Source organism: Zeus faber (assembly GCF_960531495.2).
Source record: "Zeus faber genome assembly, chromosome: 10".
Taxonomy (NCBI): domain Eukaryota; kingdom Metazoa; phylum Chordata; class Actinopteri; order Zeiformes; family Zeidae; genus Zeus; species Zeus faber.
The window spans coordinates 14,216,862-14,274,813 of NC_137199.1; the positions used below are offsets into that span (position 1 = coordinate 14,216,862).

The 57,952-nt window shown below is 43.2% G+C and overlaps 1 protein-coding gene across 2 annotated transcripts; it reads right to left on the minus strand.

Moving 5' to 3' along the window:
- Positions 1-12,767: 12,767 nt before the first annotated feature.
- On the minus strand, positions 12,768-53,191 carry klhl4 (kelch-like family member 4). Of its 2 annotated transcripts, XM_080008672.1 has the most exons (12): positions 53,055-53,174; positions 45,110-45,624; positions 32,540-32,707; positions 30,961-31,097; positions 30,135-30,331; positions 26,559-26,771; positions 24,002-24,188; positions 23,142-23,366; positions 18,382-18,544; positions 15,407-15,619; positions 14,189-14,360; positions 12,768-12,871 (listed from the first exon to the last, which is right to left on the minus strand). In XM_080008672.1, exons 2-12 carry the CDS (start codon positions 45,595-45,597, stop codon positions 12,812-12,814), a joined length of 2,223 nt encoding a protein of 740 aa, XP_079864798.1. In that variant the 5' UTR covers positions 45,598-45,624; positions 53,055-53,174; the 3' UTR covers positions 12,768-12,811. The 2 variants fall into 2 exon arrangements, with proteins under 2 accessions (XP_079864798.1, XP_079864799.1); XM_080008673.1 differs by lacking the exon at positions 45,110-45,624 and having other exon boundaries at positions 53,055-53,191.
- Between the last annotated feature and the right edge of the window lie 4,761 nt (positions 53,192-57,952).

Consider the following 57,952-nt stretch of genomic DNA (forward strand, 5'->3'; position numbering starts at 1 on the left):
TCACGATCAAGAAGTTCTGAATACATTATAGTGGGATGCTTACATAATTGGTCAGGATATACTGTGCATATAAACAGATATCCATCTAGAGGTGATCTACTAAATTGTTTTTATTTATATATAAATAAACCAACCAGTTAATTTCTCAGTGAAAGAAATTATCAAGTCAAACCAGGTACTTACAGGACATACAGATCTTGATTACTAAACTTTTACCAAACATATATATAGCATACATCCAATGTATTTGTGTTTAATTCTGTATATCATTTACTGTCACCTGGGTTAGACTTGTTGATATATTTGCGTTCAATCACATGTACGTATATACACCAATCAGCCACAACATTAAAACCACTGTCAGGTAAAGTGAATAACATTGCTCATCTCGTTCCAATGGCACCCGTCAAGGGGTGGGATATGTTAGGCAGCAAGTGAACAGTCAGTTCTTGAAGTTGATGTTTTGGAAGCAGGACAAATGTGTAAGCGTAAGGTTCTGAGCTACTTGGACTAGGGCCAAATTGTGATGGCTAGACGACTGGATCAGAGCATCTCCAAAACGGCAGGTCTTGTGGGGTGTTCCTGGTATGCAGTGGTTAGTACCTGCCAAAAGTGCTCCAAGGAAGGACAACCGGTGAACCAGCGAGAGGCTATCCATAAGCCTTGGGTGTCCATGACCATGCCAGTTCACCAGTGGGGAGTGGGGAGCCCATGGACGTCATGGACGCCCATGACTCATTGATGTGCGATGGGAGTGAAGTCTAACCCGTCTGGTCCGATCCCACAGAAGAGCTACTGTAACACAAATTGGTGAAAAAGTTAATGCTGCTTTGATAGAAAGGTGTCATAACACACAGTGCATCACAGCTTGATGTGTATGGGGCTGTGTAGCTGCAGACCGGTCAGGGTGCCCATGTTGACCCCTGTCCACCACCGAAAGCGCCTATGGGCAAGTGAGCATTAGAACAGGACCATTGAGCAATGGACGAAGGTGTCCAGGTCTGATCAATGATGTTTTTTTCTACATCATGTGGATGGCTGGGTGCATGTCCATCATTATCCTGGGGAAGAGCTGGAACCAGGATGCACAATGGGAAAAAGGCAAGCCGGCAGAGGCAATGTAATGCACTGCGCAATGTTCTGCTGGGAAACCTTGGACCTGGCATTCATGTGGATGTTACTTTGACATGTACCACCTACCAAAACATTATTTAGGTGGGTCAGAGCTGTTTTGGCGGCACAAGTGGGGCCTACAAAATATTAGGCAGCTGGTCTTACTGTTGTGGCTGATTGGTGTATAATCAAATAATTTTCTAGGCTACCTTCAGATGACCTTATCTTTAATATGACTATCCTAATCAGTGATGTAAGCATACCACTATTGTTTGGTACCCAAGAGTATTTGTGCTATGCAATAATAACTTTGTACCTTATTTTTAAGGACATGTCAGCATAAACCACTTGATGCTGTCTGAGGAACAGCGGCATGGTCATGGTCATCACAACCCACAATACCTGCCAGACCCAAGCCTTTCTCATGTTCTTTGTACCTTTTAATGCCCGTATTTGTGCATACACTCATCAAACAGCTCCATTGATTTTTTTTCTTTGTGTCATTGTTTCATGCAGGCTTTTGTCCAGAGTTGTTTCAATTTGCGTATATGCATGAATTAGAAAGATGAAGGCATAATTACAGTACTCTGCCCTGACCAGTGCAACAAAATTAACAGGAGAGTCGGGGAGATGTCTCAACACAACCTCACCGTCCTGTGAAGAGGTCTAATCAGCCTAAGTAATTACAATCACCTTTGCGGGCTCACCCATGGTGTGCAGAGCCTTTCACAATTCAAAAGATTAGGGAAAGGTTACTCACCCGACTAAGCGCTGGACCAGTTGATATCAACAATAAGCACACCCCTCAGCACATGAGGGAGCACACAATCGGCCAACTCTGCAAGGGCATTTCACACAATTTCTACTTGTTGGCATTTTTTTTTTTAATCAGTAGTTTTACAATATATGTCAAAATTGGCATGACTGACAGTAGTAAGTGTACATCACTCATTAACACGGTACCACGTCATGCACAAAAAAGACATTTAAACTCAAGTACTAGTGAAGTACTTGACTTATAGGGAAGAGCTTCTGGAAAAGCTGACAAAAATGTAGTGTTGCTGCCACAGGAGCCACAAAAACATCCAATACTTCCAGCCAACTCCATTCCACAATATGGACGATACCCGTGGAAAAGGAACAATGTGGATGATAAGTGTGGCTCAAAACATATCAAGGTGTGGCCTCAGCATACAGATGCCTGTGATGTAGACCTTGTTGGCAGCAGGCATTTTGACTTGTCGTGGGGAAAACAAACAGGTGTAAGGAAAGCCCTCATGATGAGCCTAAGATAACAGCTTGTACCACACAGAAGTTTAAACCTGCACTTTTATTCTCACTGCAATGGAAATCTAGTCCAGCAATCGTAAGAAAAAGTCATTGGGACAGAGATATATTTTCTCTAAACTGTATGCCGAGATGAAACCCAAAATTCCTCCTCTACCACTCCATAGGCAAAGTTACAGTAACTAACCAGTGTTAGTATCCTCCAGTTTGAGATTAGTACTTTAAGAATCTCCAGCAATGTTTACGTATACTAACTGATTTGAAAAATGAATAAAAGTGATTAAAATAGTTACGGTTTTTTTTTAGTCATGTCAGCAAATCCTACCGGTAGTTTAACTTGCTTGTGCCCTATTACGCGTTCTGAAAGTAACTATTAACCTTATAGCCAGCTTACATACAATGTGTGTATTTCATCAGGTTACTTGAATTGACAGGACGGTACGATAACAGCTGATATCTGCAATAATTTGTGAGTCATGCCATCACAATGTTAAAATAAACCAAAAACACTTTGGAGCTCATTTTCCTCTGACCTTCTAGAACAAGCGTGTCCAGACGTGTGCATCACTTTTAAGTGTTGCGCTATCAGGGCCACAGTATGATTGCCATGCACCAAGCAATAGTACAACTACACTACATATTACTGTATGTAGTTCAATGGGGCAATGATAACCATTGGCGGAAGTGATTGGCCCTCTGCGAGGCTGAATCTATTCTCTCAATACTGGATCAATTTAAGATATTGTGATACTCATCAGTGGGTTTGAATCTTGATTGATAGCAAATATGTATATACAGTCAAGAAATAAGTTGATAAGTCCCTTTTTCCTTCAGCGACTTCTTGTTCCACACGTATTTGATGCTTTTAATAGAGGTATAAACATTTCTCAGGCACATTATTACTTGAAATGGTTACTGGGAGGTGTGACATCAATTTTGGTTTTCTATCATTTCAATACATCACTCCAGAACAAGTAAAATCAGTAGTGTGATAATTACACCAGCTTACGTTGGTTAGGTTTTGCAAACTACGGCTCACTTAAATTTGGCCGCTGTGACGATCGGGAACTTCGTGGGGGTCCTCAAAGTTCTCAGTGGGCTCAATCCCCTCCGAAAGACCCGCGTGGAAGAACGCGGCAACGACCGCCAGGAAAACCCGTTCGTTATCTTTGCGAGGGGTGGGTCTTTCAAGGCGGGCTGATGGCGTCCACCGCCTCAATTCAAGCCTTGATTACTCAAACACCAAAGAGCAGGCGGCTTCATTACCCCGTGCTTGCCTTGCCCCAGATCCCTGACCCCACCCTGACCAAGTGTGAGACATTTGTATGCTGCTCTCCATCCACCTCCAGCCTCTCTCTATTATGCCACTGGATGACAGATCTAGACACCGGCGCGTAAAGTACGGGGGCCGACCGCCCATTCAGCACGAGTAGCGGTCCGCGGCTTTAATTGTCGCGGGCTGTTCATCTTCGCTAACAATGGCGGTAAGCAAAGGGATCCGGCGAAGAAAGGCGCGACGAGTCCCACAAAGGAAGTGATTTAGTTCACCGGGCGATTCATAAGGGGATGTTTCCAGGGGGGCGGCGATAATGTGCCGCGAGAATGATTGCGGTGAGGTAACTGTCGTTGTGTCGGGCACAATGGTGGTACACAGGCAACAATGGGGGCCTTTTCTCCCTCCGCCGTGAAGATTGACTGCGAAGTTTGGAATGTGCGTCCTTCAAGGAGGGAGAGTATGTTATTGAGCTCGACAAGACGTTCCATGAATTATAGATCTGAAGGCCTGCGGAGCTCGTCGGACAACACCAGCGCCGGACCTGAAGTGGGATCAGTCAGATACTTATTTTGTTTAAAGGATGGTTTTCGAGGATTTAGTAGTTGTTATGCGGGGGTTTTAATGTTGTGACGGGGCTATTTCTACCTTATTAGCGTATTTGATTTTCAAATGTCCTCTCGATGCTGAGCTTTTGGGAAAACCTATTTTCCAGCTCCTCAGTTCATTTTATTTTTTTATTACAAATTCATTTTGAAGGCAGCCTTACAAAAAGGCCAGCGGCTGCAAAAAACAATAATAAAAATGCTATTTGATGGGTCGCGTTTACTGTTTGAATGCGAGATAGAAAAAATAAAAGAAATTTAAAAACGAGACAGCGCGAGTGTAGTTACAGTTTGTTCTCCGGGAAAGTTTGAGAGAGAGAGCCCCATTAAAATGATAGATTGCAACGTGTGATGGTTTATGCAAAGGGGCGCTTTACACCCACAAAGCCGTCTAATTGCATTCGCTTCCTGGGAGAAGTGGGCAAATGTTGAATCTAGATTCTCAGGCGTATTGGCAGCGAGACCGAGCACAGAGGACGAGGAGAAGGGGACGGAGGAGGATGGAGGAGGGTGGAGCAGGGTGGAGCAGGACGGGTGGGGTGGTGGGACATAAATCTTGACAAACAGTAAAAGCCAGTGTCCACATCATCTCTCGGCCCTGACAGGCTCTCCCATGCATGAATTCAAAGGCGCTGGAACGCTGAACGGATTCATTTTGATCTGACATTCATCATGCAGATCAATGCCGCAGCCCGTCGTGTCAAACAGAAACACAACACGGGCCAGGAATGGAAATGGGGGGAAAAAGGAAAAGAAAAGGAAAGAATGCGCAAGGAAAGACAGCATATCTACAGACTGGTTTCCAATGGAGACCCAAACCCCAAAACCCCCAAACCCCAAAACCCCAAAACCCCAAAACCCCTACTCTACTCCAACGTTTGTTCTGGGAACTTTGGTCCATGTGACGAGCACTGTGTGGAGTGTTATCCTAACTGCTGTTTCTATCTATCTATCTATCTATCTATCTATCTATCTATCTATCTATCTATCTATCTATCTATCTATCTCTCTATCATCTATCCATCTATCTCTTCCTCCTCTTCATCCTCTTCCTCCTCCTCCTCCTCTTCCTCCTCTTCCTCCTCTTACTCCTCCTCCACAAACCCCATAATAACATTTACTACAGCTGGAAGATTAGATGCTCGGATGATTTCACAAAGTTGATCTGAAGGGCGATCTTGACTTCATTTCTGAGATGAAGATGGCTCGCAGTCATCCATATTCATATTTTGACAGGTCCACGTTGTTTTTGGGAAGGAAGCGGGACTGGGTCAGCGCTCAAAAACAGATTTGTTTCTTTGAAATCTGTATTTTTACCATTTTGGTTCTCGCGTTCCATAATACAGTAGAAAGTAAAGAGGGAGAGCATTTTTTTTTAATATATTGATTCTAATTCTGAAAAATAAATGTATATACTGCCTTTCACTTTCTTCATATGTAAGAGCGGTGCTTGTGATCGATCATATCCAACATTTGGAATGTGAAGGTAAATCAAAAATGGTCGACACATATTATTCATTAATATCAGTTGGGAGCCCTGTTGTTTGAAGAATCCTGGTTATTTTCGCCCAGTTGCCAGCTTTTCTTTTTCGTTTTCTACCGGCACAGTCAATCAAAGCGTAGATTGCATCTCCATTTCGTTCCCGGACGGAGGTTCTGAACAGAGGAGACATTCATTCCGTCCTTCTGAACGAGCCGCCTGCGCCGATGCTCCACGCCGGAGCAACACCCCGATAACTCAGAAGAAACCGTTTCACTGCGACAAATGTAATCGATTGGGAATTAGCTCTTCCCTGCTCAGGGTGAACGGGTTTGGTGTTCTCCTCTTAAAAAAAAATAAAAATAAAAAATAAAATGGAAGAGAATCAGCTGCCGTGGAGCTCGGATCAAGGTCTTGGCTTGTGGAATGGACAACGGAGATCTCCTCCGTCTTCACCCTTTACATGTCATGGTTCTCCCATGAGATATCATCATGGATAGTTGAAATATCATCCAATCCCCTTTTCCTTTCAGCTTTAATTCAAAATTTGGTGGTATCACGGTTTCTTTCACTTTCTTGAAAACAGATTGGGGTTATGTGGAGAAGCGTCGCGGTGCTGCAACAGCAGAAACGAACATGTGTCCACAAAGTATGTAGGTTTGTCCCGACTTCACCCCTCAGTCAATCTCTTCCCGAAACGCCAGATTGAATTCCTAATTAAAAATACACCTGATGTAAACTCCTGGAAAGTTGCTGATCAAATATTTTGAAAAACTCAGAAACCAAGCTGCTTTGTCTCTTTTCTTTGGTAGTTTGTCCTGGTGCTAATCCACAAAAGGAAGGAAGGAAGGAAGGAAGGAAGGAAGGAAGGAAGGAAGGAAGGAAGGAAAAAAGGATCCGATGGGTAGTGTGCTAATCCTCCAGCTCTATCTTCTCATCACTGAGGAGGTTGGAGGAGGCAGCCTTTACACGTCAAGGAAGGAAGGAAGGAAGGAAGGAAGGAAGGAAGGAAGGAATTAAGGAGGGAGGAAAGAAAGAAAGAAAGAAAGAAAGAAAGAAAGAAAGAAGGGAGCTGGAAGATGAAGATGCACAGGGAGATGACTTCCCAGCTGACCAACTTTCAGAAGGAAGGAAGGAAGGAAGCGACGGGCAGATGGGAAGTCTGCTTCATATTGTCCTTGTCAAGGATGCTGGGAGAGGCTATCTGTGCACATGAAGGGTTCGGGTTACGGTTAGGAAGGACGGAAGGAAGGAAGGAAAGACGGAAGGAAGGAAGGACGGAAGGAAGGAAGGAAAGACGGAAGGAAGGAAGGAAGGAGGAAGAAACGGGCAGATGGGAAGTGTGCTTCATGTTCTCATCAAGGAGGCTGGAGGAGGCTGCCTGTGCACAGGAAGGAAGGAAGGAAGGTAGGAAGGAAGGAAAGAAAGAAAGAATGAAAGAAAGAAAGAAAGAAAGAAAGAATGAAAGAAAGAAAGAAAGAAAGGAGGGAAGGAAGGCAGGAGGGAAGGAAGGCAGGAGGGAAGCCACGGGCAGGTGGGAAGGAGGGTTCATCTTCCCGTGAAGGATGCTGCAGGAGACTACCTGTGCGCAAGAAGGAAGGAAGGAAGGAGGGAAGGAAGGAAGGACGGAGGTTAGGGGGTAAGGAGGGAAGGCGCAAGGCCACGGGCAGATGGGACGCGTCTGATATCCCTCACTCAGCATAATGAGACGGGAACGTGCTTGCACCCGTCTCGCGGCCCCGTCTGATGGCGGCAGACAGCGCCCACTCGCCGCGGAGGGATCTTTCGCCTCTTCAAAGATAATGAGATGACAATGCATTCAAGCAGCATTAGAGCGGGAGAGCGAGACGGGGGAGACGGGGGGGGTGGGGGGGGGGGGGGGGTGCGGGCGGGGCGGGCGGTGCGGTGGGGGTGTAGCGTTCTACACCACTTGTCTGCTGCCTTTGATCAAGGCAGAGAAGCAACTGTCTCTTCTTTGGATCGGTGTTGGACTCCCGAAAGCTTAGATAACTATTGTATCAGCGTCAGTCTCACTTACAGACCCGCAGCTTTACCTCCTCAGCTTTTCGGCTGTTTCCACACACTCGGAGTTGATGTTTGTCACGCCGCCGCCACTCGCGCGTGTTCAAATGTGGCGACGGCCGTACCGCGCTGCTGAAATGCAAATTCAGAATCAGATTTGGGGGTGTTTTTTTGTTTGTTGTTTTTTTTTCCCGCCGGAATTTGGGCGTTTCTCTACGGACAACTGGCGCTAAGGCAAAGAAGAGAAAGTACATTTACAAGAAAAATAGTAAATGAATGGAATAAAATGAAAATAAAATACGTGACATTTTTGATTTAATTGAATTCAAGTAAACTCAATCCAATTCAATGAAAATAAATATTCATATAAGAAGTTACAAAAAATACAGAGGATTAATAGCCAAATATCCAGAATATCCAAAAGGTATTCGCAGGATGCATTATTGGCATAGATATCACAGTAAGAAATTATACATGAAATGTTAGGGTGGTTAAGGTTAGAGGTGGAGTGGTTACAGTTAGGATGGTTAGGGTAAGGGGTAAGGGTGGTTAGGGTTAGGGTGTATAGGCTTGGGATTGTTGGTGTTTGGGGTAAGGGTGGTTAGGGTTAGGATGGTTAAGGTAAGGGGTAAGGGTGGTTAGGGTGTTTAGGGTTAGGGTGGTTTGGGTTAGGGGTAAGGGTGGTTAGGGTTAGGATGGTAAAGGTAAGGGGTAAGGGTGGTTAGGGTGTTTAGGGTTAGGGTGGTTGGGGTTAGGGGTAAGGGTGGTTAGGGTTAGGGTGTTTAGGGTTAGGCTGGCTGGGGTTAGGGGCAAGGGTTGCTAGGGTTAGGGTGTATAGGATTGGGGTTAGGGTGGTTAGGGTTAGGGTTAGGGTGTATAAGGATTGGGGTTAGGGTGGTTAGGGTTAGAGGTAAGGGTGGTTAGGGTTAGGGTGTTTAGGGTGCTTTGGGTTGCTAGGGTTAGGATATATGGTATTAGGGTTAGGGTTAGAGGGTTAGGGGTTAGAGTGGTTAGGGTTAGGATGGTAAGACTTAGGGTTAGGTTGGCTAAGGTAAGGGAGGTTAGGCTTACTTGTTAGGGTTAGAATGGTTATGGTTAGGGGTTACGCTCGCTAGGGTAAGGGTGGTTAGGGTTCGGGGTTAGGGTGGTTAGGGTAAGGGTGGTTAGGGTTAGTTGTGGGGATGGTTCAGGATTTTAGGCTTGGAATTAGAGTGATTTGGGTTAGGGTCGTCACCAGGGGCGAAGAAACATTGTTTTCCCTGAGGGTGAGGAAACTCACGCAACACGCCAAAACGCAGCGGCGGCTTGAACCCTGACAGGGAAGTCACTGCAGCTTGACACTTCCTCAGTGCGTCCTCAAACAATAGCCTCCGTCACATGCCCGACAACATTTCCAAAGACAGAAATATGGAGGTATTACCCTTTCTTTTGTTTGTGCTTATTTGTGTTTATGGTCTTTTTTTGTATGTGTTTGTTTTGGGGTTTTTTTTGCTTTTAATTCTGCTCTGGTTATGGCCATCCTCAAACGCTTTCTGAAGTTATCTTTTCTTTCTTTTGGCTTATTTTTTTTATTGGTGTCTTTTTGTCTGTTTTGTGGGTTTTTTTTCACTCTGGTTATGGCAATTCTCAAATGTTCCATTTTTCCCACAGTTTCCCTTTTTCCTCTTCCTTTTTTTTTTGTTGTTTCATTTCTTCTCTGCATAATCCTCAAAGACCAATTCTGTCAGTTCAGCTGTGTAAAATAAAACGTTGGCAGAACTTTGATAACAACGTCTATTCATTATTATTATTATTATTGTTGTTTTATGTGAAATGCACTCACATGGTATAATTGTGTTGTTTCTATGAATTTATGTGCGTGGGGAAAAGAATGTTGCCGCAGTGATTTTCAAGGAAGCCCTCCTTCGCACACACAACCTTCTCTGCTATGCTGTTTGTAAGGCGGCCTCTCATCACTCCTCTCTCTCTTTTCAGCCCTAACAAGGATGGATAAAACACATGATGGGGAGCAGCTGCTCCTCGTCGGCTCACAAAGGGAAAGACCAAAATGCGCGACCCGAAATAGACAAAATGTGCAGCCAGAATTCAGCAAAAACTGAACTTTTGTCATGGAAAAAAAATAAAAAATATATAATAAAAAAAAAAGAAGAAGAAAAGGAAAATAAATCCTCAATGCATGATAAAACCTCCCTCCCACATCAGACACCATCTTGCTTTGTGCAGCATTCCTTAAAACTCAGCAAGAAGCTATACTTTGCAACAAAAAAAAAAAAATAATTACCATCCAATTTCTCGACATTTCATCATCGTCTTTTAATAATTATGCAGGGTTATTAGCTCAAGTATTTGTCCTTGGCATTTTTAATGCCGGTTGACATTTATAATGAAAAGTATTTGGTTCGTGCAGATCTTGGATTCTGCCGCTAGCGCGTCGGCTGCGGTGCAACAGCGCCCTCCACCGGCGGCGGCCGACATTACACCCGTCAACACACGCCTTGCCCGTGGGTTTTGGTTTGGGGAGGGAGTGCGCGGAAAGTCATTATAATTCCTTCGTACTTTTGTTCCCAAAATGACCCTTTATTCCAGCCGGTTGACATAACAATGGCCTTTGTTGTTTTCCACGGTTCAATAGAACTTTTTGCAGTTTCAACAAAGGATAGTTATTTGGTGAGATTTGGGTATTGATGGATCACTTTTAGCTGCGGCTTGGAAAACATCAACTATATCTGCTAAATGAAGGCATTTATCTTGAATTGCACCGGGTTGCCGGTGGAATGAATCGACAATTTGGGTCCAGACTTTGTTTTTCAAAGTATCTTATGTCATGTTTATGTTCATAATGTAAAATTAAGTTAAATGTTCCGATCCTGCATTCAGTATCAGTGGAAACTAGTCAATAATGTATGGGGTTGAAAAAGAAAAGAAAATGCATTGGGCTCAGGAAAATGTACTTTTTTTAAGCCCTTTCTATACCCTTTCGGTTGATAATGGTCTGATATGTTCAAAGGAAAACTCTGAACCTCATTTTGTGGATCATTTGAGAGTCAACCCGCGTTGGCGTCAGAACCTTGTAAACTGTTCCAGTATCGAGGGGGCAGAGCTGAGAACACGCGGAACAGATCGGGTCGTCGCGGTCGTCCTCACAACCATCCAAACATTTGATTTTCGTCCATAACAAACACCGGGGCCCGTGTGGATATCATTCTGTTCAGATCGTGTTTCTGCCTTAATCGCCACCGAATCAGACACGTGTGCGCGGCGGCGGCGGCGGCGGCGGCGGCGTTCCGGCCCCACGCAGCGTCCAGTGGGGATGAACTGGCATCATCCGTCGCTCTCGACTCGCTCGACGTCTGCCTCAGCCTCATGACTCATTATTTGGTAAACAACGGAAAGCCACGGAGGCAAACAGCGGTGGAATCTGGTCATTTTGTCAGAAAGAGATGAAGCGCCGCGTCTGCTAAGATCTGAGCGTCTTTTACATAAAAGCCTCTTGCGGGGGCATCGGATTCAGAGTTTGGGTTAAAAAAAAACCAACAACAACAACTGAAAACATGGAACTCGACGCTCGGAGCTGAGTAGAATGAACTCGTTTTTATTAGAGTAGCATGCTGTACAAAATGATGATAGAAACATTAAAAGCAATATTTGGCCTCAAAGTTGCAATGTTATAATTCCAGTTTACAAAGTTTCCGTTCCAGAACGAGTCGGTATAAACAATCGACAAATGAAAAAGAACAACAAAAGAAGGAAAAACCAAAAAGAGGCCGCCCGGTCGGACCCCGGGGGGCCGCATGCTGGCGATCAGAGGGGCGGCGGCGTCGGCCCTCGAAGTTCCGAAAGTAAAAGCGTTTGCACAAAAGTCCTTCCGCCAGGGACGACGGAGGGCCTCGTCTCCACCCAAAAGCCGAAATGAACCACGCGGTCGCGTGATTTGGCGCAGAAGGCGCGGCCCCGTGAGGTCGGGTGAGCGGCCGGGCGGGTTCACGGACGCCCCCCCGCGCAGTCCGTGTGAAATATCAATATGATATAGTTCGCATCATTCACAAGTTTATTTTATTTTTTTGTAAACCTTTTTTCATTCTGTAACACGACGGCTATGACAAGCAACATGACTTTGGTGTTCTTTAGCTACAGGATCAATAAAAACAAGGCGGGGGTCACTTCTGAAGCCGGCTTTACACCGAATCCGACAAACGACAACAACAAACAGGAAGTCCATTAATTCCCATGGAATGGCGTCGGACTCCGCACGCGGAGAAGCTGTGAGGGCGCTATGATAAGCCCCACCCCCTCTGAGATAAACGCCGCCCCCTCCACGATATGCACCGCCTCGCCTGTCGTCATTTCCCAAATTAACGCAGACGCAATAACTAGAAGTGATGCCAAAAATAGGTAAATAAGAACCGAGCTTAAAACTAAGTAAATAAGTTACGTGTATAAAATAACGAGGTTATTAACGTAAACGCTGGATGTCGCCATATTCACTATCGATAAATCTTTTCTATATAAGTGAATATTTGTATATTGCGTTTTCGGTCGTTCGGTGTGAAGCCAGCTCAAACCATGAAAGATGCCATTTGCCGCGGTGCTAGCCATCCCTCAAAATGTCATACGACTTTTGTGTTGTTTTGGACGCTGCCGCACACTCCGGACAGCCTGATAAATTGGGGAGAGCAAATTGGTTCCGACATCTGGATTCCAACCGCGCAGCGCAAATCCATGGAAATTCTCGAACGGTTGAAGATGTCCGGAATGTCTCGTTTTATTTTCCCCCTTCTTTTCCATTCCGCCGGTGGGCGGGCGAGTGCAGCAACGGTAATGACAGCAAACAATGGTTTGTGGACATTCTCTGTGGGGGTTTTGTTTCCACTCTGAACGTCTGGGGTTACAAAAAAAGAAAAAGAGAAAAAAAAACAACAAACAAACAAAACAGCCAGTTATTCTCCAAGGACCCTCTCCCTCCCTCCCTCCCTCCCTCCCTCCCTCGCTCGGTTGCTCCGCTCGTCCGCTCGTCTCCTCCGGTTCGGCCGCTCACGGCAGTTTGACCACCACCACGCAGGCTCCGGCCCGGCCGATGTTCAGCGGAACCTCCTGCGAAGGACAGAGAGGTTAAGCAGCAGCTTCGGAGCTCGCTGTGTGGGCCAAAGAGAAAAAGAACACAAACAAAAAGAAGGGAAAAAAAACTTCACACACACACACACACACACACACACACACACAAATAACACACACACAGGAACAACAAAAAATACAAATAAAACTGGACACAGAAACAACTAAAAACTGGGGGTTTTTTAAATTAAAAATGGAATGGAAAAAGTCTAAATTCGGAAGCTTTGCGGTCTCAAATGTGTTCGTTAAAAAACGTTAAACAAAAAAAAAAAAGGTCCTAAACCACCTTCGATCCTCTGGCCAGACAGAGCAACTCGGTGCAGGAAATGGAAACGATGCGGATGTAAAAAAAAAAAAAAGTGTTGTCTGTGAAAAATGTTCTTCTTGCAGCCCACTAAAAGTTATTGACGTAAACATGAACAAAAACCTATTTTAAATGTATCAAAAATAATTAAGAAAATAACTGATTTATATGCCCTCTGCAATCAATACCATGATTGATTGTGTACAATTCAGTTATTATTATATTTTTTTTAATGCAAGCTAATTCTCAAAAGTTTACCATCGATCATATAGATCATCATCGAATAACAGGTGAAAGGGTTCTGGCTGCTGAACCGGATTAGCTCAATCCCTGGCTGCAGATGGGATCAGCTAGACGAGCCTGTGAGAAATAATAAAAAAAAACACACCTTCCACCACCCAAAAAGCTTGAATGATTCAACCGACGCCTTCTTGCGTCTTTAAATTTTAGAGTTCGAATAAAAAAATAAAAATAAAAAAAAAAACATAACAACTAGATCTTGAGATTTCAATGCAGCTGCATTCAGAGCTGCTGTCAACTATAACCACATGAAAATGCAAGTTTACCCCCAGAGAACTAGATTATCCCTAAGAACAATGGGATTGAATGTGTTATTATTATTATTATTATTATTATTATTATTATTATTATTATTATTATTATTATTATTATTATTATTATTATTATTATTATATGCAGTAAAATAACAGGAAGCAGAAAAAGTTGACAGAGTGGTACAAGTATCTTTCTTTTAATGAATTCAAATTAAATACAGTGTATGTTGGCATATAAGACGAAGTTACCATGGAAGGGAACTGTTAACTTGTATAGTTCATCATTATTATTATTATTATTATTATTATTCTGAGATGTAGCAGATATCCCGCTGCATTGTGATGCTTTGGTGTGGCGTCACCTCCGCCACTGCCGTTATTATTTTTGCCATTATTGCTGTTGCTCTTCTTGTCACGTCACCGAGAGCGGGCGCTCACCTCGCTCCACTCGTTGTTCTGGGCGTCGTAGGACTCCACGGTGCTCAGGTAGGACTGTCCGTCGTAGCCCCCCACGGCGTACAGCCTGTCCCCCAGCAGGCCGACGCCCACCGCGTCCCGGGGCACGCTCAGTGACGACACCGTGGTCCACGTGTCCGTCTTGGGGTCGTACCTGCATGGGGGTTTTCCGAGGGGTTTCAAGGGGTTTCAAGGGGTTTCAAGGGGCGTCAACACCCCGTCATCTCAGATCACTTTTGCCACCCAATGTGTAAAGGGCGGCATTTGAAGACGGGCCCATTACTCCGAAACCCCAATAGGTCGAAAAATGTCACATTGGACACGGACCACACCCTAACCCTGATCAACTCTAACCTTATACCGAAACGTAACCATCTCCAACCTGACATTTTTCGGACTATTGGGGTTTGGGAATAATGGGCCGTCGGAGCTGGGTCTCCTTCAAAGTGTGCATGAGTGACCAGGTTTAATTTAGTAACCAGTGTTTTTTTTTTTATTTTTTTGTATTGCAGACAGTATAAATTCACCGGATTTCACGAGAAACAAACAAACTTACTGACTGTTTTTATTTTTTTTTATTATGAATAATTTAGAGACACTTTGACTTTCCTTTCCATACAAATCGAATAGAGTGTGGTACTGCAGCCACTAGATGGCGCCAGACACTACAACATGAATAACCGTCCGTGGATCAAGTCATCAGATCACTTTAGGCACCAAATACTGCTTTAGTACACTGATGAAAAAGCAGGGTTTGGGACAGCACGTTCCATCTTTTTGTTGATTGTATTCATAATTATTATTTATTAATGTTTATTTATTTATAATGTCACCTCCAAATCGACTGTGTCCTTAATTCACCAAACCCAAAATTAGCCTAAGGCCAGAAATCTGACCTTGGCAGTTGATGAGTTGAACCTCGTCCAAATACAGCGTGCAACGTAAAGTGGTTCTCAACATGGGGTCCCGGGGACCCCCGTTGGGTCCTTCGAGAACTTGCAGGCGGTGGGCGGAGTTTCCCCGTCTGGAGGTTTGTACTAAATCATATATAACGATAAAAATCTTCTTCGATAAGACAGAATCTTATCGAACGGGGTCCGCGGAGTAACCGATGGTCCGTCCCTGGCATGAAATGAATCACTGATGCGCAGCCTGCTTTGGTTTTTACTTTCAATAAATGAACGTATTGGACCGACTGACCTCTCCACGCAGTCGGACAGCCGGGAGCAGTGGTTGGAGGCCGGGGCGTCGTGGCCGCCCACGGCGTACAGGAAGCTGTTGTAGGTGGCCACGCCCACGCCGCCGCGCCGCTTGGCCATGGGCGCGCACATGCTCCACTTGTTGGTGTGCGGGTCGAAGCACTCCATGGACCTGAGGCACGAGCTGCCGTCCCGGCCGCCCACCGCGAACAGCCTGGAAGACGAGGGCGGTGAAAGTCACTCGGTATCAGGGCTTTGAGATTATTGGACTGTCATTGGATCATTAAGCTTTTTGATTTGACTTTTTACCAGCTTGCATAGCGCTACTTCATCCTAACTTGTGCAGAGAGATGTGTCTCATTTTTAATTTTCGTCTCTTTCTCGACTTCACTTTTCGACTTCTTCTTTTTTTTTTTTGCTGCTGCTGCTGCTGCAACGCCTCAATTTCCCTTCGGGGATTGATAAAGTGTTCCCTGAACTTATCTCTTATAAATCTCTGGCTCCAACCTTGAGGCGCGCAACATATTATGGACGCCCAACCGAGCCCCGGTCGAGGTGAAAAGTGAGGTTCCAATCGAAACAAAACGCACGAGAAGAGTCGGAAGGATCCGGCCAAACGGAGCGAAAGGACGGCGAGGCACCCGGGCCGCCGTCCGCTGCTTCCCCCTCAACCACCCAAAACGGGGATGATATCCAGACTCACAAACGCAGCCACGGAAAAAAATGGACTGGACCAGATGTCCATCCGCAAAAAGAAACAGACTAAGCAAAGAGCGGTGCTGCATCAGAGAGAGAGCTTGATCTCCTCCCATGACGCTCCTTTTAAAGGAGCGGGGCGATCAACATGTGATTCTGGACCTGGGAGAGAGAGAGAGAGAGAGAGAGAGAGAGCGCTTATCTTATTTTATCTTGTGTTTCACTTTTACTACATTTCAAAGCAAATAGGCCGCTGCTATACTGTGTTCCACTTCTCACACTGCTCACGATCTCTCACTGGCATTTCTTAAAAATATAAATGCATCCATATTTTTATACATCAAATTCCATATCCTTGTACATTATTATGGGAACACTTGCGTTAGTGTTACTATAAGTTGTACAATGTTGACGACATCTTTCTTCTCTAAGCAGAGTTTGTAAGTAATGTATATATGGTATATATATATATTTTTCATCTTTGCAAAGTAGTCAGTTAGAGAAAGGTATTTAGTTCTAGTAGGCAGTTCAAGGCAGTGAAAACTCCGAAAAGCCCTGGAACACGTTGTATTTTGGTGTAGGAGTGAGTTTCAAATACTCTCTTGATTCTTGACCTCACACTGCCCCGCGGTGGTGAAACCCAGTGAAAGGCACAACACGCAGCCAGCAGCCATTGTTCTGAGCAGAAGTTTGAAAACTAGGCATACTAGTCATAAAATTATGAGTAGCCGTGTAATAAACGTGGTAATATGCAGCCAACCGGTCATTTTCGCAAAATTACCCATAAGTGTCAACGGCCATTATTAACAGATCAGCAGTCATTATTGACATAACTGACCACTGACAGCCGATATCAACCAATCAGAATTGAGTATTCCACAGCGCCTTGTAAAAATGATGCTGAGCTGGAGGAGCCAGTTCTGTCAGACAACTTGACACCGCCACGCGCTTCCACGCCCATGTTTGGCTTCGGCCTATTTAGGCAGCCAATTCCCCCTGCCCTACCTGCTTTGCTGCCGGCTTTGCTGCTTTCCCTCCCTCCTGGTACTTGAGTACGCGTTTGGCTCAGTACTTCCCGGCTCTCGCTTGTCCTTTTAATACTTTTTTTGTGTGTTATTTCCTTTCACGTGACGGGTCCACGCGAGGCGCCAATGATAATGAACGTATTCCAAACGCGACCGTCTGCCTTCGGTATCGAATAACATTTGATCTTTTGATTTCCCATTTTCCTTGAGAGCGATCCTCTCCCGGCTCGTACATCTGTTCAGTGTCTCCTCCTTCGCAGGCTCCACAGCAGGAATGTGGAGGCTGAGAACCCGTCCTCCTTGTTGTCTATTTCTGACCCAGTTTCAGAAATAACTCCAGAGCCTTGCACAGTTTTAACAATGAATTCACTTGTGGCCGAGGCCGCCAGCCACTCCTCGTTTCGCGAAGTGCGGCGACTTAGAGCTCGTCCAGCTGCATCGCTTGGAAATGGGGCCGCGATCAGTTCTCATTACTTCTCTTCAGTTGAAACGTTTTGTTCTGTTTGTATTGCGCCACTTGGCACCAGGGGCGCTAAATGTCAACCTACTGTTGATGCAGAGTATTATGGTTACTTTTTAGGTTTATTGCATATTGTCAAATGTGTCTATGTTATATTTTTGACTTTACTACTGCTTGTCTATCTATCTATCTGTCTGTCTGTCTGTCTGTCTGTCTATCTATCTGTCTGTCTGTCTATGTATCTGTCTATGTATCTGTCTGTCTGTCTGTCTGTCTGTCTGTCTGTCTGTCTGTCTATCTATCTATCTTTTGCATGGCCTACAAACAGTTTTAAAAATTAAAGACATTTCATAGTTGCTAAAATAATGACTTGGACACTATTATGACAGACTTACACAAAACATTACCATCAACAATATTTTTTACAAATACACTAAATGTAGTATTTAACATCTTTCATTTCATGTTATGTAATCAAACCATTTGCTCTTCGGGTCCGGCTAAAATATTCCTTACTCCTTCATCAATGACATCAATCATCGGTCGGGGATGGATCAAACAATCAATTGGGGATGGATCAATCATCGATCGGGGATGGATCAATCATTGGCCGGGGGTGGATAAATCAATCAATCATCGATGGGTGATGGATCAATCATTGATCGGGGGTGGATCAATCATCCTTCAGGGATGGATCCATCATCGATCGGGGATGGATCCATCACCGATCAGGGATGGGTCAATCATTGATTGGGGATGGAGTTGGAGACTTTTCCCACAAACTGATCAACGTACTTTCCGTTGAGCGCGGTGACGCCCACGGTGCTGCGCGGCGTGGACATGCTGGCCACGTAGTTCCACTGCCGGGCCTGCGGGTCCCAGCGCTCCACCGTGTTCAAGTAGCTCCACCCGTCATGGCCGCCCACGGCGTACATCGGGCCCTCCAGCACCGCGATTCCTGGGTAGGCAGGGACGGGCAATAAAAATGTGATCCAAATTCTGATGCAATATACCCCAGAAAGGTAGAAAATGTACGGTGCATGGTTGCCATTGCTCTGAAATGTATTAAGAATAAGCCAATTCTCCAAAGTCAGAGTGAGAACGCAAGCATTGTTTGTGCTTCATGAAAGTTGAAAACATCTCTGGTATATTTGAATATGAAATGTAATGAAAATATGATTTCTGAATTTCCAGCCTGGGGATTAATAAGGTATTATCTTGATATATACATACACAAAATATACTGTTACATAGATAGATAAATAGACAGACAGACAGACAAACAGATAGATAGATAGATAGATAGATAGATAGATAGATAGATAGATAGATAGATAGATAGATAGATAGATAGATAGATAGATAGACAGATAGACAGATAGATAGATAGATAGATAGATAGATAGATAGATAGATAGATAGATAGATAGATAGATAGATAGATAGATAGATAGATAATAATAGATAATAGATAATATATTATTAGTAGTAGTAGCAGAAGTTGTAGTAGTAGTGTTTCTTGACACTATGTATCCTCCCAAAAAATAAGATATAAACCCCTAAAATCAGTAATCTAGAGTAGTCAGTGGTAACAGATAGAGCCGTAAGTAGTGTTTTGTTGTCTAGTTGTCGTACAACTACACTTCATGGTGATACAAACACGGCGAGGCCGAGCCAAAACACTGTCAAAACACACGTTTTGTTTTTTTTATTTCTCCAAATTTCTACAGGATACGATCGATGGGAAAGAGACGAGGCGACATGTGGAGTTCGAGGTCTTCCATCTGCTGCCGACGGTTCCTGGAGAGCGCCGAGCCAGAGGCTACTCGCTCCACAGCGGAGCGTGAGTCATCCCTGCACAACACTCCACTTCCACTTGGCAAACAGGAAGAATATAAAAATGTGCTGTTACTCCTCCTCGCACCAGAGCCACAGAGGAAACTGGAGAGTGGGTTCAAAAAACAATGGCTTTATGTGCTATCGCTGCTATTCTCCTCCTATGAAAGCGGGTATTATCTTAAGGAAACAGGGCAAACAAACCTAAAACGTCAGAAACCCTGAACAGGAAGAATTAGCGAGAGTCCACCTCTTACTGGGGGACGCTTTTCAAACCGGGCCCTGTCAGAAATGTTGCTTCCGATCATTTCTAACTGTTGCCGTTCAATGCATTACTATTGAGACGCTTACCACTCTGCTGCAAGTTCTCACCGTGTGTAGATGCAGTCCAATGGGGAAAACATGTTAAATATCTTTTTTGAAAACTCACAATATAGTCAGACTGCTTTTATGTGTTATTCCGGGGAAAAAATGATGCAAACTGTGCATTTGATCGGGTTTTTCAGGGTTTTATTGACTATGAAGCACTTTGGCAATTATGGCTACATCTGTGTAAGAGACTAGAAACCGGAAGTTGTGTTGCTTCCTACCGGCGACCTGCAGTGTCCAACGTTAGGCTCTGGATGTACTTGCTAAAAGTGGTTTTAAATAAAAATGTGATATTATTGTGATTCATAATATACATTTAAACTTGCAGCAGAGTGGTAAGTTTCCCAATAGTGAAGTGTTCTGGTTGAGCTTTGAACAGTTATAAATGAAGCGATAAATAGAAACCAACATTTTAATCATTGCAAAACAGCCAACCTACCCTTTAAGGCAGTGTTTCCCAAAGAGTGGGTCGCGGGCCACGGGTGGGCAGTGAAGATACTGCAGGTGGGCCGCGAGAGGTCATTTACAATAAATTAACAGTTTTAAATTTTTAATTTTGTAATTACGTTTGAAATAACGATAAAATATCTACGATTAAATATTTACATTTAAAAAAGACATAAACAGCAATGTTTTTTATTTGTTAACCCTATTTCTACATAAAATGTGGATGGATTATTAATTCGCACTGCATTGCCGTAGGCCCACGTTCAAAGAGAATTGTTCTGTTTATGAAATAAAAATACATATACAGGGAAATACTTTTTCCAGTCTCGCCTGCAGATCAGAGTTGTGATTAAAGGTCCAGGTGAGACCGATTTCAAATTGGGCCAGCGGCATTCTTGCGTTTGGGACGAGCCGCCTTCAGGAATAGGTTAATGAGAACATGATCTTCCTCCCCACGACAGCCGGGTCAAAGCCACAGCGGACAATGAGCCCCAATATATTCGGGCTCCGATTGTGAGCGCGGCGAGAGAAGGACGGACAGAAAACCCACGGCGGCGGAGATCAGGGACGACACAGGTCTATCTATAGAAGCTCATCTTGTGCTCACCCATCACACAGGGCGAGAGGGAGGGAAGGCGGGAGCCGAAGGACTCGACAAGATCTCGGCGCTCCGTGAGCCAGGCGCGTTTCGGCCATAAATCGAAACACTCCTGAGCGCAGATTGATCAGCCGCCAACCGGGGGAGGAAGGGGAGCCACGAGGCTTTGATACGGGAAAGGCGAGAGTTATCAAAGGTCCGTTCGGAGATTTCCCAGCGTGCCGGCGGTGACCCGCCTGCAATTTACAGCGTTTCGGGCGACGCAGGCAGTGGACGCGTGTAATAAAAAAAAAATCATCATAATAATAATAAAAAACGAGCAGGAGAGAGAGGAACTGTTACTGCAAGGGTCGTTTTTTTAAGGAATAGGAATATATATATATATATATATATATATATACATACAGTATGGCTGTTGTGTGGATGTGAGCTGCTGGGATACTGCAATTTCCCTTTGGTGATAAATAAAGTATCTATCTATCTATCTATCTATCTATCTATCTATCTATCTATCTATCTATCTATCTATCTCTCTTTCTATCTAACTATCTTTCTATCTATCTATCCATCTATCCACTTGTCTATCTGTCTATCTGTCTGTCTGTCTGTCTGTCTGCCTATCTATAATATCATCTTCTCATTGCAATTCTCAGAGTGTGATTGTGTGTATCATGTAGCAGACTGCGGTTGGACATTTTCTTTGTTTTTATATTGATATCATCAATTATACAAACTCTTAACTGTTAGGCCCTACTCAGCGCAATCAAAATTAACAATGCCATATTTTGCAATGATAAGGTCCATAATTGTTTGTGAGGACATTTTAAAAAAGATTGATTTTCACATTAACCGTTGTGAATAACAATGATAATAATTATTATGATGATGCTGATGATGATGATGATTATTATTATTATTATTATTAATATTATCATTACCATTATGCAGCCTTGATGTTTTATACACCGGGTGATAAAAATACTTATATTTCATGATGCATTATGTTGTAACAATATTTCCATAACATTATATGGATATCGTACCCCATATGTTGGGATTATAACACAGGGCGTGATATTGATGTACTTCTTTACTTTCAAATAATTATGCAAAATTTATTTGAAGCCAATAAATGTCACGGCTGAGGATGATGAGTAATTACATCGTAGTGTAACGCGTTAATTTTACCTCCGTGGGGTTTGGATCCTAACTGGACAGATTGGAAATGGACATTAAAACAGACATTTCAGTGTGATTGAATGTCATATTACGGCTGAATATCATCACCCAAATATAATTCACTGGACAAAATAAAAGACAATTAACATTCAACTCAACATAAAACACTGTGGTGACCTGCGGGAGCTAAAAATAATGATCTGCCATATTTTATTCATGTTAATTTGCTATAGTTCTTTAATTTGCTATAGTTCCTGTGCATAGAATATCATATTGTGTTTTCTGAATATTGTTGTATATTTGTCTATTTTCATTTTTTTAATTTGGCTTTTTTTGTATATTTGTATATTTCTTTTTCAGAATGTTAAGCTTTTGTTATGGTAATTATCATATACAGCAATGCACCATTCTTTACCACAAAAAAGATTCTGATTATACAGGTATGATTGTTGTTCATGTTGTTTGTTTTTGCTCATTTTGATTTCACGCCAATTTTATAACACTCTTAAAATCACTTGGAAGAAACAAATTGCATTTGACATTTTTGAAGAATCTGGACAGTATCAGTATCCTCTACGGCTAAAATCTAAACTTTTTTTTGGAGTTTTTAAACTTTATTTGATTGTTATATGTGTTTGTGGGAGCTGATGCGGGACTGGTGGGAGGAAGTGGAAAGTGGCAGTAAAATATGCAAAAATGTATTTGAAGCAAATGTCATTTATTGCATTTGATTATTTCCTGTTCACAGAAGAAATACGTCTATAAGAAATATTTTCAATAAGAGTAAGGAAATAGAAAACTTTTGAGTTTGGTAGTTGAGTTTCCATCGCTCTACTCTCTGTTGTTTACATTTTACTCTGCTCACCATTCATACACACTGAACCTTACACACCCCCAATAAAACAACAAATGGCATTTAACTGACCCCAGTCAATGCAATGGATAAAATATGACAAGATAAGAAAAGATAAGATAAGACAAGACAAGATAAGATAAGATAAGATCAGACAAGACAAGATAAGATAAGATAAGACAAGATAAGACGAGATAAGATAAGATAAGATAAGATAAGATAAGATAAGATAAGATAAGACAAGATAAGATAAAGAGAGTTCTGCATGCTCACCCAGGCCGTGTCGGTGTGTGGACATGGGCGGCATGGTGGACCACACTTTGCTGATGGGGTTGTAGCACTCCACCATGTTGGAGGTCTTCAGCCCGTCGCGTCCTCCCACCACGTACAGCTTGTTGTCGATCACCGCCACGCCGAACTGCAGCCGCCGGCCGTTCATCACCCCGACCTGGAGCCACGTGTTGGTCCGCAGGTCGTACTTCTCTATGGTGGTGGATCCTGGGGGAATTTATACGATGACAAATCAGAATCGGAAGCAGAATCTAAATCCGAATCTCTTAATTGGACCGAGTACATTTTCGTACATAAGGAATTTATCGTGGTGAGGATTGGTGCGTTGCTGTACAAAGAATAAGCAAAAGAAAAAGCTTAACTGTCGGGGGGGGGGGGGGGGGGGACAAACATATAAGTAAAAGCCAAGTAAAATATATTTAAAATAGCCAAATATACAAAAATAGCCACATTCTAAAAACAAAATATACATTTAATAATAGCTAAACAGGAGTGAAATGTAAAAAAGCAGAATACACAAAGATTTGTTAAATGAAAACAAACGAAAACTTGCTAAATATATACAGAATATACAAAATGTGATTCTATGGGCAGGAAAAAGGAAGTAAAAAGCTAAAAGCTGGGGCCGAGTGACAGTGTGGGTGTAAAATATGAATATTAATATAGATGGTTATACTATACAGGACGAATAAATATAAATACAATAATACAATAACAGTGAATGACTACATATACATAAACGATTACTGTTATTACTAAATGATTAGTGTCATTCCAGTAAAATGTCAGACGCTGGATGAAATTGATTGAAGTGGATTCATGCCATGGAGACAGCATGGTACCCTTTGTGGCGTCCATCCCTCCCACAGCATAGAGGGCGCCCACGGTGGACTTCCTGGGCTTGGTTCTGGGGCTCTGGAACATGGGCCTGCGCTCGGGCAGGAGGTGGTACTTCATGGCCTCCATGAGGAGCTTCTGGCATTCCAGGTCATCCGAGAACATCTTGTTGTTCTCCAGATCTGCAAGGAGCTGTGTGGGGAGATATAACAGATGGATTTACTCACTTCAGCGTTACGGCCGTCGTTCCCAGGCTGAGTTTTTAGGGGGTTTTTTTATCTCCATCTTACATCTTATCCCTTTATTGACTTGTACTTGTACTTGTGCTTTGTTTGACTGCAGTGACACCTTAATTCACCATATAGTTGGTTTGGGTGCAGAGAAAATTGGTTCAAGCTGAAATAAACTATATTGCATTGATTAGGGTCTGTAAAATGACATTAGTCTCTTCATTAGAAAAATCTAAGATCGGATGTGTATGAATGGTGAGTAGAGTGAAATGTAAACAACGACTAGACTAGAGCAATAGACAGTTAAACAACCACTCATATTCTGTCCATACTAGCTCTCAATTTAAAAAATACCTCTTTCTTATGTTTTGTTTTTCTCGGGGGCCTTTTAGGTTGCCGGACAGTTTTTAGAAAGGATATTGCATGAAAATGAATTTTGAATGTCATATATTTTTATCTAATTTAAAATGCAATATCTGCATTTCCTTTATGGACTTGAACTTCCAACACAGCATCTTGTCCTGAAAGGCTGTTTGTATAGTAGGAAACTGGCGACCTTAATCAATATTTGAATTGAATTTGACATATAATATATATTGCATGGTAAAAAAAAAGTCTCTATGTGTGCATGTTACAATCCATTTTGATAAGATAAGTAATGAGCAGGGAATATGAGCTTTCACACTGCATTACTGTACGTGGCGGGATGCACTCTGCTGCGTGCGCTGGGATCTCCACATTAAAACCATGCCAATGCCGAGCTTCCAGATTCAGCGACACCCAGCGTTTGCAGCATTTCAGAACGACTCCCCAAGCCACCGACCTCTAGCAGGAAACTCATCACAGGGGCTGGAGAACCGTTTGGGTTGGGAAAAAGGTTTTACTGCCACATAATTGCATTCTGGGATACATCCACCGCCATTAAGTTGCACGGCCAGGTGCAGCTTTGAGAAAATCCGATTTTGGTATGTCTTAAGCAAATCACACTCCATTTAGTCTCAATGGACAGCTTCTGGGAAAGAGCAATAAAGTTCCACTATGGACGTCACATGCTTCACTTCACTGTCCCAACATGTATAAATTCAAAGCTTTTCTATATTCGTTCCATGATGTTCGTTTTTTTTCCGTCATTGTTTTACTTTGTGTCTCCTTTCCGTTTTACAGTGTTTGTTCACAATGTGATATAAACAGACATCATGTTGTGTAAACCTATAAGCAGGTCTTTATTTCGATTTTTTTTTTCTTGTAAATGAGCACAAAAGCTCATATCAAAATAACAATCAGTAATAGAAAGAAAACAGGAAAAATACGAACCAATACTTTGTAAAAGGCTAAAACAAAATAGTAATAAAAAATGAAAACACATTTCTAGATCATTAATAGACCACCTAAAAAGCAAACAGCTTATGTGCACATGCACAGCCCCCTGCATGAAGCTGCTACCAGCTATATACACATGTGTATTATACATGAAGCCACGAAGGATATACACCAATAATTAATTCATGTTTGAATATGCACTAAGCTGTAATAACATCGACCATAATCGAGGACAAATATTAGTCTATGTATTGGCCATGGGGGTAAATGGCACAGGACAGCACAGGTACAGCCACCAGGCACAAAGCAAACCATGTGGGCTTCTTTATGCCACGCTGCTCCAACACATTCATTTTATTTCGACAATCGTACCGACGGTAGAAAATAAGTGAACAGGCTGGCTCCGCAATGCTACTGTCGAATGGACTCAGCGGCAAGGCAGCCACTAAAGCAAGTAAACGCCTTTAGATAAGCTTGGCTGGAAGCCCACGTTAAATATGGCTGGAGCTTCTCATGCAGCTGTCATCGGCAGCACGATGAGCTTTGTGTGCAGCCATCCTGTTTTAAAGGGTTTTATAACTCAAAATGTTTGTCCTACTAAGGTTCTAATTGGGGCTAGAGTCTCAAAGACCAAGGCGGGTGTGGGTTTGAGTCCCACGTTGTATAGGCTGGGTTAGAGTCCTAAACACCAAAGTGTGTTGGCCTGTTTTAATTTGCACTTTCACCTGTTGTCTCTGCCTATCTATGTCTTTACCGGCGTTTAGCCTTTTATTCATACGCTTTTATCCTCTTTTGCATTTATAATATGTCTTTTATACATTATGTGAAGCACTTTGAATTGCTCGTGCGCGTGAAGCGTGCTGTACAACTCTCCATGCATTGCCTAGAATCTGTGACGTCAAACCCACCCTGATTTTACTAGTAATTTGTAGCAGAGCGTAAACTAGGTTTTGACGAAAATACACCGTCCGTCTTGGCTCCGCACGCTGTACCACCTGAGTATGTCTCTCACCTGCGGGGGCAGCAGCGGCAGGCGGATGAAGGCCAGCAGCACCCCCAGGTCCTGCTGCCGCCGCTGGACGTCATAGCGCACCCACATCATCAGCGCCTGGAAGATGGTCTCCTCGTCCGGCACGTTGATGTCGTCGCTGGAGAGCAGCTTGACGATCTCGGCCGTGGGCAGCAGCAGAAACTCCTGGTTCTGAATGACCTCCAGGAAGTGCTCCTGGAAGGGCGAAGGAGGAGGGGTTAGAGGTCGGAGGTCAGAGGGGGCAGCACTGTGTGGGAAGCGGATAACCATCAGCCATCAACACCGTGTGTGTGCGTGTGTGTGGGTGTTTGCGCTAGTGTAGGAAAGTGTGCATGTGTTTGTGTGTTTAGTTGTGTGTGTGTGTGTGTGTGTGTGTGTGTTATGTGAAACTGTGCTTGCGTGTTGCTTGGTGCTTAGGTGTGGCTTTCTCCACCACCTTTCGGGCACATTCCCCGGTTTATTCCACTCCAATTTTTTTTATCCACCCTGCAGTTTATAATAATAACCTATCTATTCAAGGATCGTTAATTAATGCATCGTTCAACCTGAGCAAGTGTAAATTACAGTCAGGGTGGGAGAGCAAAATGGTCTATACTGTAGAGGGCACGCTCTTATATGGTTTGGCCCATTTAAGCGGCCGGTCCATCCTGCCCTACCCGCATTGGCACCATGTTGCCGCGGTCCCTGCGCCTCCCCAACACCTTCTGAGTTCTACTCTTCTACGCAGTGTTTGTGTTCGACCTCATCACTCCGACGTCTAGCTCACTCAGGACAGCTATGTTGGCAATGAGTGGTGAGCAGTAGAGACGGCAAACTCAAACGATGCACAATAACCTAAGATCATTTTAAAGTAAATCTAAAAGTTAGAGACTGTCAGTATTATATTTACGATGGGGTATTTTTATTTTTATTTATCTTATTTTATTTTATTTTTTTTATGCGTTAACCAGGCTGCCATCGGCCTTCATCCAACACTTCCCACTTGGAAATCAATCCGCCTCTGCTTCGAAGTGCCTTTGCTCGCCGCTGTACATATTTCATAATTGATTGCGGTACATGTTGTTGATTGGGTTTTCATTAGGAGCCGAGGACTATGAGACAACAAAACCAACAGAAGCATCGCGTCGGCGCAGCGTCCCGCTCGGTGGAAAAGCCTTTCCCAGTGATTGATCTTCCATTTACTGGCCACAAGCCCGGGAGATATATTACCAACAGTGCCGTGACGGCCTCGGCAAGGGCACCGCGGACGGCGGCTCCGCTGCAAAACCATATAAACTACTCCACATTACGGCTCGTCGTGGTGCGCAACTTTAAAACACATATTAAAGGGGGGGGGGATCCTTGAACACTGAACGGAGCATTGTTCCACTATGTATATGAATTAAGAGGGTTATTTATCGCACGGACGGTTTAACGTCAGGCGGTCGGTGTGGTGGCTGCACGGTAACTCAGGTTGCAGCAACAATTAAGAAAAGAACAAGCAACCTATCGATCATCAATACGTAACAAATTACAATGTTTGGGTCGGATCCATTACCAGAGCGGGCTTTAAGAGCTTAGCGCACGTGGTCTTAATGAAATGAGGGACGCCCATTGATCGGCCGTGGTATTACTGAGGGAGATGCGCCGTCCCACGGTTTGACACCGGCACAGACTGATCATTTGCAATCACCGGCCTCAAACTGCTGACACTGGAATTGAATACATTAGAATCAACCGCGGTAATTCCACAGCCATTAAAAAAAAAAAGAGTATGTCTTCGCTGATGGTGGAGAACTCATTGCTGAGTAAACAGCTTGGAAAACAAGATTAGAGGAAGAAGATTCTAATTTGTTTAACTACAGCGTGGGGCTAATTGCATAATAACAGTGTTTTACGGAAGACTGATTAGCATTTGAATCGCTGGATTGCTTTTTAAAGAATTTTACAGGCTTTTCCTATGCTGTGATGGCTCACACCTGCCAGAAAATATGTATCTCATATCTCATTATTTATTAGTCATGATTCATAATTTTCATGAATTGGTATTGAGTTAAAGTGGCAATACATTAGATCGTCTGTGTTGAGTGGATTACGCGACAAGTCCCAGAATTCCATTCAGAACTGTTTTTAATTTGTTTTAATTGAATTATCTGTGTCCAACGACTTGGGAGTAATTTCTGAGAATTCATGGTTGGTTTCATGGTTTTCAAATGTTCTATAGGAAATAAGAGTCCCCAGTGAACATTGTGTGATAATCACTTTCACTTCTTGTGCTTGCAGTGGACCACACCACCAATAATGGAAACAGCATTTCCATTCCACATTTCCACATTGAATGGCTGTTTCATATAAAGTGCGTCATTTATTTTCTTGACAAAATAATCTTATGGATTGCCACTTTAACCATCCATTGCACGATGCATGAAAAATGCATTATTTTTAGGGCTGTCATGACATAGTACAACCCGAACAATAGAAATATCACATTGTTGACCACCGGATAATAACAAAAAAGGCCTCACTTTTAAGGAAGGAAAGGGATGTCAGGGGCAGATGTGGGCTGACAGGCCCCTTCCAGGAAAAACAAGCTTATCCAAACAGCAACCCTGTCCTCTGCGAGCCCAGAGGACGGGGCTCCAGGAAGCTCTAGGCAGCTCCAGGCAGCTCCAGGAAGCTCCACGACGCTCCAGGAAGCCCCGCGCCCGCTGCGTGCTTCACTGCAGCCATCCAACAGGAAGTTCGGTCCTCTTGTGCAGGCGTGTGATTAGATTAACCTTCTGCACTGGACAGGGCCCCGGCGTAAACAGGCCGAGCAGATGTCCTTCAGGAGATAACGCGCTGTCACAGCGAGGCCTTATCTGCCGAATGTGAGCACCGATCTCAATCCCAATGAAGTATATAGGATTGACTTCTTCTTTTTTTTTTTTTTTTTGTACAAGTGTGGTGTAATATTAGTCAATGTGCCGGCTGTGTGGTATCTACCAGCGGCAGCCGCATAACAAAATTAGATAGACTGGAAGCATGAAACCACTCAATTTCTATTCAAATGTGCACATCATGCAATCCCCCATCCGCTGAAATTACATTTCAGAAATGACCGAGGCAGCGGCAGCGGATCAGGTCGGACTATTTAAATCAGACCTTCAAAGAGGACGATGGGCGCAAATCATCAAATGCGGTATCCGAGCACGTACTGAGATGGGCGACTTCCCACCATATCGGTATTTGTATTATGTTAAGGATGGAGGAGTGGGGAGAAACATCTATCTATATTCCAATCAGATTAATTTTTTCACCCTGACAGATCTGTTGTCTGATTGATTCTTCATGTTGTTGCTCCTGTAAGAACATCCAGATTTTATAAGAGTGGGGAGTCGAAACTGTCTTAATGTGATCCAGTCTACTACTTACCACTATAACGACTTTCATTTAAATCAAAACTTGCGGTAACTTCACGGCTTGTCATAACTTGAGGAAATGCAACGTCCCTTATCGTGGCTTTCCCAGCCACATTTTATATATATATATACATATATATATATATATATATATATACTGTATACAATCCCATCCTACCATGGTGTAGTTATGAGCCACGTTTAGGAGGTCCATGCAGCCCTGGGCATCGGCGAAGGAGCGTATCCCCAGGCAGTTGGATGGGTGGAGCTGCTTCATCAGGAAGTTACAGCAAACCTGGATGACTTGCGAGAGCTGCAGCAGGCAGGCGGCCGCCAATAAACTCTCAATGGTTTCCTCCTTCAGCTCAAGGACGCCTGGCAATGTCAAGGGAAGCCACAACACCTTGTTTTTTATTGGACCAACAAGAAGTAATCACATCGCAGCACATAACAAATTTTTATAATCAATTTTATTTAAAAAAATAAAATATATATATATATATATATATATATATATATATATAAAACACCCTAACTACCGGTCTCACGTTGTTCAAATGTTGTGCTCTAATAACTTTAGCCTTTATATGGATCTCTATTTTGAAGGTTGTCAGTAAAACCCATTGACCTTATATGGAATAATAAAAGTAAAAATGCATTACGATCTGAATCATGAAAGCGAACGAGAACCCAACATAAAGTATTATGGGATAACAGAGAGAGAGAGAGAGAGAGAGAGAGATTGTGCGAGAGACAAAAAATAAATGGGGGAAAGGGAGATGATGGAACCCGCTGTATGGTACCGCGCAGGAATACTCATAGGACCAAACCATAAAATTAGAGGTATCATCTCAGTGTCACTCCTCCAATCCCACCACTCGGGTGATATATGGAGATATACGGTATATCACTTTATTGATCCGTTTTAATCACGCCCGCACATCTCCTGGGTTCCTATAACCACTCGTTGGAGGCCACAGTGAATTTGTTTACGAGCCACTCACCAGTGTAGGCGAAATGAACCAGGGATCTGAGAGCCTCGGGATCCACTCCCTCCATCTTCACCTCCTCCTGCTTTGCCTCCCGCACGTCGTTGGTGAACATGGCGGCGAAATAGTCCGACACGGCGCTGAGGACCAGTCTGCAACGCAACGGCATTTATAAATGTCCAAAAATTCTGCACAATTGAATCACGGTGGCCGTTTCGCCTGCCACACGTCACCCAAATTGCGTTTTCAGGGCCCTCCGACACGGAGACACAGGCGATGGCATTTAAAACACATCGGTTTTATTGTAGAGAGTGGGCTAGGTGGAACAAGCCTGGAGCAAATGGAAAACATGTCATGACAAGGGCCCCTCTCCTGTGTGTGTGCGGGGATGGTGGTTTTACCTGTTGCTTGTTGATTACTCTAACGTGCAACATGCGTACAGACACCCTGACCCTGGACCCAATTACCTAGACCCAAGACAGATGTGGCTGCACATCTGCACTGCACCTGAGATAATTTCTGAGAATGCATGGTTGATTTTGCCTTTTTTTCTCTCCAGTGAACTTTGTGTGCTAATTCGAATTCAGTTTGGTTTCTAACGTTGATGAAGAGTCGTTTGCTTTCTTCACAAGACAGCGCCATCAACCATTTTAGCCGCAAGTGACTCCCGCCGTTACACTCGTTCTGCATGACTCCTTTAATTGGTCGCCTTGTCTCAGAGTCTAATGAAAAGAAATTATCCCCCAAAATGAGTCAGTGTTTCCAGCTCCGGCAGTCGGAACGCTAATACTGTTTACGCCCTTGTCTCGTGCAGATAACACACTGGTTAATTCATGCGGGCAAGGAGTGAATCTGTGCCATTACAAGGGAAATTAGTTTGTTTCGGAGGGAAGTTTACACAAAGCGGAGAACGTCGTTGTTTAGTTTGACAAACACAATGAAGCCATCATTTAGTTAGCTCCTCGCCCGCTTTGATATTTGGAGAGTGGGGTGTGTCCGTACATAACAAATCCTCAAGGGGCTTTTAGAGGTTGATGCTAACAAAGTGAAGGAGCCGCTGGAGTCCGAGGACAAACAGCTACTGTAAACAGCTAAACCACCTCCACTGCAGCCAAAATTCCACAGGAAAACAAAGCCATTGCCAAATAACAGCCGCCTGGGGACCCGGGTCGATGCCATCGATTGGTTTTGGTCCCGGCGCTGCAGCGGTTCGGTTTGGACCGGTTTGTGACTCAAACAAGCAGCTACGAAGAGAAAGATCTCGTTGGTGGATAAACTTGTGTCTAAATCCAATCCACCATTTTTATCCACCCAACTGAGCAGATGCAGCCTGATGAATATGGATTCAAATGAGGAGGGAAGGGGGTGAATCAACTTTGTCTTTGACGCCAGAATCGACATTTCCTTGAGAGTCCCAGTTTCCCTCAGACAGCTTCTCAGCTCGAACGCCGGGGTACAAATGAATCCCTGTGCAGCCGCATTGACGTCTTGATGAAGCTGATCCGGGCATGTAGCTCTCGGCTTAATGCTAATGCGGACAGCGGTCGTAATTAATCAAACGGGAGCAGACGGACGCGTCGACGCCGGCACCAACCTGTGAGCCGGTATCCTGTGATCCCCTGCGATCAGGAGGACGTCGCACAGCTGCTTGTGCTGGAGGTACGTCTCCATCTTACGGAACGTCTGCTCGGCGTGGTTCGTGGCCTGGAAGAACTCGTCGGAGCAGTTGGTGGTCATTCTGGAGAAGTTGCTGAGGACCAACCTGCGGCAGAGGGAAACAGGAGGCGATGGAGAGCTGTGAGCCTAAGTTAGCGGGCCGTCGGACGACACATTGAAGGCTGCTCGTGCACGGAAAACCGTTCCGGAAAATATATGCAACGGACGACTCCTTGTAAATTCGATATCAAGGGAAATTTGTTTTTTAAATAGGAGGGGGATTGGGATGTGATGGCCCTTTGATTTGGCGCAGTTTAACACAGGCACCGTTGTCGCTGAATCCTCACAACGCAGAAAGCCCGCAGGGAGGATTTTTGCGGAATGGAAACACTCCCTTTGATTGTGATTAAGAGCTCTATCTAGGTACCAAAACAGGGAGCCGCAGAGGCAATAACCCTCTCCTCGAGATGTGTCTCCCGAAAAACAGATTCCGACACAAACACACAAAAGAACTACAAATTCATATTACTAAACATCACGCGGCACTTCCCTTTTGCGTCCCTCACGGGTTAACGTTTTGAAATGAAAGGGGGAAGGTAGGCTGCGGCCCGCGCGATAAGCGACCATATTTCCCGGCGACAATGGGGCTTTATTTGGACACATGGCAGTCCTACATGCGGTAATCCCTCCAGTGCATCTGCATCCTTGACACTCTGAGGCTGAAATTAAATCTGTAACAGACTAAACACCGTACATAAGTGGATAAGTAAACAGTGCGGTCCACCGGGGCGAGCAGCGCCGGAATCTGGGCAACACACCCCTTCTGAACGGACTCCATGTATGTGTGTGTGTGTGTGTGTGTGTGTGTGTGTGTGCGCGCGTGTGTGTACATTGCGGGCGCTTTTGAAAGACGGTGACTTTGCGAGGCTGAGCCCCGCTCCCCGTAGGCGGCTAGATTACATGCCGTTTTACAGGCGGTCGGGTAATCCCACCGACTCCCTCCGTGGCGAAATAATGCCCGGCCGGTCTATTTGGCGTCCTATACGGCGGAAATCCACTCTGTGATATTTAGGGCTGTTTGTTACACTGCATAAACAAACCTAAGCCGCCTCTCACCGCGTGACGAGGCCGAGGGAGTGGAACCCAAAAGTGGAGGGACGGGGCAGGAGACCAAAAGATTTCAAAACAAAAGCGTCTTTACTGAAGGAACTTAAACAACTCTGACGGGGGGGGGGGGGGGGGGGGACCAGTGAACTCAAGAAACAATCGAAAAACAAAAACAAACAAACAAAAAAAAAGGGTCTAAGGTTTCACCGGCGAGCGAAGGCACACGGTGTGTCTGCAGGGTTATCTGCGCAGCGGAGGTCATGAGCGACTTGGCGGTTAGGGTTAGGGTTAGGGTTAGGGTTGTCAACTAACCCAAACCCTAACCCTAACCCTAACCCTAACCCTAACCCTAAACCCGGCAGTCGGGGAAAAAAAAATAAAGATTGATTGTTTACAAAGTTTTGTCTTGGGTTGCCGCCGCTGTTGTGCTTCTTTTTTTTCCGGTTTCGTTCTCCCGAAAAAAAGCAAAGCGAACGCCAACGGCTGTCTCTGGCGCGTCTCCTTCGCGAGCCGCATCAGCTAAAATAATACGACGCGCGGCGGCGTCTTTTTATCGGACGCACGGGAAGAGGCGTTAAAGAGGCAGCGCCGCGGTGGCGTATTGGCGTCCTGATTAACGCCGAATCATAAAAGGAATTCGGAGCGGCGCGCACGCCTTCCCCCCTCTTTGATTACCAAGGAAGCCATTTCACCCCCCACCGCTGTGGAATTTGTTTATACGGCGCTGTGGTCACTACGCTCCCCTTTAATACATGGATCTTTATTGGGGGCAGGCTTTATGCTAAATACGAGAATAATTTATTGGGCCTGTCTCTGCAATCCCCCCGCCGGCTCGGGATCCTTCCAAGAGGAACAGCCCAAATGAGAGGGAATAACCAACGGGGGCAGTAAAAACTCAGATACATCGCTTTATCGGCTCGGGGGCACGCCCGGAGGTTTTTTGTTTTTTTTTGTGCCTACCAATCTCTCAGACACTAATTGCTTCCGTATCACATTCCGGGGAGCTGTAAATTTCTCTGAGGTGTTTATTTTCCTTTCAGTCGAGAGTTGTGTAGTCGCTGCAGGGGCCTCATCGAGACGCTAAAGGCCCCCGGAAAACACCTGACTCTGGGGGAAATGCCACCGGGACAATCGTTTACATGGTGGAGGCGTTTGTCTGAAAGTAATTGAAAAAGGAGCGACATAAAGGCGAGCGGCGCGGCCGATGCAATTATCCGGTTGAACTACGTTAAAGTTTGGGCTTAAGTTTGGGTTGCAAAAGTAAAGAAAAAACAGTCGCTGTTCCTACGGTGATGTGCAGAGGGAATAAATACGGCACGAGATCCCCATGTCGCTCCATGTATTATTATTTTTATTTTATTTTATTTTATTACATTTTTCTCTCATGTATGTATGTGTATACACAGTATATACCGTATGTGTGTATTTTTCCATTTTCCTGACATATTTTATGCTGTACAGTAAATTGTGAGGTTTATTGTATATTTTACTCTTTTCCCCAGATGTTGCCACTTGTCAATTTTATATTTTTATATTCTTATTGTTTGTTATTATTACTGCCTATTGTTTGGTGTGAGCTGCTGGGACATTGCAATTTCCCTCCGGAGATGATTTTTTTAATTTTTATTTATTTTTTTACTGTGAATTTTTGCAGGGCCAGCACACAATTAAAAGTAATTGCACCAGATTTAGCCAGCAGCTAATTTACATCTGTTGTTCCCGGGCAGGTAGACAAATACACCACGTAAGACAGCACAACACATACAAATCCGTCAATGTGAGATGACTGACTGACTTCAGCCAGAGCTCGGGGCAGGTTTTACACACTCCAAAGCTTCCTGGGTTTATAATGGTTGTGAGGATGGAATTCCACTTCCCCACTACTTTAACCGAGAAAGCAGATTGACCAAAGGCTGTCTTTCTGTTCTGCGGTACCCAGTCACCCAGAGCAGATGCTCTAGACCTACCACCACAACCACTGCCGGTACAGGCCAAGTACAGGCTCCTCAAAGAGGAGGGGGTACCAGATAATGAATAATTTTAAACATTAGGCATACTTCAGAGTAAAATAAGAAGTTATCAAAATTTAGGAAATTATATTTTATCCGGAATGTTACAGTGATGATAGTTCCTTGGCTTTTTATGTCGTACTTTTAGGATTTGGTTTTTTTTAGACAGGCTTGAGTGTAGTCACACCTGCCTGGGACCAGATTGTTATACAGGAGGACAGATGGGGAAAATCATCAGTACCGGTTTGTCCAAAAAGCTTTGAAGCAGATGGGGACAACTGGTGCCTGATGCTCTTAAAATTATTCTGATTAAATTTAATACCGCTAATGACCCTACTAATTTTCTTTTTGAGAGACAGGTTTGTGTCGATGAAAATGCCTGGATATTTAACAGGTGTCACAGATGCGGTGACTTCATTATTCATTCAAATGTCAGGATTAACTGAATTACTGATCCTCACTGTGAAACACATGCAAACTTTTTTGCTTACATAAAGGATCGATAATGAATTAGCGACAGCAGCCAATCGGACACCTTGCTCACTGCAACATGCTGCAGTTTGGCTGAAGCATGTTGTTTAGATCTTGCATGGTTAAAACATTACAGTATCATCAGCACACATTTGGACATACTGGACATACTTGAGGGAGATCAATCATACATATACTAAATAAAATGTGTCCTAAAATAGACCCTTGAGGGCAGGGCTGGTCCAAATCTTTATACTGTAGGGCCCTGGGGAGGGCTGGGGACAGTTTTTGTTTTGTTTTGTTTGGAGAAACGGGAAATTGGGGACGTGCAGCGGAGCAGAGATTTCCCGGCACACTGCTGATTGGGGGCCCCCCACCTCTCTCGGGGGCTGTCCGGTGGCCCCAAGCAGGCGCTTAGTCTGTTTATGCCTCGGGCCGGCCCTGCTTGAGGCTTACAGCACAACTAGCAAATGAGGAACACTTATCATCCACTCGTGTACGTTGTTTCCTTTTAGTTAGGCAGGATCCCATCCAGGTTGGGGCATTGACAGATCCATTTAATTTTCAAAGGTTTAAAATTAAAACATGATTAACTCGTTTTAAATTCCTTCTTGAAATCTAATAAATGAAGGCTTTCACAACACCACCATTATCAAGATGGCTTTATTCAAAATTTGTTCAACAAAAAAGCAATTTGGCGTTTCTGTCGAATGATGCTTTGGAAAAGCAAATTGCACCGGGCACAGAATAAATACACCTTCATTTAAATGAGAGACAAGCTGATGACAAACTACCTGCTCTGCTTTTTTAAAAGCTACTGGAATAATACTCAAGGGTCTATAATGATGAATAAAGTGTCTATCCATCTATCTGTCTGTCTGTCCGTCTGTCTGTCTGTTTGTCTGTCTGTCTGTCTGTCTGTCTATCTATCTATCTATCTATCTATCTATCTATCTATCTACCTGTCTACTGTATTTGTCTACTCTATTCGTCTGTCTGTCTACCTACTGTATCTATCTATTTGTGTTACATGTATACATATTTGTACAGTATATTCCTTTCCTTTACAATGTATTGTGTCATGTACATTTTTAGGATTTATTATTTTATCAAATGTGGTGTTTTGCTGGTCACAATCACCTTTGAAAAATAATTTAAAATATATTTATTAAAATATTAAAATACATTTTTTTGCCTTTAATGTAGAGAGCAGTGGAGAGCGATGGGAAACAGGGGGTCGAGACGGGGAGAGACACGCAGCAAATGACCGCAGGGCAGATTGGAACCCTGGGTGGCGGCCGTCTGTACGGTACCGCGTACAGTACTTAACTGGTTGAGCCACCATGACGCCCCTAAAAGTAAGAGTATTAAAGAATAGAATAGACAGCATTTCTCCCCTCGCCCCATCTCGACTCTAGACCTACCTGTAGCCTGTATTTTAAATACCACACCTTAAAGTGAGTAATCGCATCTGAGAATAGACACTGATGCCACTGAAAAACTCCAAACTGATGTTTCTTTAAATGTCCTCCAGGCTCCATCCAGCCCTGCCTGAGAATGATCCTGCCGCTATCTGTTTGATCGAAGGACTTCTTTCCAAGATTACCAATTAAGATAACCCGGCTCTGTCTTTCCCGCTGTCCTCCAAACCCTCTCCTCCCCCGTCTCCTTGACACTGTTGTCGTTCCATTACCTCTAGAGGAGCGGCCAGACTTCAGATTAGCCGGCAGCGCAAGAAGGTCACGAGTCAGACACATTACAGACAATCTCACTCCAACTAAGGTCGTCTTCAAGAGGAAATTGTGAAAAAATAAAAATTTAAAAAATGTGCCTGTCTGTGCCAAATGGGAAATGACTCTTTCCAAAATGGATTAGAAGAACCTACAGTCCCGGAAGGCAGCTGAGTAGCTTTGTTGGGATTTTTATTTTATTTTTTTGTCGAATCCAATGAGCCAGACGTGGCACTGCGTAGCATATCCCAAGTGAATATCATATATTTCATATGTGTCATGAATCCTCCCTGATCTCCCAGTATTTATATTTGTTTCCATGTTTTATTTCCATCTGGTCATTTCCTCATGCCATGCCAATTATCCGCATGTCATTTTATATCCACCCGCTCGCTTTTGCTTTGCTGTCACTCCTTTCTCTTCACCTAGTTTCCCCCGCCTGCAGCTCATTCCCTCCTGAGTCCTTCAGTTTAAATTACAGTCCACTTCCCTTTGTTCCCTGCCAGATTGTCTCTTGCCTTACACTGAGCTGTCCCACACAACTACTACACGTTTACTTAACCTTCGTCTAAACCTCTGCCTGGTTCCCTGGACCCCGATTCTCTGCCTGTTCCCTAGACTATGATCCTTTGCCTGTTATTTTGGACTCTGATTCTCAGCCTGATTCCCTGGACCCTGATTTCCTATCGGATTCCCTGGACTATGATTCTCTTCCTGTTTCCCTGGACCTTGATTCTCTGCCTGATTCTCTGGACTGTGACTCTCGGCCTGATTCCCTGGACTATGATTCTTTGCCTACTTCCCTGGACCCTCATTCTCTGCCTGTTCCCTTGACTCTGATTCTATGCCTGCTTCCCTGGACCCTGATTCTCTGCCTATTACCATGGACCCTGATTCTCTGCCTGTTCCCTAGTCTCTGATTATCTGCCTGTTTCCCTGGACCCAGATTCGGTCTGCTCCATGCCAAATACGTTTGCCATCTCTGACTGATCACCTGGTTTTGACCACTGCCTGTTTTTTGAAATAAACCTTGTGGACTTTGACTTCTTACCTGTTGTTTTTGTGTCGTGCTTATGGGTTCACATCTGTTATGAGTCAGTGAGCATAACAATATGATCCTGTCGCATTTGTGCCTTTGCTGCTACGCCGTACTGTGTGCTGGAATGGGGAGCGGCATGTTTTATTTGCCATAATCTCACCATCCCTGCAGTGGAACTAAGATGATTCCTCTGTATAGAATTATTTTCTCTCTCTTATTTTCATCCTTGCTGCAAGGATGATAAGCTGCATTCTTCCCCTGATGTTGTTTCCTCTACCCTGGCAGCCCTGCTTAGTGGAGAGAGAGCCGAGAGATTGGTGTTCGCATACAAGGCCTTGTTATCAAACTTGGCTAACTACTGGATAACTTGAACATCTTCAATTCAGTTCAAAACTAATAATCATGATGGCAGATCACCAGGAAAGTCCTGTGAAAGTACCAGACACTATGGGATGCAAACAATGGGCCGATTGACAATAAATGGACAAAAACCTAGAGTCAATCATACATTGATGGGTTGTTGATTTTAATGTTTAAATTGCTGATATGTTTTACAAATATGCTAACATGGTAAAACATTCACAATAATTTCCATAAATTGTCAATGAACTGTGATGGTTATGGTTTTCTATGTGTAAGTTCTCCTTGGAAGATAGATTTTGATTGGTTTTCTATGTCTAAGTTGTCCTTGCAAAATAGATATTGATTACCCATTACTTAGACATAGGCTTAGACATATCTCGATGGTCTTTTTTGATAACCCACTTTCACCACCAGAGAGAGGGTTTATGGAATTTAAAAAAAATAGCCGACGAGCCCTTCTGTGCTCCAGGGGACAGTGAAGAATTGCCATGGGTATTAACAGCGATGAATTATTACGTCCTTATACCGTTTTATCTTTTCCACCCACTGCTATGACCGAACCCCCCACGCATTGTAAAAAGAGCGAGAGAGTGATCGTGAAGTCGTGTCAGCATATATCCTGCAACCGACCCCTAATAGATAACCCAGGGAGATCCACGCTTTAATATTGACTCGTGCATCCAACTGCCAAACACGACGTAGCGGGGAGGTTGATTTTCTGTCTGAGAAATGTAAAATTATCGATTAACATATCTGTCTAATTAGTTTCGGAGTAACGGGATTCCACAGAGGGGACATGCCAGGGGGTCATCCGAGGCGTCTATCGGACACTGCAGCAGGGCCCTGTGTTCTGGGTATCTCTAGTATTATTCAACATGGACGCCAAAGCAGAGTAAAATGAGGTGTTTTTTGGTAGTGAGGTGTGTGTTTGTCAGTGTTTGTGTTTTAGAGATGCAGGGTCCCTTTGATAGATTTCCTAGGATTACCGCTGAATAACATGGAGGATTTTTTTGGAAACTGTGTTGGTATACCTGGTGTGTGCTTTTATGTGTCTTTCAGAGATAGAGGTAGAAGATGAGAATAAATTAACTTGTTTTTGTGTTTATTATCATTTCGCGTATGCTTTTTGCAGACCCAATATTTATATATCTACATGAGAAAAGGGTGTAAACTGCAAGTACAATTTTAGGTGTGTATATACAGTATATATGATTTATGTACATGTTTTAATAATAATAATTTTTATTACATTTCTAATTATATTATTATAAATATTTTTAAAAAGTATTTTATTATTATATTATATTATATTATACTATATTTTATTATATTGTTACTATTAGTATTATTTATTAACACTTTTTTTTCACTTTAACGTCAAAATCCTTACATCCTTACCCATGTTAATATTTTAGTTTATAGTTTATATGACAAGTAAAATTACCAAGACCTTAATATGCTCTGAATCACCGGCTGGTAATTCTCCTTTTTACACACCACCCATTCCACTGCCGTACGGGGCTCAGTGTTGTTTTTTCCCCGCTCTCATCACAGCACGCCTACAGCTTGATCACGGGTGACCACGGCACTCTCTCAATTCAAATTACTGAGTGTGAGCGCCCGGGGGTGGGGTGGGTGGGGGGGGGGGCACTGCCCTGGCCCCTCGTTAATAATATGCATGTAAAATTCATGGAGAGCTGTGTCAGGGATTATTTTCTTTGAATCAGGTCCATTTGGGAGGGGGTGGCTGATCACCGTTTGAACAGAAGCGAGAGAGTCCAGCACATTATGCGGCTGTTTCCCCGCTCAGCGAACCTCAAAGCACAAAGAGGTGACGCTGGAAACTATGGATTTATCATCTCCTAGTCGCACCCACGATGGGGCATTACCTTATATATATATATATATTAAAAAAAAACGCTCGTACAAATCAGATTGCAATAGATTGAGGACACCTCCGACATAAGAAGAAGAACGTCTAAGCGTGCGACGACTGACGCGCAGCTGAGTTACAGCCGCGGGCGGCGGAGAAGGTGGTGGTGTTTCTTTCCGCGGGGCGGAGGGAGGCGGGAATTGAGATATCATTCAATCTAACAGCCCGCTGACTCAAGCCACTGTTACTGTTACCGTGCGAAGGGGTCACGGTTTCCATTCCATTTAGGTTAACTTCCCTGGCACATATATCCTGTAGAGGCGGTGCCGAGGCGAGGGGACGTGAATCGGGAGCGAAGACGGGACGAACGCGGTGCGGGGCCGTATAAACCCGGGAAACGTTTTGGGTGGAAAAGAAAGAGAGAGAAAGAGAGAGAGAGAGAGAGAGAGAGATAGAGAGAGAGGTGAAACGGTGAGATTGCGGCACTTACAGCGTTAGGTCGTGTTTGATGTTTGTTGAGACAAAATGCTGTGAGGTAAACGCCCGCGCTTGGACCAGGTTCACCGTCAAGCACTGCGACACAGATAATACCCGGATGACATCTGGTTAAAAACACACAAACCACCTAATTCCCCAAAATACCGCTGCAGATGTTTGAATGAGCACCACCGTTCAGCGTCGGCTGTTTTTTTTATCGGTATGAGGCGGTACTCTAGAATCTAGATTATATAATGGAAGAAAAACTGCAACAACAACAAGAAAAAAAAAAGAGGGAACTTATGGGATTTCTCGTGTTTTTATGGGAGAACTCCCTGAAAAGGCGCTCACTGTGGGAACCACACAATATGATTGACAGAACTTTTTTTTTCTGAGACCTAAAACTCGAGCGCTTTCCACTGCCGGCGGCACTCGTTTCTCGATATAGCCGGAGAGATTGTGACAAATTATGTGTCAAGGATTTATGATGTGCGACGTAATAGGGCCACCCAGCTGCTGCGCCGAATGAACGTGCATATCTCAGTGACACCCACACATCTGCTGAGCCCGCACTGAGCATGCAACAAGCCCCCGAATGTCACACAGACGCCGTCCCGATGCATTGTTTGGCTGAGACGTTGCATTAACCTACATATAAATATAGATGTTTGTGCTTATTGATTTGGTTTAAGTGCACTACCCATCAATGTCTAGCTGCTGGAATTTTCACTTTGCATTTCCCTCTAAATCCGATTGTCGTCCCATCAAGACTGATGGAAAAAGTAGCTTTACAGAAAACTTCCGTGACTATTGTTCATTTCAAATTGCATAATGCTAACATTCAGTACCACACTGTGCCACTGAATCATCAGCCAAAGATTATACAATAATTATGTAAAGCAGATGTTGACAAGGTTATCAATTTATCCGGATGAAGTGACGGGGTAATTTATATTTCACCAAATATGATGAAGAATACAACAACAAAACATGAATTTTCTGTGTGTAAAAAAAAATGACCCTTATGGATGCAGTGATTTTAAAATAAAAACAAAATTCCTCCATTTATCATCATTAACCAGTCGGTAGAGCCCCGGATGCCATACAGTAAAACCATCCACTTTAATATTTTAGCAGCATTGTCAGTGTGTGATGTCCGGCGTGAACTCCAGGGCCCCCAGAGAGCCCCGGTTACAAATTCTCACTGTGAGGCACATCTTTTATGCATGCACCCTCCTCGCACGGGGGACCCCAAAACACCAACATCTGCCAATTACGCTGACAGCCAGAGCCGAACGTGCAGCTGATTCCAAAACTGTGTTTTAATTCAGAATAATTCATGTCCCAATTCCGGGCACCCGCTCAGCCAAGAACCATCCACGTATTATCCAGATTGATACATTTTTTTGCCGCTAAGTGGAGGCGCATGTATTAAGATTCATGGATATAATAACACTGATACAGTGGGGTCTTTATGAAACAATGCAGAGGATTCACTTTCATTTTGTCATTGCGGCACCAGGTGCAGGAAACAAAGACACCTTTTACACAAAGACCGATCACCTTAGAATGTCACGGAGCAAATGAAAGCAGACGATGTCTTTTTTATCCTTGATGAAAGGTGCTCTCAATGTTCCACCAGGCATCACAGAAACACACACACACGCACACACACACACACGCAGGCACACACACACACACACACACACGCACGCGCACGCACACACACACACAAACAACCTTTTGGAGCAACACCTGTTTACTTCCTGGCATGAAGATGCAACGCGACAATAAAGGTGGGAAAAACAAGCCGGTGAAGCGAAGCGAGAGCGAGGGTTTGAGGAATTCTATAGACGCTGGAGTGACAGAACCTTGACTCTGTTGCGTCTGTTCAACTTCAGATAATTCATATTTTTGCCCTCCACCACCTCCCACATCCTCTCACCGCGCTCGCTGATGTGTCAGGCGATGTAATGGCCGTCTCACACCTCCCACATCTCGGGCCGAAATTCCTTTGTGTGTGTGTGTGTGTGTGTGTGTGTGTGTGTGTGTGTGTGTGTGTCGAGTAAAACTTAGCAACACTCCGGGGAGTCACGCTGACATTTGGGCCTGTAATCTGCACCGCAACTCAGCCTTGGCTTTGCATCCAATTAATTATTAAGAGTGTGATTTTTATGTGGCTTGAACCACAGACACTGCAAACAAACAGTCCTCAGGTGAGTCATCACGGCGACAGCCGACTTCCCTGAGTTAATAAGGAAACCCAGGCAGATCCCCTAATCTCCACTTGATTAAGGAGTCCTCATGCAGAAAGTCGGAAATGAGAATTTTGAGTTGGGATGATGGGAGATGCCAGCAAGCTGAAGAAATCCCTGTCATATATTGTCAGTAATACAAGCTACAACGGTATCTGTCTGAACCAGCTCAACACAATGGATTACCACACTGCCTACCAGTGAATCCCTCCTTTCACATCTTTGGGATATAACACTGCCTTCCACGGATGAATATTCCAATTTTGATATAAATCTTTCACGGCCGTCAATCAATAATTCAATGTCATGCATAAAGAAGAGCGGTTACGCGCAGTCACAGTCGCCGAAATTCAGTAGAAATCAGCGCACGGCCCTCCACCCCCCCCCCCCCCAACGCCTCCTGCAGCAAACGCGGGATTTAACAGCGTGCCCGACGGACTACCTGGTACCTAGAACCCCAGCGGTGCTATGCGCGTTTCCCGTGAAGTACGTGTGACGAGGCCGGTTTGAGAGGGCGTCCGAGCGTCCGTCCGTTCCACAACAAGCGCATTGTATTTTAGTTCGGGTTTAAAACAACTTAGTATGAGCCGGGTGCATCGGAGCGAAACCTGAGTTGCTGCAATTTGCGCCTCATTAGATATATGAGCAACACGGCGCTCGGACGTATTTATTGAATTACAAGATCTTATAGGAAATACTGACGGAGGTTGCAACCTCTGTTAATAACCGTCGATGACTAAGTTGTTGTGGTTGTTGTTGTTGTTGTTGTTGTTGTTGTTGTGTTTCCCTAATCTCCACTTGGTTAAAGAGTCCTCATGCAGAATGATAGAGCTGATTCCTGAAGACTAAATTACTATTATAAGTTGGGATGCTGAGAGCTGCCAGCGAGCTGAGGACATCCCTGTCGTATAGTGTCAGTAATACAAGCTACAACTGCATCCACCTGACCCAGCTTAACACAATGGAGGCCAGACGGTGGCTACACTGACGGTGGCTACACTTTACATTCCAACAGTGAATGCCTCCTGTTACTTCCTTGGGATATGATCCTGTCTTACACAGATTAATACTCCAACTTAGATATGAATGTTTCACAGCCATCAATAATTTACTATCATGCATGTAAAGGATGTTGCTTCCAGGCGTCTAAGCCGCCTCTCCTGGGGCAACACCAACAGCCGTACCTTTCTCTGGCTTCCACCTCGGAGGGTTCCTCCGCGCTGCCCTTCACACTCTCTTGGCCACTGTTGGCGTCTTCCTTTCGCGTGACGCCGGGCGAGGAGCTGCTCTTGGGGCTCTCCTCGCTCGCCTGGAGGCTCTGGATGGTGTTCTGCTGCTGGTGCCATTGCTGCTGGCCGGCGCGGACGTAGACCGGAGTGGGACTCGGCGTCGGCGCCAGGATGCTGTGGACGGGGCTGTTGCTGCTGCTGTTGCTGCTCTTCCGGTGGCCCCCTCCGCCGCCCCTGTCCCGGGAGTGACTCTTCAGCCGACCCTGCGCGGGCGCCCCCCTGTGCTCCAGGCCGTCATGCTGGATGTAGCCCCCCACGCCGCCTCCGCCCCCGCCACCCCCGCCGCCACTGCCGGCTGAGCCCTGGGACGAATGGCTGAACCAGCGCCAGCGCAGCCGGAGGATCTGCTTCACGTCAAAGTCCTTCTTCCCCGACACGGACATCCTCCTCTGGGTTTGGAGACGAAGGCGCTGGAGCGATGAGTCCCCAAAAACATGGAGGAGATGAGAGGAGAGAGAGAGCCCTGGTTTCAGTCTTCTACCGAGTACAGCGTGCCTCTCCCCCTCTGTATTGTCTCCCTGCCACCACCTCTAACGCCACCCACCCTTGCCGCTGCTCTGCTACTGTACGAGGTGTGTGTGAGAGAGAGGGAGAGATGGAAGCAACGGTGCTCTGCAGCTTTTGTTCCCTGTGTGTCTGGGATTATTACCCTCTGTCTAACTCTCTCTCTATCTCTCTCTCTCTCTCCCTCTCTCTCTCTCTTTCTTTCTCTGTTTCTCTGTTTCTCTCTCCTCCTGCCTTGCTACTGCTGCTGCTGCTGCTGCTGCTGCTGCTGCTGCTGCTGCTGCTGCCAGCGGAGCTAAGTTAATGCACATACATGATCCACACTCCCTCCCCTTTTCTCTCCCTCTCCCCCTTCTCTCTCTTTGTCTCTCTTCCCCTCTCTCTCATCCACACATCCACGCACACACCGTCCTCATCTCCCCCGTGCACAAGCATGCACATGGCAAAAGAAAGGCATATATATTTTCTCGCTGGAAACATAATGAGAAAATGTGTGTGTGTGTGTGTGTGTGCGTGCGTGCGTGCGTGTGTGTGTGTGTGTGTGTGTGTGTGTGTGTGTGTGTGTGTGTGTGTGTGTGTCCGTGCGATGCTGGGGGCTGCTGCCCGGCTAACGGGGGGAGGTGAGGTATCACGGAGCCGGCATGATGAGGTCACACCTAAGGCAAGTAAATCATCAGTGGCTGAAGGAGGAAAAGAGACGGACTCACTTAGCCGCTCCATCTGTACTTTCTCCGCCAGGAGGAGCTTATCTGGATGTGAATGTACCTGTGCACACGCATGCATGTATGTAACGTGCACACGCATGCATGCATGTAACACATGGATGCATACCGTATCTTACTGCATAGACCAATTATCCATATATATGTGGGCATCTGCAGAAATTAGGAAGAGATTAATGTACAGTATATATTCTACCGGCACTCATGGTATTACGGATGTAAACACCCACACACAGCCATGAACACACACACACACACACACACACACACACACACACACACACACACACACACACACACCTGTTTGGTCTGCAATTCTCACATCAAACAGTATCCCATGGGGAATGTCTCAGTGTAGGTAGCCGTGCAGCAATTATTCCCGGACCCCACCCTACCCCAACCAACCCCCAAATTCCATTTGAGAGCCGTGCCCCTGCCCCAGGCTCATTCAGGTTTCTTTCTGATTTTTACATTTCAAAAATAGATTCTGTTTCGGTGCAAACCTGACACCACAGCACACGCTCCACTTGTGTTACTTCAGCGGAGTTGTGCCTAATGGAGGCTCCGTCGAGGTTAACTCAAGTGTTAAAGGCAAAAATGGGACGACATTTAACCAAGAAAGGTGATCGCCAGCGCACAAGACAATTATTTGGGGGCCGGGGGGGGTCTACTATTATGGAAGCGTGTATGTAATTCCATTCAAATGTTACTATTTGAAATTCAGTCATGAAACTGCTTTTGCATGCATCATTTCCACTATTTCACTTTTATTCAAATGTCTATTTGGATTTGCCGTGCCATAGGAATGTGTCCCCTTCGCTGTGAGAACATTGAAAGCTATTTCAAATGGAAGCGTGGAGTTTCCATCTACAGCATTTTATTTGGAGTTGAAGTTGAATGTTTTCACAAATGGAACTAAGCAAAGGTGAATATACGCATAGGAGGAATGTGTGCTCGTCCGATGTGTGTTGCTGTATCACCATTCACCAACCATGTTGCCAGGTATGTATTATTTGGGGGATTTTTGTAACTGACATCCATTTAACACCAGCTTATATGGCGGTAAAATACAGCTGGACTGGATGTATTTGTATTTGAGTGTACTCTCGGAGCCAGTGGTCCGCCACTCGTCTTGTGGAGAGGGGTTACACTAACCCACAATCACCGTCGTCGAAATTCAACAGAAATCAGCGTACGGCCTTCCGCCCCCAACGCCTCCTGCAGCAAACGCGGGATTTAACAGCGTGCCCACCGGTCTCCCTGTTTCCTGGAACCGCAGCAGTACTTTACAACGTTTCCCTTGAAGGACGTGTGACGTCCGTCCGTCCGTCTGTTCCACAACAAGCACTTTGTATTTTAGTTTGGGTTTAAAATAACTTAGTATGAGCCGGGCGTATCGGAGCGAAACCCCAATTGCTGCCATTTGTGCCTCATTAGATATATGAGCAATACGGCGCTCGGACGTATTTATCAAGCTAACAAGATGTTATAGGAAACACTGACGGAGGTTGCAACCTTCGTTAATTACCACCGATGACTAAGTTGTTGTTGTTGTTGTGTTCCAAACACATTGATCTCAATGTTCCGATGTAAAGCAGGCAGTGATTTCCTCATCTGCTGAAGGAACGTAATTAATTTTGGATTAGTATGGAGGCGCAAATACAAACAAGACGATGCCACTTTGTTTCTTGATGTATTATTAAAAGGAAATGTGCGCTGGGATCCGCAGGGGGTAATGAGTCGCACGGAGGGGGTCGTCCTCTGTTGTCGTTCATGTTTGTGCTTAATAGCCAATCAGAATCAATGTTGTTTATAAGGGTTACCCTATCTTTAAGGGATTTGGACAACTTCAGCTTTGCATGTACACTAAATGCCTTTCAGCAGCTTTGGGCTTTCGTGCATGTGCATGTGAAAGGGAGGCCATCTTGGATTCTTGTGCCTTTCTCATCCCCTTACACATTGATATCTAACTTCCTGAGCTTGATTCCAGGCTCGTTGTAGAGTTACAGATGGTTCCTCTTTTACGTCCCGACAGACAAAACACTGTCCCTGTTGATTTTATCTAGATTTCATTTACTTTAACAAATGGAACAAAATCTGTGTGAAAGCTTCATGAAACATCTACTATCAAGATGCGGGAGCTTGGACTGAACGCTCCGCTGTGTGCCTGGATCCTGGACGTCCTCTCAGCCCGGCCCCACGTGTATGGGTGGGGAGGCTGCGTCCTCAGCCCCCTACTGTACTCCCTGTACACACATGACTGTGTGGCCAGGGAGTACAGTTTTATTTTATTTGTATCTTATTCTTTTAACTAACTACAATACATTTTAGGAATCAGTTATTTCAGTTAGTTTGGTTAGTTAGTTAATTAGTTAGCTATTGTGTCAGTTAGTACTTATTGTGCATAATCTCTGGCTGTGTTGCACTCACATTTCACTGCATATATGTATATGTATGTGATAAATAAAACATCTTGAATCTTGAATCTACTGTGGTCAGAATGCCATAATATCTACCACATTGAACTATCAATATGCTACCACTACTACAACTACTACTACTACTTCTACTACTACTACTACTACTAGTAGTACTACTATAATAATAATAACTACCAATAATAATAATAATAATAATAACAATAATAACAATAATAATAATATAATAATAATAATAACAATATATAATAACAATAAAAATAATAATAATAATAATAATTATAATAATAATAATAACATTACTTTGTATAGAACCTTTCATCCACAACATTCAACTCAAGGTGCTTCACCTAAACAGACGGCAATCAAATAATAAAACATTTTAAAAGCAAACAAGCAAAATTCCCGCCACTCAAGAATAATTAATTTAAATAATTAAACTGAAGACTAATTAAAAGTTAATCTGGAATAATAGATTTTTAGCATTCGTCTAAAAACGCCTACAGAATCCTCTCGAATAGGGCGTTCACATTTTTAGGAGCATATATTTTAAAAAGGCTGCACCTCCGGGCACGTTTTAATTTTTAAAGACAGGCCATTATGAGAGCACTATGAGAGCGCCTACAAATGATGCCATCATCCTCAAGTGTTCATAATAAATATGAATGAATAAATTAAATTCATTAATAAAAAGAGAGAAACTGGAATGATGGTATGGACTAATGATTTAGATCCACAAGTGTCTTCCCTCCACACGCCTTCGCCTCCACCAGCGGCTCTGATGGCACAGTCATTATTCATGAAATGTCCTTATCTTTGCCTAATCACCACGGGTGGCCTCGCATGTGCCAGTTCATTAAAAGAAGAGACTTTGAAGAAGTTCTCTGATCAGACCCTCATCTGATGTGTCTCAAAAGTGCAAAGTTCTACAAAACCCATTTCTAAAAGGCACACGCTGCTTAGTTGCAGTTATTATGTGAGAATGTCCGTAAATTCAAGGGCAGTAATCAAAGTGAAACCATTGTCTAAGGTGATGATAGTGATCTTGCTTCCTTTAATGCCTTGGAAAGGGCCCTGGACTATTGTGAGGATTAGTTTGGGAATTATTTGAGAATTATGTGGGGAAGGTCAAATAATGATCTGAATGAAAATCATTGGCTGAGCAATAATCGTGATCCTTTAAATGCCTCGATGACCCAAAACGGAAACTAAGCATGATGCTATTTTATATTTAAAAAATATAATAATAAAAATAATAAATTTGCCTGTTTTGCATTGCCTCCTATGCAAAACACTTTTGAGGATCATGTTGGGTTGGGAGATAAGATGAGATAAGATAATATAAGACACTTAATTTTGCACATTATAATATACCCCGGATGGAAATTGTTATTTTTTTTTGTACATTTCTATGTAATTATTATTACTATTATTCATTATTATTATTATATATTCATATATGTTGTAATAAGAGCACAGTAAGGACTAAAATTAAGCATTATACCCATACCTAGATTAGGTATAGGTATGATTCAGACTAGAATTCACAGCTAAATGTGACCTATTGACCAAGTGACTTCATGAATATGACTCATACAGTATGAGGAGCTTACTCTTGCATTAAAAACACCCCCTACATCTGTCAAATAAATTATAGTTATCATAAAGTGTTTCATAACAATCTCTTCAGTGTGGTTATGTTATATGGTGGTAATAAGGCGCCATTACAGTGAGATATGTGCTAATATAGTGTAACAAGCGCTGGGGTACTTATATTCTCAAGTCAAGGACACCATCTGTCTCCGCTCTCCACATGACGCAGGAGGACATTATCCTCCAACATCTGCTCCACCTGCACCACCCAAAACCTGCCGCTCCGCCACACTGCACCCGGATCAGACACCGCTGTGGCAGTTCTGCACATATTCACAATCAAGCTTTCAACTTGTCAGAGCGTTACAATGCAATATCCGATCGCTTTCATGTACAGTATTTCATTTTCTGTATTTTTGAGAAAAACGCATAAAATACAATAAGGTGCACAGTGTGAGAGCCAAGTGCGGTCGCTTCATTTCTTTTGCTGAATTTACTGCTGTAAATTGGCTCTATCCTCTAGAAGAAATTATATCAATAATACAGATAGATATGTGATATATTATTTTAAATATGACATTATGTTGTGTTATGCATCACTCAAAACACAACATGAAATGTCAACAACTAATGGAATTATACTGAAAATAGCAAAAAGAAAAAAGCAAAGAAGCAAGAAGAGTGAACAGTATGTACATTTACGTTTATTTAAAAGGTGTTGCAGTATCAATAATTAACTAAATAAATATTAGACAGAAAGAAAGTAATAGAGTTAAAATATATCAAAATATAAGTAAAAATATAGTAAAATATAACATATCAAATAATAATTAAATTAAATATATCTAAATATAAATCAGATTTTTTTTCTGATATTGAACTTGTTCCTGTTTTTATTTCCCAGGTTCTATACAAATTAAACTTTTAAAAGGATTATAATTATCAGATGCAAAATAATTGCATAAACAGTGTATGAAGTGGCAGCCATTGTAGGACCCTTGGCTCAATCACAAAAGAATAATCCTTTGAAAGATGAAAGAAAGGTCTCATCAAAATGTATGCAGTGTAGGATAGCGATATGTCACATATCCTTTTCCTATTGTCTATATTCATGAGATGCACAAATTAAAAGGATATGAGTGGGTCACCAACACACACACACACACACACACACACACACACACAAAGTGAGTTTCCCGGTGCTCTTAGATTTCAAAGAGCACGATAAAACGCAAACACAAACAGTTTATCTTATTTTTTGTTGCAACATCCCTGACCTGACGTGTCCGTGACCACAGCGCAGCAGCAGCAGAAGTGCAGCGCAGCCTTGGGGGAGTAAATTCACTGGAGGTCGAGGGAGACAGGTGTAGAATTTATGGCAAAGTTACATTTAATGTGCTGTATAGGCTGAGCCTGCAGATGAGCTGATCCCCTGAATCAATAGCATGTATAAAGATATAGAGCTTTCATATACACAATATACACTGTATATATATATATATATATATATATATATATATATAGAGAGAGAGAGAGAGAGAGAGAGAGCGAGAGAGAGAGTTAGAGAGCGGAGAGGACGCTCTCTAGTTTAAGCGTGAGGTATGTAACACCGTCCTGGCGGGAACGTCCCCGTGATGACTGTTGTCTATAACAGTGTTTCCCAACCTTCTTTCTGTCACCACACACTTTCTGCAACAAAACAATCCCATGGAACACCGCGTTCCTGTTAACCACTTAAAATATAAAAAAAAAAAAAAAACCTTTATAACTGTGTTTATTATTATGGCCTACAAATAGTGATGCCAGAACTGCGAACGATTCGTTCGTAGCGAGCAAAACTCTTTTAAATGAGTCGGGGGTGAACGAGCGGGTGAAGCTTCAATCCACCAACAAAATGATCAACTCTCATTCATCGTCGACTGGAGGTCCTCCCTCGCTCACGGCGCAGTAAAGCCAGCTGAATCGAATGAAGAAAGCGGGATAATCCAAACGACTCGCTTTACCGCCTGACCCGTCGGGAACCACATCTCTATAAAAAAGAGTCGAAGCTTTCGTCACTATGAACAGCCTTCACTTTCAGGGTGAAACTTGCTCTGGTGAACGCAGGGCTGCTGCTCTGTGTGGAACTCATGAATTAGTTGATTTAGAGCAGCCTTGCGGGTTGTGGTCTTGCAACGCAAAGGCTCGTTTCCATTACGTTTTTGTTTTTACTAAGCAGAATTCAAAACATTTTCCCAGTGTGCTGTGACACAGTGGTTGAAAATCACTGCTCTATGACCAGTGCTGGGAGACTCCTCCTGCAATGTGATTTTGATGTTCAATGGTAAAATAGTTAAAAATCCAACTCTTAAATAATAACAAGATCTGGGAAATTCGATCTGATGGGATTGAATGGGATTTGAGTGGGATCGCAAAAAATGCCACACTCATTCTTGTTCTATTGAAAATCAGAGCTGGCGCCTAGCCAAGAGGATGCATGCATTTTAAGGTAAAATATTTTACAATCATAAGGGTATTTTTCAGCGTAGGGTCTAGAGCCGCATGGCTGAAAGAAAGAGGTTCTGTCAAGTTTTTATCTCTTACCTGGGAAATGGAAATCCCAACGTGTTCCCACCGAGCCTTCAAAAAGTCATTTACAATCTCTGATGTACTTATAGTACCGTTAAATATCTAAAACGAGATCCTCTGTCGGGACATTACAACTCCAACTCCAACGGAATGGTCCGGCTCTTGGTCTCTCTTGGTATCTCCAGTGCAAAACTATTTTTCCTGTGTAGAAAGGAAACGGCCGACGTTCCTCTGCAGAAAGGAAACACCGGGTGAGTTCCTTCCTATTTGCTACCTCAACAATCGCATGGAACCAGGAACAACAGCGGGGCTTCCTGCGCTCTAGGCAAAGCACGGGTTACCAACTTTAAAAATATAGTTCTGCAGTTTCAGCATGGTTATTGTACAGTTATTGGGCGTGACATGATTAAACAATATGGCCCGGTGAAATGTCATTTAAAAATGTTATGAATTTTATGTTGTATTTAGCCAGACACCACATTTCAGGTAAACACGAGACAACACATCATTCATCTGTTACCAAAAAAAATTATGCTAAATGTACTCTAAACTGCATCATAAAGAGAAGCGACTGGCTGACTTTCAGATAAGATAATAAAAACAATTCTACAATCATCAGTTTGGTACATAAATATCCAAATTGGTTGGAGAATATTTCAAATATGTGCTTTTACGTCTGCCATTGGGGCTGCATTGAATAAGTACGCGCTAGACTCTATGGTGCATGATTCAGAAGACATTTTCACAGTTTATTCAGAAAAATAATTTTTGTTTTTCAATGAAAAGGTTTTTTTTTCTTTCTGTTACAAAACAATTGAAAGGGACAGATAAATCCATTTGTAATTTTTTTTCAAAATTATTTTTTTCAGTAGTGCTTTATAATAAAGCTGCCCCTACAAACAATCTGTGCTGGGAGTAGCCTTACCCTAACCGCAACCCTATCTACCATCTACTTCAGTGTTAAATAACATACACATGGAGGAGAAAGACAGAAGCCATCTTAAAGTCATGATATGTGCACCAGAAAAGGAATCAAATGGAGGAATCTGATCCGAGTTGGCAAAATCTAAAATAAACATTTTATTCCTAATGAAGGTTCATTTGTTTCCACCAGACATGTGACCAAGTTCCTCTTATCCAAGTCACTAGTACATCTTAAATAATTTTTCTTGGGCAAGTCAAGCCACAGGTTATGTCAAGTCAAGGCAGGTCGAGTCCTTAGTTAAGGCAAGTCAAGACCCAAGTTAAGTTTTTTTCTCCAAGTACTGCAGTCTTACCTGCAGCATCCAGTCTTTATAAACAGAAAAGACGAGGTATTTGCACCTGTCTAATGATGATATACTTGGCCAAAAAGTATGAGATTGAGTTGAATTTGTATTATAATAATTGATATTCAGCTAAATAAATGCAGTCAAACAAAAAACAAATAACTTTATAAAACCTAATTTATTTCTTCATTTCTTCTCAATCCAAAAACTATTCCCTCCCGATCACTTTTGAACAGTGAAATAATGACAGCCAGACTAACCATCAAACTTTGTTACAATCCGCCCCTGTCTGTCTGTCGGCCTGTTTGCAGAATATCTCAAAAAGTTATGAACAGATTTGTACAAGTTGATTTGATTGAATGAAAATGATTGAATATCTTTTTTGAATCCGAAAGTGGTGACTCTCTCAGATGCTCCGATCTGATCAAACTGTCTGTTTGTAATCAGCGGGAGAGTCACTCGTGCTTCTCATTGAAAAAAAACAGACAGAGTAGTCATCCAATCATGACAATGCCATTCCCAGTGTGCGCTCCCATACCGGGCATGTGGAATGTGAACAGTGACAATGTTGAACATTTTAATATTTCATATTTCATATCGGGGCTGTGCCATATGGCGATATACTGTATATCGGAAGATGATTGAAAAATGGCATCGTCTACATATATTTTTAGAGCCTGACCGATGGAAATTTTTTCGTCCGATGCCGATCCCGATTTTGGAGAGTCCTAGCCCACCGAATACCGAAATGTTTTGACTGATATTTTGTCAAAAAGTGCAAAAATTTGAAATCAATTAAAAAAATTTAATTGAAATTTCTATATTTGGGAACATTTAAATTAAACCAAACAAATAGATTAAAAAAAATAAACACACAAATCACTTTTTGATAGATAAAATCAGTAAAAGATTATATGAATTATATGAATAAATAAAATAATTCCGAGTTCCAGTGGACGCATCATCACTTATGAAAGGAATTTGTTTCCGAGTTTCCCTTGAAGCAGTCTCGCTTACTGCTTGGAGAGCCGTGAGTGTCAACAAATATGGATGGATTTATAATGCCTAGTATGGCAAACAGACAAGTACATTATAAATAATTTATGTTTTGATTTGTTTATTATAATAATTTAAAAATGGAGACACATCGGCTGCTTAACTGCCGATCCCGATGGAGTTAAAAAAGTAAATTAATGACCAATATCTGTCTGACTTTTATGCCGTTTCTATCACTACGTAACAAATCAGCGGCAGAACTGCTCTATGGCACTGTGTGACGTAATCTGGAGCCACCGTGCTTTACGTTATCTGCACGTGGGAGCAAACGTTAACAAACGCGGGGGAACGCGGCGCTTGGCGGAGCGATCGCGGCGCACGGAGCTTGACACGGGAGTGAAAAAAAAAAAAACACCGTCGCTTGTTTACAACTTGCAACATTCTAAAGAAAAACTTGTGTTTGCAGGATGATGATTCATGGATTACCACATGAGCCCAAGCAAAGTGTATTTTTGTTTGCAGATGGTGGTATGCAGGTACTCCCCGCTTAAAGACCGAGTTCAGTTCCAAGGACCAGGTCGTTAAGCGAATTGGTCGATAAGCGAGGACCCGTGTTATTTCACGCGAAGGAGGCGTGGCCATTGCGAACGCTAATACTGACAGACTGCGGGAACGAGACTGAGAACGGAGATAAGATGTATACAGTGTATATAGTATATATAGTATATATAAAATATATATAGTATATACATCTAAATAATTAATTTATACATAATATATACATATAATTAATATATACTACATATATATATATATATATATATATATATATATATATAGGTATAGGTACTCCTCAATTAATGACCTACCTGTTTAATGATCGTTCGGATCTACGACCAGCTCTCTGACCAGTCGGTAATACCGTGGTGTGCGCAGCGTCTTGGTTTCAAGCATCTCATCGCGCATCATCCTTTATATACTATACATACTATATACACTATATATACTATGTACACTATATACACTGTATACATCTCATCTTATCACCGTTCTCAGTCCCATTCTGGTTCCCGCAGTCTGTCAGTATTCTCTACACTAGCGTTGGCAGTGGCCACGCCCCCTTAGCGTGAAATAACACCGGTCCTCGCTCTTCGACCAGTTCGCTTAACGCCCTGGTGCCAGGAACGGAACTCGGTCGTTAAGTGAGGAGTACCTGTATAGTGTATATAGTGTATGGTATATATACTGTATAGTGTATATAGTATATAAAAGGTGATGTGCAATGAGTGCTTGACGCTGAGACGTCGACGACGATGAAATAACAAGGTTTTTTTTTATGGTCTGGTAATGGTAATAGTGGTACTGGTAATAGTGACCTTTCACATCCCACAGTAACATGAATTAATGCAGCATTAGTTATTTTCTATCCATTATTTTTGTCACCAGGAAACAACGTAGTCCATAACTACATCGCTGTTTTATAGATCATGTGACAGTTTTAACATGATTTACTTGTACATTACTTACTTGCTACAGTGCAAGTAGACCGGACCACAAACTTGACACAGACTTTATTTCAAACAAAGGGGTTTTTAAATCTTGCAATTTTGTTCCGCAAACCTTGACTTCTGTTCCACTGATGAATAAGTCATTAAATTCAGCTGTTTGAAGGAAGATAAATATTGCAACCACGAGTAAAAACCTTAATCTAGATATTATCGTATTCATGGTTAATCATCTTATTCTGATTAATGTGCCAATTAGTTCCAATTAGTTCCTGATGGGCAGTTATGGACAATGTGATCACCAAACTTGATGGAACTGGAAGTATTCTAATTAAAATAAAATAGAAAATAGAAACAGTGGGCTACTAAATGACAAAACTAGATCTCATTAAAGGATTTTTCGAACAAACTGGTTACTCATATGTGACTCTACAAAGTCAGGCTTTTGTTATTCAAATAAAGATTGGGTATAAAATACTGATCACACAATCAAAAATGTAAGTCTTTAAAAAAATCAATGGAATACTTTAGAAGTAGACTAGTTGTTACATTACATAACATAATTTAGCATATGCTTTTAACCAAACCAACTTACATAATAAGTACATGTGTCATTATAGTCGTCAAACTAACCGAACATCGCATTCTGGTGATAACATTTGAATAACAGATTTTTTCTACTGACTCTTGTAATTGTTTTCAATAGTGTGTGTGTGTGTGTGTGTGTGTGCGTGCGTGTGTGTGTGTGGTATGAACCATGACTGTTAGAAGTAGTAACAAATATGTACTGTCTAATAAATTTGAGTATACACCTAATTAGAACTTTGTAGAAATGAAGACTGATGTAAGTGTCGAGTGGCAACACGAGTGCATTTTACATTTACATTCTACATGCTTGACCAAAACCTTAGTAGTCTATGTTGAGCATTCAGAGGAACTCTATCAAGTACACATCCACAAACTTGTCAGAACATCAATATACTTCTGAACTTATTCCGAATTTTTTGTCATGCTTGTCAACTGTTGAATAACCCATTTTCACATAACTTGTTGTGAAGTCAAAGCTGTTTAAGTCTCACCAACGCCTCACTAGTCCGTGCAAAACTGAACTGAAGTTTACCTCCGCAAGGACCTGTCTTCAGGG

Bases quoted from the DNA above. Each gene is read 5' to 3' on its own strand.
- klhl4 (XM_080008672.1), bottom strand. From the start codon at position 45,597: ATGTCCGTGTCGGGGAAGAAGGACTTTGACGTGAAGCAGATCCTCCGG. The intron at 31,098-32,539 runs GTTGGTGCCGGC...GTTGCGTTGCAG, and splicing joins CACAGGATACCGGCTCACAG to ACTGGTCCTCAGCGCCGTGT. The intron at 14,361-15,406 runs GTCAGTCGGTCC...ACCCCCATGCAG, and splicing joins CTGTCCGACTGCGTGGAGAG to GTACGACCCCAAGACGGACA.